Raw genomic sequence first — 72089 nt, forward strand, 5'->3', positions numbered from 1 at the left:
AATATGCAGAATGCGAGCTTAATTTGTTTGCCAGCGATGTCCAAAGAGTTTCTCACTACCATGATTGATAAGGATACTAGGAGTCCTGGGCCCCTTTTGGTGCAGATCTAGGTATGAATTATGTATCCGATTACAGTTTTTTTAATAGCTAACACTGGCTGCAAAGCAGCATCTTATCTATTAGGTTTTCACCAATCCGACTAATACTCTATAGTTCATTATGTTCACATGACAAAGGAATTTCAAGTTAATAAAAAATCTGACTGTTAGTCCATGCAATAAATTGTAATTAGAGGACACTGGAAAAGAAAGTTTTTAATCAGTCCCACTGCTACTGTACGTGAATAGTTATATAAGTTGATATATTTGAAGGATGTGAAGACAAAATTGTAGTATTTACAACAGAATCTTTTTTGCTTACATATTGAGAATGCTCGCCATGCATGTGGTCTTTGTTTCTGAAGCTCCCACACTAAGCTAAAGGGGCCACATGGAGAAGGTCACACACCAACAGGTTAGGGATTTCGAGGTCCATGGTGGGGAGTATTTTGGGGAAAAGTAATGGTGCAAATGATATGCTAAAGTTCAGATGCAGAGGTCTTCAACTTTGTATCCATCAGCATCCATAGTTCAGGGTGGAGTTGAGGAAGTGAGAATTTACCAGAGATGTGTTTTCAACAACATTATTCTTAGATAAAACAATTGATGCCTGCTTTGATGTGTAAGCTGCACACAGGGCAGAGGATGCAATTTGGTTTAGAAGAAGAAGAAAACACGTTTACACCATGTGTTGAGGATATAACCATTAGAGTCACCCGCCCAGGAGGGGCCGGGTTACATTATAATGGTCATCACGTGAAGCCCAGTACCAGGGTAGAGGATGGCGGATCAATAGTGGGCTTAAGATCCGGAGGCGGCTTAAGGCCCGTAGTTATAAACCGCCGTCATGGCAAGACTTGTAATGTATGGCAAGAGTTGTTAAGAGTCCGAGCCGGACACTGTTATAAGCCGGCCGGGACTCTGAGAGCCGCGGGGCGTCAACCTCTCTATATAAAGGGACGACCCGGCGACGGTTCAGGGGGGACAACAGATCGAGAGCCAGGCATAGCGATTTAGCTCGCTGGTCATCGAAACCCTAAGTAATATCATCTCAACTGGACGTCGGTTTTTACCTTCACCGTAAGGGGCCGAACCAGTATAACCCTCTTGTTCCTTGTCCCGTTTAACCCCTTTAAGCTTCCTAGCTGCGATGGCTCCACGACTAAGTCCTTGCACGAGGACATCTGCCGTGATAATTCCACGACAGTTGGCGCCCACTGTGGGGCTGACGCACGGTGGATTTGAGTTCTTGAAGGGCAGCTTCGAAGGGCTCAAGGGATACGCTGTAGGCCGGATGACCAAGAGTCGTCGCGGCAAGCTCTACATCGACGATGCAAGTTGGGGCCCCGACGCCGGCTCAATTGAGTACGGGTACCAGGTCCCCTTCGGCGGAATCCATGTTTTTATTGGCAGATTGGTGAGCCGGGCCCTGAGCTGGACCTCTGCGCCGATCTCATCAAGACGGCTCAACGAGCACGACCCGCCCGGACTTTGCCTGCCTTGAAGCGTGCTTTCGTGGGATGCGTCCATGGAGAGTTCTCTGAAGGGTCTGGATCTGGTGATGAGATGGCCGCTCGCTCTAACGGCGAGTCATCCACCGAGGAGACCGATTCGTTATACCAACTTCAAGATGGCAGGCTCAGGGGTTGTTCCGAGGGCGACAGTATTCCGGACCCCTTTGAGCCGGCGAGCCGGGTTGGAATCTTCATGGCTGGCGCACAACCTATTCAAAACCCCACCGCCGGGGCAGGAAGCCCTGTGCCCTCGCCGGCTCAGGTGCTGATGGATCTCACAGACAAGATGACGACCCTGTTAACCGCTACGGTCGCCCCAGCGGATCAAGCTCAGCATGACGCAGAGGTGGCACAGTTAAAGTTGGATCTAGCAAAAGCCAAGGAGGATCTAGCGGCGGAAGGGATCAAGATGGTTGCGGAGAGGGCGGCTCTCGACGCCCAGACTCAGCTGATTCAGGCACAGTCTTTCCGGCTCACGATGGATCAGAACGCGTCCAATGAGGTCATGAGAAGGAGGCATCAAAAGGCCCAATCTCGACTCCCTCCGGTTTACGATCCTCAAAACCTCTTCAACACGCCTGGTGCGGGCTCTAGTAACCCGCCAGAGATCACGACGCCCGGGGCTGGAACGTCAATTCAGCCCCAAGTGATGGGGCCTCCCCGGGTAAACGCTGCCCCGCCTCAATATGTGCCAATACCACCGGGTGATTATGCCAACCCGTTGGAAAACATGGTCGCCGCGGCGGCGCGACTGGCGGCTCTCCCAATCGATGGCGACTCTCCAACGGCGGTTGAAACCCGCCGGGTCAGAGAACTCCTTCAGACGGCTCTGGCGCAGCAGGAGGCATATTCTTATAGCCGGGACAGGATTCATTCAACCCCTCGTCCAGGCCGGAGCCCGAGTTATAGCAGACACATGGTCTCAGCGACCGGCTCAAGCAATGTCCGACGCCGTGACTTGCCTCCTGGCCATGACCCGGCTCATAACGGAGCCTTTCACGCGGTAGACCAAGACAGAGCACGGCAAGAGGCGGAGCAGGCGCCTCAGTTGATGGCTTACCAGCTACCCCCGTCTTATCCGACGGCTTCTATTGATGCGACTATATCTACGAGGACTGGAGGTGTCCCTAGTCTGGTGCCGGCTCTCCGCAATGAACGTCTGCCCAAGGATTTCAAAGGGCCTAGGAAGGTGCCTAATTACACGGCCGATTAACAACCTGGAGCCTGGATCGAGAGTTACGAGATGGCCATGGAGTTGCTGGAGGTCAGTGAAGCAGCAATGGCCAAGTACTTCACCATGATGTTAGATGGAACTGCCCGCACTTGGTTGAAGGGACTGCCACCAAACTCTATCGGGTCTTGGGCTGAACTAAAAGCCCGGTTCATCCAAAACTTCAAAGATACCTGTAGGCAGTCTATGTCAATTGTGGATTTGACTAACTGTAAGCAGCAGGAGGGTGAATCTATAACCCATTGGGTTTGCCGGGTCAAAGAGATAATACATTCATCTGATAAGATGGATGTCGGCTCTGCAGTCTTAATGTTAGAGCAGAATTGTCGCTTTGCGCCCCTGAAGATGAAGCTCGGGCGGCTCAAGCGCGATTGCAATGATATGGGTACGCTGATGGCGGCTCTGGTTAAGTACGCCAACTCTGATAGTACCAAGGATCCCGCGTCGGATGATGAAAGGACAGGGAAGGGAAAACGGAATGGCAATGGCAAGGGCCCCCAGCATAACCCAGCTAACCAGGGAGGTAACAAGCGTAAGGCTGATGGCAGTATGGAGTTTGTGGCCAACGCCAGTTCACAGGGTAACAACCACCGGCGCAAGGGGAGACCACCTCCCCGCGCCGGCGGGTCAGGCCCGACGCTTGAGCAGTTGTTGAACGAGCCTTGTCCAAGGCATGGCTCTAGGGAAAAGCCAACCACTCATCTGTGGAAGGACTGCGCAATCATGAAGGCCTTTAAGAATTCTAATGCTTTCAATGGCAATAATGGCCCCGGCGGCGGCTCAGGTGCCGGCGGCTTTCATGGCCCGGGCGGCGGCTCAAATTCCAATTCTCAGAATGTTCAAGGGGGCTTTAATTAGCAGTCCGGCCAGGGTCATCAGCAGCAGCAGGGGGGATACCAGACCAATCCAAAGCAGCTCAATGGTGGACAGTATCATGTGTTTACCACCAGTCTGTGCAAGCGAGATCAGAAGCTTCATAAAAGGGCTGTGAATGCTGTTGAGCCGGCGGTTCCACGCTATTTAAGATGGTCTGAGCAGCCTGTTGTGTGGAGTAGGGAAGACCACCCTCCCCGGGTTGATAATCCGGGTCACCTGGCCCTGGTGGTGGCTCCTCAGGTGGGGGGATATAAATTCACTAAAGTGCTCATGGACGGAGGCAGCAGCATCAACATCCTCTATTATGAGACCTTTTGTCGTATGGGGTTGATTGATAAGAACCTCAGCCAGTCCAATACTGTTTTCCATGGTGTGGTGCCTGGGAAGTCAGCATATCCAGTTGGTAAGATTGATCTGGAAGTGGCTTTTGGAGATGAGTACAACTACAGGGCGGAAAAATTAACCTTTGAGGTGGTTAAGATAAGAAGTCCGTATCATGCTTTATTTGGGCGGCCGGCTTACGCCAAGTTCATGGCACGGCCGTGTTACGTGTATTTGCAGCTCAAGATGCCGGGTCACAATGGGACCATTACAGTTCATGGCAGCCGAAAGATAGCCTTGGAATGTGAGGAAGGTGACGCGGCTTATGCAGAATCTGTTTGTGCAACAGAGGAGTTAAAATTTTACAAGGACAATGTTGACCCGGCAGATATGACGTCTTTGAAAAAGCCAACCACGGAGCATGAGCCGGTAATGAAATTTAAGTCAGGTGATGAGACTAAGCTTGTTGATTTCGTTCCAGGTGACTCATCTCAGCAGTTCAGCATCAGTGCCAATCTGGATCCGAAATAGGAAGGCGCGCTCATCGAGTTCATCCGTGAGAACAGGGACATCTTTGCATGGAAACCTTCTGACATGCCGGGTGTACCTAGAGAACTCGCTGAGCACACTCTCAATATTGATCCGAAATTTAAGCCGGTCAGGCAATTCCTCCGGCGGTTTAATGAGGAGAGGCGGAAAGCAATTGGAGAGGAGGTAGCCCGGCTCTTGGCGGCCGGGTTTATCGTGGAAGTCTTTCATCCAGAGTGGTTAGCTAACCCGGTGCTCGTGCTCAAGAAGAACGGCACCTGCCGAATGTGTGTGGACTACACGGACTTAAACAAGGCTTGTCCGGCTGATCCTTTGCTCTCCCCCGTATTGATCAAGTCATTGATGCTACGGCGGGTTGTGAGCGCTTAAGTTTTTTGGATGCCTATTCTGGATACCATCAGATTAAAATGGCAGTTAAGGACCAGGAGAAGACGGTGTTCATCACTCCCTTTGGAGCCTTCTGTTATGTGTCTATGCCTTTTGGACTCAAGAGTGCACAGGCGACTTACCAGTGTTGTGTGCAGAATTGTCTTCATAACCAGATTGGGCGCAATGTTCATGCCTATGTGGATGATATCGTGGTTAAGTCCAGGGAAAAGGAGACCCTGGTAGATGATCTTAGAGAAACCTTTGATAATCTCCGGGTTTACAAGATGATGCTTAACCCGGCCAAGTGTGTTTTTGGTGTTCCCGCAGGCAAGCTTTTGGGTTTCCTGGTTTCTCACAGAGGCATTGAAGCTAACCCGAAAAAATCAAAGCAATTACCTCTCTGGCTAAGCCGGCGTGCATAAACGACGTCCAGCGTCTGGCGGGCCGCATCACTGCTTTGAGCCGGTTTATAAGCCGTTTGGGTGAAAAGGCCATGCCACTGTACCAGTTGATGAAGAAAACAGATAACTTTATCTGGAATGATGCAGCTAATGCTGCTTTTGAGGATTTGAAGAGACAGCTGGCTGAGCCCCCAGTCCTCGCTGCTCCTATTGACAAGGGGCCCTTATTGCTGTATGTAGCCGCTAACACACGAGCCGTCAGTGTGGCTGTGGTGGTGGAGCGCAAGGAAGAGGGTAAGGAGTATCCAGTTCAGCGGCCGGTTTACTACGTCAGTGAGGTGCTCATTGAGTCCAAACAGCGGTATCCACATTGGCAGAAGCTTGTTTACGGGGTATTCATGGCAAGCCGGAAGCTTAAGCATTATTTCCAGGGTCACCCTATCACTGTGGTTAGTTCTGCTCCCCTAGGAGATATCATCTAAAACAGAGAAGCCACATGAAGAGTGGCTAAGTGGGCTATAGAGCTTGGGCCTCATGGTCTGAAATACGTGCCATGCACTGCTATCAAATCTCAAGCATTGATGGATTTCATCAACGATTGGACAGAGCTGCAGGTGCCTGAAGAGAAACCGGATAATACATACTGGACTATTCACTTCAACGGGTCTAGGCAATTGGAGGGCTCGGGGGCTGGAGTTGTATTAACTTCCCCTCGAGGTGACAAGTTTTGCTATGTGCTACGGTTGATGTTTCCCTGTACTAACAATGCGGCTGAGTACGAGGCTTTGCTCCATGGTCTTCGGATGGCTAAGGAGATGAGCTTGAGCCGGGTAAGGTGCTTTGGCGACTTAGATTTAGTGGCTCAACAAGTGTCAGGCAAGTGGGATTCCAAGGACCCTCTCATGGCAGCTTATCACCGCGAAGTTGATGCCATTGCTGGACACTTTCAGGGTTACCAAGTAGAGCACATCGATCGCAGGAAGAACGAGGCGGCTGATGCATTAAGCCGGATGGGCTCTCAGCGAAAGCCGGTGCCGCCTAATACTTTCTTGGACATTTTGCATAACCCTTCTGTTAAGTTGCCTACAGAGGAAGACTTGGCTGTCCCTGACCCGAAGGCACAGTTGGTGGCGGCTCTCCACATTACCCCAGACTGGACAGTACCATACTTGGCTTACATGACCCGGGGAGAATTGCCTGAGGATGAAACTTTGACCAGACAAATAATCCGGCGGTCTAAGTCAATGATAATTATCAATGGTGAGCTGCATCGTTGCAGTGTCACTGGAACTTTCCAGCGTTGTGTTTCCCCTGAGGAAGGCCAAGAAATTTTACGTGAAATTCACGAGGGGGATTGTGGTCATCATGCCGGCTCGAAGTCCCTTGTGGCCAAGGCTTTTCGTCATGGTTTTTATTGGCTGACGGCTCATGCTGATGCAGAGGATTTGGTCAGTAAATGTGACGGTTGCCAGAGGTTCTCGCGACGGGCTCATGTGCCGGCTCAGGAATTGAGGATGATTCTAATCACTTGGCCGTTTGCGGTCTGGGGGCTTGATATGGTTGGGCCTTTTAAAAGATCCAAGGATAAGAAGACCCACCTCTTGGTGGCAGTCGACAAGTTCACAAAGTGGGTCGAAGCAGAGCCAGTTAGCAAGTGTGATGCAGCCACAGCGGTTCAGTTCATGAAAAGGGTGATATTTCGCTTTGGTTTTCCGCACAGCATTATAACTGACAACGGTACCAATCTGTCTAAAGGCGCCATGGAGGAGTTTTGTCAACGAGAGCATATTCGACTTGATGTTTCATCAGTGGCTCACCCTCAATCCAATGGTCAAGCTGGGAGAGCTAATCAGGAGATTTTGAAGGGCATCAAGCCCCGGCTTTTGGTCCCTTTGCAACGGACGCCGGGTTGTTGGGTGGAGGAGTTACCCTCCGTGTTATGGAGCATCAATACTACCCCTAACAGGTCTACGGGTTACACGCCTTTCTTCATGGTTTATGGAGCGGAAGCAGTCCTCCCTAGCGACATCCGTCATGACTCGCCTCGAGTGGCGGCTTATGTTGAGGCGGATAATGAGCGGGCGCGCCAGGATGCTCTTGACTTGTTGGACGAACATCGTGATGTGGCAGCAGCTCGTTCTGCGATTTACCAACAAGACCTGCGCCGCTATCACAGCCGCCGGGTTAAGTCCAGGGTCTTCCAGGAAGGTGATCTGGTGCTCCGGCTCATCCAAGATCAAACAGATGCACACAAGTTATCCCCGCCTTGGGAAGGGCCCTTTGTGGTCAGCAAGAACTTGCACAACGGGTCATACTACCTTATCGATGTCCAGGAGCACAAAGATTCACGTAAGTCGGAGGAAGAGACCCGTCGGCCGTGGAACATAGCTCAGCTTCGGCCTTATTACACTTGAGCCGCCGGCTCTCATAATGTACATATTTCTATAGCCATGTATATATTATGATAAATAATAAAGCAGGACCTCTGTCCTTTTCTCCTCCAAAGATAAATGTGTTATTTCTATTACGACATTACATGGTCACTTGGAGGTGGATCCGGCTTACGATCGTATTCGAATCTAGCCGTTAACAATACGATCACCTGGGGGCTTCGTGTTCAAACATAGGTCGTATTCGAACCAAAGAGAACATAGCTGTCGATACCCACTTGATTGGCAAATTGCCGAGCTCATTGGGGAGTTTTTCTTGATCATATTTGAATCATAGCTCAACCCCCTTTGGGAACCGACATGGATCGTATTCGAATCAGCGTCGTTAAACAACTCTCAAGGTCATTTGGGGGCTTCCTGTTCAAACATAGGTCGTATTCGAACCAAAGAGAACATAGCTGTCGGTACCCTCTTGATCGGCAACGCCAAAGCCACTGGGGGCTATATGATCGCATTCGAATCTTAGCTTAACCCCTTTGGGACGGTTCTCTGGTCGTATTCGAATCAGAAGCCCCTCAGTTTTTGATCTTTTGGTTTGCAATAAGTTCTTTGGATCAAATCAAAGGTGTGCACGGGCGGTTCACACTCCGCCGGCTTAACTTTGATTAATAATGATTGATAGCACACAATAGGCATTACAGGTGCTGGTGAACCGGAGTTGCGTTCTCAACCTCATTATTTGGGTTACATAAGCCGGAGGTGTACTTGCAAGGTGCAGGTAAGCTATTGTGGTTATCCCGAAGATATGATTGAGAGCCGGTCTTTTATGACCTTGATTTATATTCTGGGTTATATATAAGATATGTGACTCTCCATGTGGTAAGCCGCCTAGAGACTTGTGATTTGTTTGCAGAACAATTAAAGACAGTTCTTCAAGCTTAAGGAAAGTAAATGATCAAATATAGCTCGGAGGAATATAAAGAGCAGCTTCAACGGAGTTAAGTACTCCACACGTGCATGATGGCCCGACAAAATTAAGTGTTTGTCCTACACTATTACAAGACTCCCCGAGTCCAAAAGGTGAGGCATTGTTTTTAAAGCGTAACCATGAGTCGCCTAAGAAATCAAGGTGCTTGTTGGGTTGAAGCTCCCGACTCATCCCTCTCCGCTCCTCCGGCTGATTCCATGACCTGGAAGGTTGATGATTTCCAATCAATGCCGCTCAAAGCTTCAAATTGAGCCTCATCATCAATTAACCCGGCCGGGTCAACTTCTGGGGCGAAGGTATGCTTACGAGTCGGAGGGATCAGGCTGATTGCTTCATAGCGTGGAGTTGGCATCCTCTGATTTTCCGTGTCATAGCCCGACTGATACTTGGTAAGGTCTGTGTCATTCCCGATCAAGGTAGCCACCGGGCGCACGCTCTTCACACAGGCGGCGAAGTCTTTTTGGTCAAAGGGGGTACCATCTTCCTTCAGGCTGGGGTATCCAAGAGCGATGTCGGCCGGGTCTAGCTCCGGGAGAAACGCCTTGGCCCGGCTCAGAGCAGCTATAGCTCCGGCTCTTGCAGAAGCCCGTCTCAGCTCTTGGAAGCGCTGAGGAAGAACGGCAAGCCGCCTGAGTACGTCTGCCAGGTGAGTGGGAACCTCATTGGACAGAGCCACAACGGCTAAAGCACGTTGTGACCCGGTGTAGAGTTGCTCCACCAAGGTGTAAACAGCCTTCAGCTTGGTCAGCACGTTCTGGTTAAGATTGGAGCTTCTGGGACCTGCATAATAATGTCAGGTGAGCTGATGGCAATGTTGGGACTCATGAGACATGAAGAATGTAAACTTGTTAAAAGCTTACAGAATAATTTACCGAAGATTGCGGAGACCATCTGTGACACATGGTGTTTTAAGCTGGAGAGTTCGGCGGTTCTTTCAGTAAGGGCAGCCTCTGCTTGTTCGGCCCAGCTGAGCAAGGCAGTCTTCTCGTCGGCCCAAGTTTTTCTTTCTGTTTCAAATTTTTTCTTCAATTTTTCTTGTGCAGCAACACTGAACTCAAACTTGGCATTGGCCTTCCGGGTCTCAGTTTCCTGAGTCTTCAGGCGGTTCTTCAGCTCAGAGATTTCCGATTCAAATTTCTTGCAGGCAGCCTGTACAAATTCCGGGTTACAGTTTGAGTGGCTATCATGCAACATTAAAGTCCCAAGCACTTTGCAAGCAAAGACACTTGGCACTTGGGGGCTAATGTATGCTGAAAGATTCTATTTATAAGTGCCGGTTCATGAAGATAAGCCGAAAGTTAAGTCTACAACATATTCTATCATAAGTAATAGACTTGGGGGCTAGCATGGTAAGGATGACTATGGGGCAAGCAAGAGAGTTGTACCTCAGATTTTTGCTGTATCTGCTTCACCATGTCAATCTCCAAGTCCCGGCTGTTGTGCACTTGACCAATATAACCAGAAACAATGTCTCCAATGCTCAAGTTGGCATAGTCAGTGATATCCAGTCTGGCCCTGCGGTGCTCCAGCAGTTCTTCTTTAGCAGAGCATCTGGCCAGCACAGTGGGTCTTCCCGGCTCAACATATTCGGTCCGGGTAATTACCACATTCGGGTCATCGGCCGGTTGAGCTGAGCTGGGGTTCTCCGGGTTGTCAAAGCTCTCCATGGCTTGTTGTTCAGTTGGAGCGGTGGTTTCTGGAGCTGATGCAGATGGCGGCTCAGAAGCAGAGGCGTTGGGTTCAGTCAAGACCAGGTCTTCGACCGGGTGACTTTTCTTTGCCCTCTTGCTGAGTTTTGCTTGTGCGCTAAAAGTCAAAAGGTTAGTGCAAAAACATGAGTAGGATAAAGCACAAAATAAGCTGATTATCATTACCCGGGTGCGGTCTTGAAAGCCGGCAAGTTAGATTGCATGGAGTCACCAGAGGAAGGTGAAGTTTCCTGATAGTTTGAATCAGACGAGTTGAGTGGTTGATGAGTGACACCCGCTAAAGGATGAAAAGGATATAAGTTGGAGATAACCTCAGTCCGGCGCTTCCTTGATGCTTCAGGTAAGCCGGAGGAGAGGTCTGCATCCTTGTTGGTCCGGTTGTGTCTCTGACTCTCATGAATCTGTCGCTTCAAAAGAAATTGAGGATCTTGATAAGCTAAAGGATGTGAAAATCTTACTTTCCGGGTTACTCTTCGGACTTTCAGCCTTGGCAAGGGCTCCGGGTCGGAGGAAAGTATAGTTACCTCTTCAATCACCGGGTTACTCGCTCCGGTATCATCCTGCTGATAATCAGTGTCAATAAGGTGGTTAAAAACAGACGAAAAACAAAAGAAGAGCCTAAAGAATCAAGGGCTACCTCTGACTCGGAGCTATCATCCAACTGAAGCAGCTCTGAGGCGCTAGGCTTACTCCCCTTCTTGCGGGGAGCGGCTCTCCTGGCGGCTTTTTTAGCCTTCCTGGCTTTTTAGCAGCCTCATGGTCATACCTGACCTTCCAGAACTTGTCATTAGCCTGAAAAATGCAACAAAGGTTTCCTTGAAGTTAAAACGAAAATTGTTAAAACGGAAAATAAAGTGCTCAGATCAGTAGCTTACCGCCGGAGCTCGAGCTCTCGGGCATCAGAGGAGGAAGACGATGGAGGAGAAGAGTGAATGAAGGCTTATGGGCCGGGCCTATTTATAAGGGTGGCTGATAAATGGGCGCGAGAAACGAGGAGGCCAAGACGCGATTATCTCGCCACAGAAACGCCTCGGGACGGTCATTAAAGATAAGATTCGTTGGGATATGACAGAATAAGAAATGAATTTAATGGAAGATGATGTCACGGCGGGTTACCAAGAATCCAGAAGATGACGTCACGGCGGGTTATAACTTTCGCACAAGCAGAAGCCGGAAGATTTTCTTTCAAAGGGATTGAAGATTCACATGAACCGGTTCAAATCAATCTGGGGCCTAATGTTGAGGATATAACCATTAGAGTCACCCGCCTAGGAGGGGGCGGGTTACATTATAATGGTCATCACGTGAAGCCCAGTACCAGGCTAGAGGATGGCGGATCAATAGTGGGCTTAAGACCCGGAGGCGGCTTAAGGCCCGTAGTTATAAACCGTCGTCATGGCAAGACTTGTAATGTAAGGCAAGAGTAGTTAAGAGTCCGAGCCGGACACTGTTATAAGCCGGACGGGACTCTGAGAGCCGCGGGGCGTCAACCTCTCTATATAAAGGGACGACCCGGCGGCGGTTCAGGGGGACAGCAGATCGAGAGCCAGGCATAGCGATTTAGCTCGCTGGTCATCGAAACCCTAAGTAATATCATCTCAACTGGACGTAGGCTTTTACCTTCACCGTAAGGGGCTGAACCAGTATAACCCTCGTGTTCCTTGTCCCGTTTAACCCTTTAAGCTTCCTAGCTGCGATGGCTCCACGACTAAGTCCTTGCACGAGGACATCTGCCGTGATAATTCCACGACACCATGGCTTATAAGTTTTAGAATAGTATCAGAAAATATATGCAATATTGTTTAGGTAACAAAAATGTAGCATTATGTCTTCCGTTGGAAAATTTCCCACTCAAGAGACGTAAACAGAATTATCGCTTACATCTTATCGCTAGTATTTTCTTTAAGTAAGAATATAAAGAAGAGATGTGTTTATATGAATGAGGCATGCCGCAACAGTCAAAAGATGATGTCTCAATATTTCACACTAACGCGAGGACAAGAGCCTATAAATGTGTATCTACTTTATCAAACTAGCATATTAACTAAACTCCCAAATCCCTATACTATATATTCTTACTTATTGCATGATGTGCTCTTGCTTCTTGATAAATATGTCCATATTCACTATTATTTCACAATATGTGCTATGTACAGTGGCATCATCGAGCATTTCTTTACTTTTCACAGTCCAGTTCAATGTTCGCTACATTGGATGGCGCTATTAAATACTTCAAGGTCATGTGACAAAGCACGGGAAAAGAAATATCCAAGGTACTCCCTCCATTACAAAATAGATTACTCAACTTTGTACTGACTTTATTGAGTCATCTATTTTGGAACGGAGGGAGTATGTTTCATGTTCATAATATGATTTTGAGATTCAGATGCAATTTTATTTAAAAGACTTCCGTATCATAATATTCAATTCCAATGCATTTGGAATGGGCCAAGTCAATTGTAAGAGTTGAATTAGCTACTTCGCCTTTAAGTCCTTTGTGGTTTAGTTGTAATTTTTTATTTAATGAACTCCTAAATGCACCATTTCTTATGAGTAGGTAATTTTTTATAAAAATCACAATAATGTTGTATATATGTTTCGTGCCTCCATGTCAATCCTAAGAGGGCAGAGGCTGGGTTCCATATTTTTATCGTCAGATATAACAATGATGAACCTTCAGGCAGGCCCCACATCCGATTGATATTAGGAATGTTGAAGGTTGACCAGTTGTCTCTTCCTCTCCGTCGTCTCTCCATGGTGTGCTTGTTATAAACTTATGTAGCAGCGGACGTCAATTTCATGCAGCCGCCGACATCAAATTTGGTGGAGTGCTCTTATGGGATCTGATACGAGTCGCTCCGAGATCAGATAAGGTAATCACTCACCTACTCCTATCAGATCTATAAGTTTTTTGTATAGGGCACCCCATGTGTTACTTTGATCTAATGAGGTTGAAATACTATGAAGCTCATGGTGACATAGCGATATAATCAAGTTTTAATGTACACTAGGAATATACCTGATATGAGTAGGATAGAAAAAACATTTGAAATGGTATTTTACTTGCATATATTCAGTCATTAGGCCTTTCCATTTCTAAAAGAAAAGTGATGTATGTTGCCCTTATTTTTCTGTGTAGGTTTGGGCATGCCAGAGGATCCAATAATAAATAGCAAACGGATCGTATCGTACGCTGTGTAACATATACTATACATTCCATCAGTTGCACTGGGAAACCTAGAATGACTATGTATTAATAAACCATGTGTTAGTGAAGACACAAACTTGGATGTAGAGCTCATGTTTGTTAAGTTGTTTGGTTGTATGTGTGACATGGTTCATATACATATTGCTAGCTACTTTATTTTTTGTTCATTGATAATACTATATTTAAGAAATTACCATGTTATTTTGGTTAACATTGTCATTTAGCATACAATACTATTTTACCGCATAGTTATAGTTATATTTTCAAATACATTATTAATCAATGTGCTTTATATTTTATGCAGAACTTTCACTTATTGGGAAGTGAACAAATGTGAGCCATCCTTCCATATGAAAATGACATCGCACTTTTAAAGTAGATTATTATCCTTTTATGTGGTAGAATAATAAGCATTTCTCTAATTAACAATTTAATAAAATCAGTCCTAACGGTTGTCAATTTCATCTTAGATTGTCTATGTATATATTATAATCACCGCATGCACTTTTCAGTTACCAACTTGGATCACCTTCCAGATACATCTTCGGTTTGAGGAATACGGAACAGATGAATTGGTAGCTTCTATTTTGTGAGAGAAAGAGTAATTTGGTAGCTCAGTTGGGCATGCTCTTTCAATTATAAAACGAATTGCTGCTGGGTCAAACGGTCCAGAACTCCATAGCATAGACACTGGCTAATGTTAGATGGTGCCTTAGTGGACAAAAGAAAAGAGAATACTACTATTACATGTAAAACATTTCCTGTTTGTACGATGTGAACCAAAGTGTAAGTTTGTTCTATTCTAACCTTTTGGTTTTCCCACGCGCTTCGTTGTGACAGGTTGCTACTAAAAAATTAAAGTTCATACATGTTTGGATATGACTATGTTATAAAATTAGTCTATGCTTTATGAAAAATACTTAATTAGAACGCCCTCAAATAAACAATATGAGAAACATTAAGTGAATGAAATTAGCATTTTCTAATATTTATCTTTCAGGCTATATTAGTTGTATAAATATTGATTCTTCTTGGCGACGCCTAAGCAAAAACAGATTGTTTATCGAATCTGTTATAGAGTTGTAGAATGAATATAAGCATCCTGTGATGCATGTGTTCCAAAACAAATTGTAGTGTGAACAAAATAAACTTTCAACAGCTTAACTCCAAGGCTATATTCATTATACATTTTTTCCAAGGGTTTAACTAATGCATTGTTAAAACTAGCCCGTGCAGGTGCACGGGTTGACGACTAGTGTATCTATAATTTATGAAGTATTCATGCAGTTATATTATCATTTTTTGATGTTTTACAATCATTTATATCAACTTTATATCATTTTTTGGGACTAACCTATTGACACAGTGCCTAGTGCCAGTTGTTGTTTTTTGCTTGTTTTTTACATTGCAGGAAATCAATATCAAACGGAGTCCAAACACCGCGAAAATTTTTGTGGATTTTTTATGGACCAGAAGACATGCAATGGGCCAGATCAGCACCTAGGGGTGCCCCGAGGGGGGCACAACCCACCAGGGCACGCCTGGGGGCCCAGGCGCGCCCAGGTGGGTTGTCCCCACCATGGTGGCCTCCCGCACCCCCTCTTTGCCCTATAAATCGTCATATATTACAATAACCCCCGGGGAGACCCTAGATCATATGTTCTGCCGCCGCAAGCCTCTGTAGCCATGAGAAACCAATCTAGACCCCGTTCAGGCACCCTCCCGGAGGGGGAATCATCACCGGTGGCCACCATGATGAGGAGGGAGTAGTCCACCCTCGGGGCTGAGGGTTTGTACCAGTAGCTATGTGTTTAATCTCTCTCTCTCTCTCGTGTTCTTGAGATGTCACGATCTTGATGTATCGCGGGCTTTGTTAATATAGTCGGATCATATGGTGTTTTCCCCTCTCTATCTTGTTGTGATGAATTGAGTTTTCCCTTTGAGACTTCATTTTATTAGATTGAATACTTTTATGTATTTGAGAGCACTTGATATATGTCTTGCATATGGATACCCGTGGTGATAATGGGGTATTATATTGGTTCACTTGATATATGTTTTGGCACTCAACTCGCGGATTCCCGAGGTGACATTGGGGTAATCTATGCATAGGGGTTGATGCACATTCTTGTCTTTGTTTCTCCGGTAGAAATCTTGGGGTACTCTATGAGGTTCTTTGTGTTGGATTGACTATTATGAATCTGGAATTATTTGGTGTTATTTTAGTACGAACTCTTGGATAGATTGATTGGAAATAATAGCTTCGAGGTGGTTTCGTACCCGAGAAACAATTTCTTCTTATGTTCTCTGCTAGATAAGAACTTTGGAGTGATTCTTCATCACACTTTGAGGGATGGTTATATGATCCAATTATATTAGCATTGTTCAGAGATTGCACTAGCGAAAGCACGGACCCTAGGCTTCATTTTCAAGCATTGCAATATTGTTTGTGCTCCGTTTCATCAATTGCTACCTTGCTATTTTTTTTGTTCTTATTACAAAACTCAATATCTACTATCCATATTACACTTGTATCACCATTTGTTCGCCGAACTAGTGCACCTATACAAATTACCGTTGTATTTGGTGTGTTGGGGACACAAGAGACTTTTTATTATTTGGTTGCAGAGTTGTTTGAGAGAGACCATCTTCATCTAACGCCTCCCACGGATTGATAAACCTTAGGTCATCCACTTGAGGGAAAATAGCTACTGTCCTACAAAACTCTGCGCTTGGAGGCCCAACACATGTCTACAAGAATAGAGTTGTGTAGTAGACATCAAGCTATTTTCTGGCGCCGTTACCTGGGAAGTGAGTGCATGATGGTATTTATTTAAATCTTGCAATTGAATCTTTTAGTTTCTTGTTTTATCACTAGTTTGGTTTATAAAAGAAAACTACATAAAATGGAATTGTGGTTGCATCATATTATTGATCATCTTTATAATATCTTTCTTGAAAATGATGGATCGGAAAATTGTGCTCAATTGTTAGAAGAAGACGTCAATAAAATGTTTGGCACAAAATATTTGAATGATCAGCCTGATTGCAATGTTGTTAGTATGAATTCTTTGAATATCCAAAATGCTAATGATGATTGCACAAGTCATGACAAATATTGCAATAACTTGATCACCCTTGAACTTTATAATGAGCTTTGTCTATTTTTGGGGAGTGAAGAATTGACACATAAAAATTGTTGGTTTGAAATATTCATTCTCACGGACGACATTGAAACTAATCTAAATAATATCTATATGTTTTGCATGGTAAATTGCAATGAGAATGCTTATATTGCCAATTATAAAAAGATAGGAAAACCAATAGAATATAAAAGGAATAATAATGAAAGGGTAAAGATTTCCACTTTCCCTCGTATTGTCTCTCATGATGAAATAGGTGATGAGGAGGAGCTCCCTATTCAACCAATCTCATCAATAAGAAGCTTCAAAAATTAATTAAACCCACACATGATGTGGTGACGAAGAAGAAAAGATGAAAGAATATAGGTAAAAGGTATCTCTCCCAAATAATGTTGCTCCTATTATTGTTGTGTCTCATGAAAATGAATCAAAAATAATTGTGGAAGATGATGCACTTGATGATGATATTGCTTCTATGTCTTATGGCACAATGTCCGAGAGCACTATTGATGATGATTTTGTTATGCCTATTGCTTGTTGTGATGATTATGATTGGGAAGATAATGATACTTCTTATAATCTTGGAAATCTTTTTGGCACCAACTTGGGAAATTATGATGATAGCAATTGTTATGCCGTTGGTTCTATTCATACTATTAATGATGAGAGTGGTTATGCTTATGATATGCCAAGTCACAAGCTTGGGGATGCTATGTTTGATGAGAATGACATGTTTGAGAATTTATTTGCTGCAATTAATGTTTGTCCCAAGCTTGGGGATGACATGCTTAATGAAGATGATCTTTTTAGTCCCCCTACATTGAATGATCAAATTTGCTATGATGATCGCATATCTCCTATCTATGATGAGAGCAAAGTTGCTACTTATGATGATTATTGTGATGATACTTATGTTATAAAAAGTAGTGATAATTATTGTCATAATTTTGAATATCCTTTTACTGAACATTACTCTTTTAATGTGGAAACAATAGATAGTATTCGAGTTTCATATGATACTCCCACCATTGTGAATGAGAAGAAAATTTCTCATGTGGAGAGTAATAAAATTTCTATGCTTGTGGATAATGAAAAGAATGCTTTATGTGATGGTTATATTGATGAATCTATTCATGATGCTACTGAAAATTATTATGAGAGAGGAACTTATGATTCATGATGCTCTCTTTATGTTTCAATCTTTATCTTTTATGCGAGCATCATTGAACTCATCATGCCTAGCTAAAAGGCATTAAAGAAAAGCACTTGTTGGGAGACAACCCAACACTTTTACCTACTATTCTTGTGTGCTAATATAGTAATCACGTTTTATTGCTTTTGTTTCAATAAAGTGCCAAGTAAAGCCTTTGGGATAGTGTGGATGATAGTTGACTTGAATTGTGCAAAAACAGAAACTTTTGCTTCCAGAAACAGAATTGTTTAAATTCACTGGAACTTGATAAAATTATAAATATTTTTTCAGATGATTGATATACAAATTTTCTAAGTTGTCCTAAGTTTTCATAATTTTTGGAGTAGTAGAAGTATGGTAGTTGTCCAGATCATTACAGACTATTCTGTTTTTGACAAATTCTGTTTTCAATGCATAGTTTGCTTGTTTCCTAGTTTCTATGGCTTATATTGCTCAATATAAATTGTGGAAATGATATGCTACAGTAGGCATTGTGTGGAAACAATTATGAATCTTGTCTTTGACAGTACCAAAGTGAAATGGTTTGCTCTTTATCATACTAACCTATCTCACGAAGTTCCGTTAAGTTTTGTGTGATTGAAGTTTTCATGTTTTAGGTGAGATGTCGATATAAGGAGAATAAGGAGTAACAAGACCCTAAGCTTGGGGATGCCCAAAGAAACCCAAGGTTAATATTCAAGAAAGATCCAAGCAACTAAGCTTGGGGATGCCCCGGAAGGCATCACCTCTTTCGTCTCCAACATTATCGGTAACCTTACTTGGAGTTATGTTTCCATTTGTCACATGATTTGTGTTTTTCTTGGAGCGTGATTTTATTTTGCTAGGATTTTCTTGCTGTTATTTAGAATAATGTCTTGCATCTTTTATTTCAATAAAAATGTCAAGGATAACCTTTACCATGCTTATTTTGCAAGCCTACATGTTGCTGTCTGAAAACAGAAAGTTTGTCGCTGTTGCAAAAATTCCCGAGAAAAGTCAGAATGCGATAAAATGTTGAAATTTTTTGCACAATAAGATATGATAAATTTTCTACAGTGGTGTAAATATTTAGAATTTTTGAAGTTACAAAAGTATGAATACTCTTGAATTCTTTACAGACTGTACTGTTTTGACAGATTGTTGTTATGTTTGCATTGTTTGCATATGTTTGCTTGTTTGATGATTCTATTTGAGCATAGGACTATTAAATATGCAGAGGCATTTAGTATGCAATGTTAAATAATAATTTTAGTGATTTGCTACAGTAGAGAATGATAAGGTTTTGCATTGATTTGTACTAACTTATCTCACGAGTTCTTGTTGAGTTTTGTGTGGATGAAGTTAGTATTAGGTAAACTGTGATATGAGAGGAATTAAGGAGACATAAAAGCTCAAGCTTGGGGATGCACAAGGCATCCCAAGTTAATATTCCAAGAAGTTTCAAGCATCTAAGCTTGGGGATGCCCCGGTAGGCATCCCGTCTTTCTTTTTTAACAATTATCGGTTAGTATCAATTGAGCCTAAGTTTTTGCTTCTTCACATAATGTGTGCTATTCTTGGATTGTCATTTTATTTTGTTTTAATTTTTTTGTTGTTTTCATAAAACACTTAGATCTGAAAGTTTTTCAATAAAATAGAGTTCTCAAATAGCTACTCATTTACATAACTACTCGCTTGATCTTCACTCATATCTTTTTTGGAGTAGTTTGTCATTTACTCTTGTGCTTCACTTATATCCTATGAGTAAATTGTTGAATGAATTGAATATCATGAAGTTGAAATTATATGTTCGTATCATGCCTAGTGGTAGCTTCACATTGGGTTTAGAAAGCGAAATCTTTTGAAGCTTGACAATCACAATATTGGTCATACAAGCAATTACTGAATGATTACTATAAGGAAGAGAACTTTCACATGCAAATACACTATCCTGGAAATCTTTTGTGATTGTGAGCCCCCATCAAAATATTATATGCCAAAAATTGTTGACATTGGACAAGGTAGACAACGTAATGATTGATGTTTGTTCATATTCACGTAGAAGTTATATTGTCAAAGATCCTTCAACATGTGGTGCTTGCCCCCCATCTTTGCTAGCCAAAAATTCCGCACCAAGTAGAGATACTACTTGCGCATCAAAAACCCCTTAAACCCAAATCTTATTTTCAGGAGTCCACCATACCTACCTAAGGATTGAGTAAGATCCTTCACGTAAGTTGTCATCGGTGCACTAAGGCAATAAAAATTACTTCTAAAAAGTGTTAGATCATTTAGTGTATGAGAAAATTGAGCGTTGTACGAACTTGTGATAGCAAAGAATAAAAGCGACATACTGCATAATAAAGGTTGCTATCATAAGGGGCAATATAGCATGACATTCTTTTGCACTAAAGGCTTGAGCATACAAGCAAAAAGCACATGGCAACCTCTGCTTCCCTCTCGAAGGGCCTACCTTTTACTTTTATGTATTTACTTTCATGAAAGAGTCAAAGTTTTTCTCTCTATTCCTTTTTATTTTTTCTCTTTTGGCAAGCATCATGTGGTGAGGAAAGATCTAGGCACATATATCCCGTTGGAGATGGGTAGCATGAGTTATTATTGTTGACATCACTCTTGAGGTCAATACGTTGGGAGGCGAAATTATAAGCCCCTATCTTTCTATGTGTCCGGTTGAAATGTTTTCCTCATGTGTATGCGGTGAGTGTTAGCAATCATAGAAGACTATATGATGGTTGAGTATGTGGAGCTCTTACTTAGACTCTGTTGAATAAGTTGAATTGCAATTTCTTGGTGACTGAGAACATAGGTTGTTGAGTTTCAAGAGAATTCGTTGTTTGAACCTTAACATGTGAATTGGTTGCTACTTTAACATGAGAAGTTTTATAAGAAAAAATTGTGGTTATGATGCTAGGAAAAGTGATTGAAATTTTCATTTATCAAACGTGTGCACTTTGCTAGCATTCACACTTCATAAATTATTTCTTTTATCATTTACCTACTTGAGGAAGAGTAGGAATTAAGCTTGGGGATGCTGATACGTCTCCAACGTATCTATAATTTATGAAGTATTCATGCTATTAAATTATCATTCTTGGATGTTTTACAATCATTTTCTAGCAACTTTATATCATTTTTTGGGACTAACCAATTGACCCAGTGCCAGTTGCTGTTTTTTGCTTCTTTTTTACATTGCAGGAAATCAATATCAAACAGAGTACAAACACTGCGAAACTTTTTGTGAATTTTTTATGGACCAAAAGACATCCAATGGGCCAGAGCAGCACCTCGGGGTGCCCCGAGGGGGGGAAACCCACCAGGGCGCGTCTGGGGGCCCAGGCGCGCCCAGGTGGGTTGTGCCCACCTCGGTGGCCTCCCGCACGCCCTCTTTGCCCTATAAATCGTCAAATATTCCAATGTAACATCCCAAATTTTCAATTTGGAATGTTATACAATAGATCATCATTGCATATCATATTTTTTTGCCTCTTGGCTGGATCCTAGAAATTCTACGCAACTCAAGGACCCACGGAGAGAGTTGGGGATTTCTGTATTTTCATATTTGGGTTTTCTCAAATTTTGAAAATAGGATCATTTGATTTTATTTATTTTATCTTCAATTATTTCAATAATAAAAATAAGAGAGAAGGGAATAAAATGACTTTCCCAAAATAAAGAAATATTAAGGATTTAATAATAAAATCAAATAAGATTTTATTTCGGATTTTATCGCTATTTTATTTGTCTAGGAAAAATATGCGTTTTTCAAAATTTCATTTTAGGCCCAAATAAATGTTCCTCTTGTCCGGCTTGTTTTTAGAGGACGGGGAAAATTTATTTCGGGATTTTTGGAGTCCGTTTAGTATTTCTTTTATTTGTTTTTCTGCGTGGAATATATTTCAAAAAAAAGAGTCCATCGCCTTAGCCGGGCCGTACCCGACCCGGACTAGTCCGGCTGGCCCCTTTAAAAGGGCGCGGCCCGACCCCGCCGCCAGCCCAAGTCGCCACCCCCGCAAACCCTAACCCTAACCGCGCCCCGCCGCCGCCGCCGCTGCCGACGCCGGAGCCGCTGCCCGACACCGCCGCCCCGCCGTCCCGCCGCCGCCCCGCCGACCCCGCCGGAGCCGCCGCCCGCCACTGCCATCCCGCCCGCCGGAGGTAGCCGCCGCCGCCCCGCCCGACTGCCGGTTTTCTGTGAAAACTGATCGGGTTTTTTTCGCGATACCCTAGATCCGTTTTTTTCCCGGTTCGGTTTTTTTCGGTTTATTTATTTTGCGGACGTTCGTCCGTACGTTCGTTTTAGCGAACGGTTTTCGTCATTTAACCGCAGACAGCGAACGTTCGTTCGTTAGCCTGTTCGTCAGTTTTTTCTTTTTCTCGTATTTTTCGCGATTATTTTCGATCGTGATTTCCGATCTGTTTTTCATTTTAGTATAACTTTTCGCTCGTTTATCGGAATCAGGCGATTCAAGCGCCTAGAGTTTAATCTCGAAACCCTCTTTCCGTTTAATCAACCTAAAGAAGTTTTTGCTACTGTAAAAGTTGACTTAGGTCCAGATTAGTAAACGAAGATTGTTTCTTTTGCCGTTTGAGTTTCGTTGCTTCGTTCGATTTGATTCTTTTTGCAAACCGGAGTTCTTAAGTTGAACTTTCTAGTTAGATCTCTTATTTTGAGTTTTACCCGTGCACCCTTGCGTGATTGCTTATGTATGTATTGTTTGTTTGCGATAGAGTACCCGGAGTGCGAAGCGTGCTACTACGAGTCTCTAGGTTTCACGGATCATCAGCAAGGCAAGTAACACTTTGATCATACCTCTTTACCACCCAGTTTTATTGCATTAGATCAACCCTCAAACTATTGCATGGTTGGGAACTGTTTAATATTTGGGTTTTGGGAAGTAGATGAGGTAGTACCTATTGCCCTGTTTATTATCAAACCGTTGGGAGTTACTTGTACGTTTGCTTATATTGCTATGCTATGCTCATAGACGTGGATTGGGTTTGAGTGAATTTCCATGACAGATGTGAGGATGTTAATTAGTGGTTCAACTTAAGGTGGTTACTTTAAATCACATCTGGGTGGATTGAGGCACCTGGGGAACCCAGTGTTGCCTGTATTTTTGGATATCCCGGAGTACCCGTGAGATTATCCTATGGACCGCCACCCAGGCTCAAAGGGATCATGAGATTATTCATGCTAGATACTTCCGTGTGTAGCCACAAGCTATTATGGGCTCTAGCATAGTTGAGTATGTTGCATGACCTCTTTCAGTGGTGGGCTAGCAGATGTAGGGGAAAGTAGGTGTAACTGTCCACCCGGAGTAAAGAGTAGTGTTTCTGAAAGACTGTGTCTCGGTCATCCGTTTCTCAAACACCATGTAGTGCGAGAAATCAAACGGAGGAGATCAAGTCTTGTGGGGAAAAGTGCGCAAACCTCTGCAGAGTGTACAAACTAATCATGGTTAGCCGTGTCCCCGGTTATGGACATTTTGAGTATCTAGTTCTTGGATTATCATGTGAATCTCATCATCATGTTACTTAATTTAATTTGATTGGGTTAATCACGTTCTTAATTGGGATTGAGTTGGAGGTACCTTCTCAATGTTCAACAATCACCATGATAGTTAAATAAAATTCATTTCTTTGCTGTAGGGAAAAATTGGCTTTTTGCAAAACTATAACCATAGAGCTTTCCACCAGCCATATATGCATGTAGAGATAGCATTATTCTGTTCGTTACTCTCTATGTGTTACTTTGCCAGCATATTCCATGTGCTCACCCGTTTTCGGGCTGCAACGTTCATGTTGCAGACTTTTCAGACGACGAGTAAGGTGCCATAGATCGTGGTCTTATACTCAGTGATGCCGTTGGAGTTGATGGACTCACTTTATCTTCCAAGCCTTCCGCTGTTATCGTATTTAGATGGCCTTAAGCCATATTTATTGTAATAAGTTCTCTCTAGAGACTATTCGATGTAATAAGTGTGTGATTGCTACTCTGTTATAAATCCTTCAAGTACTGTGCGTGTCAGCATTACCGATCCAGGGATGACACTGATGCGCAGAGACTAGACTGTTTGAGGTCTGTTCGCTACAAGATGGTATCAGAGCACACGCTGACTGTAGGACACGACCACTAAGCTAAAGCCCTGGATCACTACTCTCTTCTCATTTCTGACTCCTCTCCTTTCTTCCACTCTTTTAGGATGGCGGATGCAAGGAACAAGTTCGCGCAACTGGATGAGGATACACCTTTTGGACGACACTTGAAGGAAGTTACTTGGTACCTGAACATCGGAATACCAAGCTTCACCGGGACCTACAACGCCACACTACCAGAAGAGGAGCGTTGGATGATTCAAGTTCAAGTTCCAGGAAGGACGTTCATGCCAGTCACTGAGCCCATACAGTTTTCCTTTGATGCACCGACCTGGAGTCTAGGAAAGAGCATGGCAGCCCACATAACCATGGGATGCATTGGAGAAGTGTACCACAATGATCTCAAGGATACTATCTATCAGATTTGTGGGCGCCGAGACGAGCAATGGGAGATGATGAGCACCAGGACGGATAGATCTATTGCAGCTTTCATTCAGGAGTTAAACCAGCACATTCGTCGCCAGGAGAACCAGATGTGCGCAGGCATGATAGATCTGAAGAAAGCAATGACAAGAATCATGGAAATGGAGGAAGAACTCAAGGCTACACGCGAGGATTATATGGAGGAAATCGTTGCACTAGTGGAGAAGAATGGCGACCTGACAAAGAAGCTAGGAGTTTTCATGGGAGACCCAGCACCAGGAGGAGAAGATGACGATTCTACTTGCCCGGAGAACTACATCATCATCGACGACACCAACTCGGACCCCAGTGATGATGATTTGGAGGATGAAGCCGGAGCAGATATCATGGAGTCTTCGACCGATCAAAATTTCTAGTAGACCGCCAAATTAGTAGTAGTATTTTCCCCATGTATATAGTATAGTCCAAGCACTTTGTAACGATAGTTAGATCGATTGTATGGCTTGTTTGAATTGATTGGAGTGATATGATTGTGTTTGTCTCATGTGCATATGGGTAGTGTTTTCCCTCTAGATCTCATTCTATCCTATTTTCTCATCTTTTCTAAACCCATCAGATGCCTCCGAGACGCGACACCGGATTTGTTTTCCCACCGGAGATCACTCAGTTGATTCAGCAGCAGAATGCCCTGATGCAAGTGCTAGTTCAGAACCAAGGCAACAACAACAACAACAACAACAACAACCCACCACCACCACCACCTGTTGATCACTTAGCCCGTTTCTTGAGGCTGAATCTGCCGGTGTTTTCCAGCAGCACCGAGCCGATTGTTGCAGATGATTGGCTCCGCAAGATTGGAAGGAAATTGACCACTGCGGGATGCACAGATGCGGAGAGAGTGCGTTTTGCCGCACATCAGCTTGATGGACCCGCAACATCATGGTGGGAGAATTACACAGTCACTCACCCCATTGACACTGTCACATGGGACCAGTTTCAGCAAGCTTTCCGTACTGCCCATGTTTCAGCACGAGCTATGGCCATGAAGAAGCGTGAGTTTCGCAACTTACGCCAAGGAGGACGTACCGTTGGCCAATACGTGGAGGATTTCAGTAAGTTAGCACGTTATGCCCCAGATGACGTTGCTACAGATGCAGCTAAGCAGGAGAAGTTTCTGGAAGGATTGAATGATGAGCTGAGCATGCAATTGATGGTGGCAACTTTTAACAACTACCAGGAGTTGGTAGACAGAGCTCTCATGATTGAAGGGAAGCAGCAGCAGATTGAGAGCCGTAAGAGGAAGTATGGACAAGGAAAGTACAGTACAGGAGCTCATCAGAAGCCTCGTTTTACCCCGAACTCGGGAGGACACCTTCAGCATAACCACGGAGGTCACAATCACAATGGAGGGAGCTCGCACAATCATTGTGGCCCCAAGAATGGCAATGGGAATGGAGGAAGCAACGGACAGAACCGTACCAACCCATCAACCCCAGCCAAGAGGGATCTGAGCCACATTACTTGTTTCAAGTGCCAGAAGACTGGACATTATGCAACTGAATGTCTGGAAGCTAAGAATGGAAATGGCAATGGAAGCTCGGGGAAGAAGCCGAACCCTTTCAACAGGGGACAGGTGAACCATGTTATCGTGGAGGAGGTTGAAGCACAGCCTGATGTAGTAATAGGTAAGTTTTTGGTTAAGTCATTTACTGCAATCGTCCTTTTTGATACTGGTGCATCACATTCATACATATCAAGGGGATTTGTGGATAAGTATAAGTTACCCACCAAAGTTCTTAGAACACCTATGTTAGTAACCTCGCCAGGAGCAGAGTATATGGCAAGCCAAGGATGTTTTCAGATGCCATTGCCAATAGGTAGGCATGTTTTCCCCTCAGACCTAATAGTTTTGGAGTCGTAAGGTTTGGATGTGATTTTGGGAATGGATTGGCTATCGATGTATGGAGGAAACATCGATTGCGCCAGTAAGACGATCTTGCTTACTACCCCAGAAGGAAGAAGGATTAAGTATGTATCCCGACATGTGCCGAAGAGGACTCAAGTGAATTCCTTATCAGGAGTTGTACAGGAGGAAGTGTCAGTGGTGAAGGATTTCCCTGACGTATTTCCAGAGGAGTTGCCAGGCATGCCACCGGATAGAGACATTGAGTTTTTGATTGAGCTTTTGCCAGGCATAGGGCCGATATCTAAGAGACCGTACAGGATGCCCACTAAGGATTTGGAAGAAATTAAGAAGCAGATTAAGGAGTCACTGGATAAAGGATATATTCGCCCAAGTTCGTCACCTTGGGGATCACCAGTACTTCTAGTGGAGAAGAAAGATGGATCGTTGAGGATGGTTGTTGATTATCGTGGATTGAATGAAGTAACAATCAAGAACAAGTACCCACTGCCGATGATCAATGATCTGTTTGACCGACTACAAGGAGCTAAAGTATTTTCCAAGATTGATTTGCGATCAGGATACCACCAGTTGAAGATTCGAGAGCAGGATATACCCAAGACAGCTTTTACCACAAGGTATGGGCTATATGAGTACACCGTTATGTCATTTGGCCTGACTAAGGCACCTGCCTATTTCATGAACATGATGAAAAAAGTGTTTATGGAGTTTTTGGATAAGTTCGTCGTAGTGTTCATTGATGATATTCTGGTCTATTCGAAGAATGAAGAAGAGCATAAGGAGCATTTGCGTTTAGTACTTGGAAAGCTCAGAGAACATCAGTTATATGCCAAGTTCAGCAAGTGCGAGTTTTGGTTAAAGGAAGTTGGATTCCTTGGACATGTTATATTCGGAGAAGGAATAGCAGTAGATCCCACCAAGGTTAACACTGTGACAAATTGGGAATCACCCACGTCAGTTGGAGAGATCCGGAGTTTTCTTGGACTCGCATGATACTACCGGAGATTCATTGAGAATTTCTTGAAGATTGCAAAACCTATGACCGAGTTGTTGAAGAAGGACACCAAGTTTAATTGGACGGAGGAATGTGAGGCTAGTTTCCAGGAGTTGAAGAAACGTTTAGTTACAGCGCCAGTGTTGATTCTGCCAGATCAACACAAGGATTATGAAGTATATTGCGACGCTTCTCATCGAGGACTGGGAGCAGTGCTAATGCAGGAGGGAAGAGTTGTTTCGTATGCCTCACGAAAACTTAAACCCCATGAGTTGAATTATGCTACACATGATTTGGAGTTAGCAGCCATAGTGCATGCGTTGAAGACGTGGAGACATTTTCTCATCGGAAACCAGTGTGAGGTGTACACGGATCACAAGAGTTTGAAGTACATTTTCACGCAGAAGGAGTTGAATCTCAAGCAAAGGAGATGGTTGGATCTCATTAAGGATTATGATATGAGATTGTATTAGCACCCAGGGAAGGCTAACGTAGTAGCCGATGCGTTGAGCCGCAAGAGCCATGTCAACACACTCATGACCGGAGAGTTACCCAAGGAGTTAGCCGAAGATCTTCGTGAACTATGTTTGGAAATAGTTCCAAGAGGCTTTGTAGCAGCATTGGAGATTCAGTCTACTTTGATGGATAAGATCGGAGAAGCTCAGAAGACAGACAAGGAGACTGCCGAGATAAAGGAAAGGATGAGTAGAGGAAAAGCCAAGGGATTTCGTGAGGATGATCACGATACCTTATGGTTTGAGGACCGCGTTTATGTGCCCAATGATACAGACATCAGGAAGTTGATCTTGCAAGAGGCCCATGATTCGCCGTATTCAATTCACCCAGGAAATACCAAGATATACCTGGATTTAAAGGACAGTTTCTGGTGGACCGGAATGAAGAAGGATATTGTGGAGTATGTAGCAGTTTGTGATGTATGTCAGAGAGTGAAGGCAGAGCATCAGAAGCCAGCAGGATTGCTACAACCATTGCCGATACCCGAATGGAAGTGGGATAAGCTAGGCATGGATTTTATCACGGGATTGCCCAGGACTCGTTCAGGCTATGACTCGATATGGGTTGTAGTCGATCGTTTGACGAAGGTAGCTCATTTCATCCCAGTAAAGACCACTTATACCAGTGCTAAGTTGGCAAAGATATACATGACCAGGATCGTATGTCTGCATGGAGTTCCAAGGACCATTGTATCAGATAGAGGAACCCAGTTTACCTCAAAGTTCTGGCATCAGTTGCACGAAACTTTGGGTACCAGGCTAGAGTTCAGTACAGCCTTTCATCCACAGACAGATGGACAGACCGAGAGAGTCAATCAGATTTTGGAGGACATGCTGAGAGCTTGTGCGCTAGATTATGGATCCAGTTGGGATGATAATTTACCGTATGCAGAGTTTTCTTACAACAATAGCTACCAATCCAGTTTGAAGATGGCCCCTTTCGAAGCTTTGTATGGAAGGAGATGCAGGAAACCGTTGTTGTGGGACGAAGTTGGAGACCGCCAGTTGTTTGGACTAGATTTGATTAAAGAGTCTGAAGAGAAGGTTAAGCTGATTCGCGATAGGCTCAAGGTAGCCCAGTCCAGGCAGAAGAGTTATGCGGATTCTAAACGCAAGGAGACAGTTTACGAAGTCGGAGACAGAGTTTATCTTCGTGTGTCCCCACTTCGAGGAGTTAAGCGTTTTGGAGTTAAGGGAAAGTTAGCACCACGTTTTGTGGGACCATACAAAGTTTTGGAACGTATGGGAGAAGTTGATTACATGTTGGAATTGCCCGAAGGATTGTCAGGAGTTCACGATGTGCTCCATGTTTCTCAGTTGAAGAAGTGCCACGCAGAGATGGCTGATATTCCTTTGAGAGATACAGTGCCCCTGGAAGCGATTCAGTTGGATAGTGATTTGACCTATGAGGAGAAACCAGTCAAGATTCTCGAATATGCCAGCCGAGTCACCCGCAGCAAGGTTATCAAGTTTTGCAAAGTTCAGTGGAGCGACCATACCGAGGATGAAGCCACTTGGGAGCGAGAGGAAGATCTACGGAAGGACCACCCTCACCTATTTTCTAGCCAACCCGAATCTCGAGGGCGAGATTCATCTTAAGGGGGGTAGGTTTGTAACATCCCAAATTTTCAATTTGGAATGTTATACAATAGATCATCATTGCATATCATATTTTTTTGCATCTTGGCTAGATCCTATAAATTCTACGCAACTCAAGGACCCACGGAGAGAGTTGGGGATTTTGTTATTTTCATATTTGGGTTTTCTCAAATTTTGAAAGTAGGATCATTTGACTTTATTTATTTTATCTTCAATTATTTCAATAATAAAAATAAGAGAGAGGGGAATAAAATGACTCCCAAAATAAAGAAATATTGAGGATTTAATAATAAAATCAAATAAGATTTTATTTCGGATTTTATCGCTATTTTATTTGCCTAGGAAAAATATTCGTTTTTCAAAATTTCATTTTAGGCCCAAATAAATGTCATCTTGTCCGGCTTGTCTTTAGAGGACGGGCAAAATTTATTTCTAGATTTTTGGAGTCCGTTTAGTATTTATTTTATTTGTTTTTCTGCACGGAATATATATATATATTTTTAAAAGAGTCCACCGCCTTAGCCGGGTCGTACCCGACCCGGACTCGTCCAGCCGGCCCCTTTAAAAGGCCGCGGCCCAACCCCGCCGCCAGCCCAAGTCGCCGGCCCCGCAAACCCTAACCGCGCCCCGCCACCGCCGCCGCCGCTGCCGACGCCACCGCCCCACCGCCCGCTGCCGCCGCCCCGCCGTCCCGCCGACCCCGCCGGAGCCGCCCGCCGAAGCCGGAGCCGCTGCCCGCCACCGCCGTCCCGCCCGCCGGAGGTAGCCGCCGCCGCCCCGCCCGACCACCGGTTTTCTCTGAAAACTGATCGGTTTTTTTTCGCGAAACCCTAGATCCGTTTTTTTGTTTTTCTCGGTTCGTTTTTTCGGTTTATTTATTTTGCGGACGTTCGTCCGTACGTTCGTTTTAACGAACGGTTTTCGTCGTTTAACCGCAGACAGCGAACGTTCGTTCGTTAGCCTGTTCGTCAGTTTTTTCTTTTTCTCGGATTTTTCGCGATTATTTTCGATCGCGATTTCCGATCTGTTTTTCGTTTTAGTATAACTTTTCGCTCGTTTATCGGAATCAGGCGATTCAAGTGTCTAGAGTTTAATCTCGAAAGCCTCTTTCCGTTTAATCAACCTAAACAAGTTTTTGCTACTGTAAAATTTAACTTAGGTCCAGATTAGTAAACGGAGATTGTTTCTTTCGCCGTTTGAGTTTCGTTGCTTCGTTCGATTTGATTCTTTTTGCAAACCGGAGTTCTTAAGTTGAACTTTCTGGTTAGATCTCTTATTTTCAGTTTTACCCGTGCACCCTTGCGTGATTGCTTATGTATGTATTGTTTGTTTGCGATAGAATACCCGGAGTGTGAAGCGTGCTACTACGAGTCTCTAGGTTTCATGGATCATCAGCAAGGCAAGTAACACTTTGATCATACCTCTTTACCACCCAGTTTTATTGCATTATATCAACCCTCAAACTATTGCATGGGTAGGAACTGTTTAATATGTGGGTTTTGGGAAGTAGATGAGGTAGTACCTATTGCCATGTTTATTATCAAACCGTTGGGAGTTACTTCTACGTTTGCTTATATTGCTATGCTATGCTCATAGACGTGGATTGAGTTTGAGTGAATTTCCATGACAGATGTGAGGATGTTAATTAATGGTTCAACTTAAGGTGGTTACTTTAAATCACATCTGGGTTGATACCTTGGATTGCGAGGATTTATTTGTTTTGTGTAGGTGCGAGGGACTCGCGCGTAGCCTCCTACTGGATTGATACCTTGGTTCTCAAAAAGTGAGGGAAATACTTACGCTACTTTACTGCATCACCCTTTCCTCTTTGAGGGAAAACCAACGCAGTGCTCAAGAGGTAGCAGAGTTTTCCCCTCTCTATCTTGTTGTGATGAATTGAGTTTTCCCTTTGAGATTTAGTTTTATCAGATTGAATACTTTTATGGATTTGAGAGAACTTGATATATGTCTTGCATATGGATACCCGTGGTGACAATGGGGTATTATATTGGTTCACTTGATATATGTTTTGGCACTCAACTCACAGATTCCCGAGGTGACATTGGGGTAATCTATGCATAGGGGTTGATGGACGTTCTTGTCTTTGTTTCTCCGGTAGAAATCTTGGGGCACTCTTTGAGGTTCTTTGTGTTGGATTGAGTATTATGAATCCGAAATTATTTGGTGGTATTTTAGTACGAACTCTTGGATAGATTGATCGGAAAGAATAGCTTCGAGGTGGTTTCCTACCCTACAAACAATTTCTTCTTATGTTCTCCACAAGATAGGAACTCTGGAGTGATTCTTCATGGCACTTTGAAGGATGGTTATATGCTCCAATTATATTAACATTGTTGAGAGATTGCACTAGCGAAAGTATGGACCCTATGAGGGAGTCCTGGACTAAGGGGTCCTCGGGCGTCCGGCCTGTTGGACATGGGTCGGACTGATGGGTTGTGAAGATACAAGACCGAAGACTCTCACCCGTGTCCAGATGGGACTCTCCTTGGCGTGGATGGCAAGATTGGCATCCGGATATGAAGATTCCTTTCTCTGTAACTGACTTTGTACAACCGTAGTCCCCTTCGGTGTCTATATAAACCGAAGGGTTTAGTACATAGGGACAATCATAATCAGACAGGCCAGACTTCTAGGGTTTTAGCCATTACGATCTCGTGGTAGATCAACTCTTGTAACACTCATATTCATCAAGATCAATCAAGCAGGAAGTAGGGTATTACCTCCATAGAGAGGGCCCGAACCTGGGTAAACATCGTGTCCCCTATCTCCTGTTACCATCGACCTTAGACGCACAGTTCGGGACCCCCTACCCGAGATCCGCCGGTTTTGACACCGACATTGGTGCTTTCATTGAGAGTTTCGCTGCGTCGCCTTCGAGAGGTTTGATGGCCCCGTCAATCATCTACAACAAAGCTGTCCAGGGGGGAGTTTTTCTCCCCGGACAGATCTTCGTATTCCGTGGCTTCGCACTGCGAGCCAATTCTCTTGGCCATCTAGAGCAGATCGATAGCTACGCCCCTGGCCATCAAGTTAGGTTTGGAAGCTTGAACTACGTCGCTGATGCCTGCGGAGACTTGATCTTCGACGGGTTCGAGCCCACGGCAGCCGCTCCCTGCCACCATGATGAGCATGACCTAAATCTGTCATCGGACCATACCGAGGAGATAGCACCTGTAAGTACTCCGGCCCTAGATCTGGAGCAGATTACGCCATCCGAGGATGGGAAACTCAGCCCCGCCATGGGAGCCGCAGAATCAGCAGCGCTGGAGCTGCACACAGACCCAACCTCGAGCATGACCTTCGTCACCGGAACCTCGGATTCATCTCCGGCCACAGGTTCTGAACCACGTGTGTCCGTCTGGCCCGATCAGGCGCCGGTCGTCAGATTCAGCGCCGCGGACATCAGCACTAACCGTTAGGTGATGTGCTGAACTCATTAAAAACCCTCTCCTTAGCAGGGAACTCACAGCCGAATTATATCCGGTTCGAACTAGGGGTTGATGACGGGGAATTTCGCTCCCCACCCACCTCCCACTTCATAGCCACTGTCGAGGACTTAACTGACATGCTCGATTATGGCTCTGAAGACATCGACGGTATGGACGACGATGCCGGAGAAGAGGAGGCCCAAAACCCGCCGTTTACCGAACGCTGGACGGCCACTTCCTCGTATGATGTGTACATGGTAGATACACCCAAAGAGAATAGCGACGACGACAAGGAAGACCCAGTTGAGGATAAACCTCATGAGATACAGCCAAAGCACCGACGTCAGCGGCGCCGCTCCAAGTCACGCCGTGGAAAAGACAGCAATACCGGCACAGGAGAAAACAATACTCCGGACGATGCCTAAGACAATGAAGACCCCGTTGAGCCGACTTCCGAACAGGACGAACGGGAAGACGGGCAAGTTAGACCTGATGAACAGGCCATAAACGAAGACTCGGAGGACAGAAATTATCTTCCGCTCTCCGAGGATGAGGTGAGCCTCGGCAACGAGGATTTTATCGTGCCTGAGGAACCTCCCGAGCAGGAGCGTTTCAAGCGCCGACTTATAGCCACTGCAAGGAGCCTTAAAAAGAAGCAGCAGCAGCTTCAAGTTGATCAAGACCTGCTCAATGATAGGTGGACTCATTTCCTGGCAGCCGAAGAATACGGCCTCGAGCGCCCAGCCAAAAGTTATCCGAAGCGCAAATTGCTACCTCAGTTCGATGACGAGGCGTTGGAGCCCGTACCATCATCACGCAATGTGGCTGACTGACCACCACGTGGTCGGGACAAAGCGACAACTCAAGCCGAACATCAACCCGTACTACCTCACCGTAAAGGCAGAGATAAAACAGCTCGGGGATGTACATATGACCTGCGGCAGGACTTGGACAGTAGAGCAGGTCAGAACAGATCGATCTATGGATCACGGGGTCGTGCCCCGACACGCGACAACGGCTACCTAGCCGGATGCAACAATAATAATCACGCCCGGGCCGAGAACCGCAGACGGACTCCATCCGAGCTACGTCGTGACGTGGCCCGATATAGAGGCGCCGCACATCCCCTTTGCTTCACTGACGAGGTAATGGAACATGAATTCCCATAAGGGTTTAAACACGTAAACATTGAATCATATGACGGGACAACAAACCCCGTGGTATGGATCGAGGACTTTCTTCTCCATATTCATATGGCCCGCAGTGATGATCTACATGCCATCAAATACCTCCCACTAAAACTCAAAGGACCAGCTCGGCACTGGTTGAACAGTCTGCTCAAAACTCCATTGGCAGCTGGGAGGACTTGGAAGAAGCCTTCCTTGACAACTTCCAAGGCACATATGTCTGACCTCCGGATGCTGACGACTTAAGTCACATAATTCAACAGCCCGGATAGTCAGCCAGGAAATTCTAGACTAGGTTCTTAACAAAAAAGAACCAGATCATCGACTGTCCGGATGTCGAAGCCCTAGCGGCCTTTAAACATAGCATCCGGGATGAATGGCTAGCCCGACACCTCGGCCAAGAAAAGCCGAAGTCCATGGCAGCCCTCACGGCGCTTATGACCTCCTTTTGCGCGGGCGAAGATAGCTGGCTAGCCCGTAGCAATAACAATGCGAGCGAACTTGGCACTTCAGAAGCCAGAAATAGTAACGGCAAGCCCCAACGCAACAGACACAAGCGTCGAAGCAACGGTGATAATACCGACGACAGGGCGGTCAACGCCGTATTCATTGGCTTCAAGTCCGGCCAGTGGAAGAAGCCGTTCAAAAGGAACAATTCGGGCTCATCCAGCTTGGACCGCATACTCGATCGCCCATGCCAGATACACGGCACCCCCAATAAACCAGTCAATCACAACAACAGGAGTTGCTGGATTTTTAAACAGGCCGGCAAGATAAATGCCGAGAACAAGGAGAAGGGGTCGCAAAGCGAGGACGATGACGAGGAGCCCCTTCCACCGAACACAGGGGAAAAAAAGAAGTTTCCCCCTCAGGTCAAAATGGTGTACATGATATACGCTACCCATATCCCCAAGAGGGAGCGCAAGCGCGCGCTCAGGGACGTCTATGCGATAGAGCCAGTCGCCCCAAAATTTAATCCATGGTCGTCATTCCCGATCACTTTCGATCGCAGGGATCATCCGACCAGTATCGTTCATGGCGGTTCAGCCGCACTGGTCCTCGACCCAATAATTGAAGGATTCCACCTGACGGGAGTCCTCATGGACGGGGGCAGCAGCCTCAACCTGCTCTACTAGGATACGGTGCGCAAAATGGGCATCGATCCATCAAGGATCAAGCCCACCAAAACTACCTTTAAAGAAGTCATACCAGGTGTCGAGGCCCGTTGTACGGGCTCAATTACACTGGAAGTTGTCTTCGGGTCCCTGGACAACTTCAGAAGCGAAGAGTTGATCTTCGATATCGTCCCCTTCCGCAGTGGCTATCACGCACTGCTCGGACGAACCGCATTCGCTCGATTTAATGCGGTTCCACACTATGCTTATCTCAAGCTCAAGATGCCTGGACCACGCGCGGTCATAACAGTCAATGGAACATGGAGCATTCCCTCCGTACTGAAGAGCACACCGCGACCCTGGCAGCGGAAGTACAGAGCGCCTTTTAAGGCAGAATTTTAATTCAGCGGCCAAGCTTACGGACACTGTCAAACGAGTCCGGACTACTCCGCAGCTTGACAGTCCGGCTCGTCAGGAGTCAGACTAGCAATCCGGCCTCCATCTCAGCCCTGACCAAATGGCGGCATACGTACCGCGCGTACATAACTACGCACTCAAAATACCATGGGGAGAGATGAAGGCATAACCAGTTTTGCCCATGGGTATGGGTACCCACGGGTACCCTACCCGAAAACAATGGGCATGGGTACGACTTTGCAAGATTTGGTACCCATGGGTATGGGTATCCATACCCGCAAAATATATGGGTAGGGCATGGGTATGAAATTATGCCCATGGGTAACCCAATGGATACCCAGAGAAAATTAATAAATAAAAATAACTCCTATGACATGTGGGTCAACATCCAACTTTTATGGCCAAACACTCAATCCCTTATTCCCTAAACCGCCCATGGTTGTAGGACCGCAGCCTATAGATCACAACACCTCCTTCAACCTATGTGCTTCATCGAAATAATGAAATCTTGACTATTCCGCAATGGACTCTTGCCCAACACTCGGACCAGTAATCCCTAGTTCCCACGGTCGCCTCTCTGTGTCATGATTGTACCAACCATTTATTGTACTCCCTTGCCACCTCTAATAGGCCCACCAGAGGAGACCGCATCGATGCTAAACTGATCGTCAATCATCACTTGAATTTTTTCTATACTTGTTCAATATGTAAATGCTATATATTGTACCCATTGGATATGAGATACCCGATGGGTACGGGCATGGGTGTCAATTTATGCCCATGGATGTTGAAATGGGCGGGTATAGAAAGTTTTCATGGGTATGGGTTTGGGCAAAAAAGGGTTGTACCCACCCATACCCTACCCATTGCCATCCCTACTATGGTCCACAATATGGCTTCGACCTCCCCCAGACACACATACTTTCACTTTTCTTTTTATCCTTTTCAGGTTTCTTTTTTCCATAGGCCCCTAGCAGCGGTCTGATAATCAGTCCTTTCAAAGGACGGATACACCAAGGTGGCAAGTAGCACAGACGCTTGGAGGGATTTCTGGATGTCACCCTCAACGGTCATTCTACCTATTTTCGGGGCCCACGCGCAAGCTCCCCCCTTGATCTTGGCATGCCAAATAGCCCGGGTGCTTCTCGCACTATTTTTACAAATACGCTTTGACGTAATAATATAAATGAAAACTATTTGCAGCCCAACTTACGTGGCACTAGCTTACAACTTCATTTTATTCCGTTATTTTTATCGATCGCACACGTACACACTGGTACACTTTAATTTGCCAGGGGCTTCTCTACGCTCCATACTATGGCAACAAAGTCCGAACACTTTTACAGTACAGTTCGGCGCCCCGAATTTTAGCATTATATGCATTGGCTCCGAATCATGTCTTTGGTCAATAGTTGGGTTGCCCGGCTCCTGTGCTTACTACCTTATGTTCCGCTCTATCGGCTAGGGTAGTAAAGGGAGAACTATTGCGATTGTGTCCTGGTTTATCCAGATGAGCACCTCAGTAGAGAAAGCCGAAAACTGACTATCATGATGCGGCCTGAGCCAGTCAGCTGTTCGGAGGTTACAAATCTTCCGCGATTTTTCCCGCATTATGCGAGAAATCGGCCTTAGTCCGATCAGGTGTTTATAGCACCCTAGTCCGAATTAAATGCTAACTAGGGGCTGCGCCTACATTCTTATTATTGAACTCCTATGGCTAAGTGAGGGTGATAAAGCCACATAGTCCGATTGCCTGGTTCGTTGCGCTAAATACCTCCTTCAAGGACCAAATTTTGGATCAAGAGTGTTTAGATTCCATCCCGAACACCCCCGTACTACCTACGTGGGGGCTAAAGCCGACGACTGCCAACTCTCAAATTCAATAAAAACGGCTGCACAGGAGGACATCTCTAAAATACCGCTCGGGCGTGCGGTGCTCCTTGCCAGCGGGTGGTCCCTCGGTCGCGAGCTTGACGACGTTCATCTTCGGCCACTGCACCTTGACGCAGGCGAAGGCCATCCGTGCACCCTCGATGCAGACCGATCGCTTGATGACGTCAAGCCGGGGGCAGGCATTGACCAGCCCCTTCACGAGCCCGAAGTAGCTGCTGGGTATAGCTTTGGTAGGCCACAGCCGGATTGTTAAATCCTTCATGGCTAGTTCGGCCACCCTATGCAGTTTGACCAGCTATTTTAGCTGGTCGCTAAAAGGCACCGGATGCTCTGGCGCAAGGTATTGCGACCAGAACAGCTTCTCCGTCGAGCTCCCCTCTTCGGCTTGGAAGAACTCCGCAGCATCGGCAACACTGTGCGGCAAATCCGCAAACGCTCCTGGAGAACTCCAAATCCGGGTTAGTAAGAGATACCTCTTCTTCACATATTTGCTCTGCATAATGAAGGCCTTACCCACCGCAATCTTCTTGGCCTCCTGAAACTCCTGGAGAGCGCCCTGGGCTTCAACCCGGGCATCTTGTGCACTTTGACGAGCCTTGGCAAGTTCGGTCTTTTGATCCGCAATATTGCGCTCCAAGGACTCGCATTTCTTAACTGCGTCCTGGAGCTTCAGCTGGACCTCATCAACCCTGGCCTCGTGTTTCTCACGGGCGGCTTGCTCCTTTGCCGCTTTCTCTTGGGCCTAGGTTAGCGCCTTCTTGAGGGTCTCCACCTCAGTCGCCGCTCCTACAAATACCATGACACTATAGTCAACATAAATCATCAAATCCTTTCTATTATACAGCAGGTCATTACATACCTTGCTTATCCTCCAGCCGTTTCCTTGCTTGGCCGAGCTCCTCCTCGGCTCGCTCCAGCCTTTGCTTCAGTCCGGAAACTTCGGTAGCATGAGAAGCCGCGGATAGCAGCGACGCTTGCTTATTCACATAGACATATATGGTTAGTCTCCCGCGAAAAACTATTCGATCCTCTGTTCGGCTCTTCTTTCCGAACACCGAACAGAGTCTCAGGGGCTACTGTCTATACTGTGACTTTCTATATAATTACGTCACTTACCTCAAAGCCTATCAGAAGGCTAGTGTAGGCTTCGGTCAGTCCGCTCTTAACAGACTGAACCCTCTCAATCACTGTACCCATAAGGGTGCGGTGCTCTTCCATGATAGAAGCGCCTTGCAGCGCTTCCATTAAAGTACCCGGTGCGTCTGGATGGACAAAGGTCACCGGGGGGATGGGTGCACCTCCTTCTTTCGAAGGAGGCTCCCTGCCTGATTCCGGAGCCTTATGGGTCTCCGGAATAGTATTTGGCTGGGGGCCGAGTTGGATATGGCCCCCATCGCCAGTCTCCAGGGCGATCCGCCCCCCAGCTTTCCGGCAACCGAGGTTTCACCCTCCAGCGCCGCTTTGATGGCCTCTCGCGCCTCTCCCTGGCCTGTGAAAGTCCTTTGGGACACCGATTCGGCGTCATCCGTAGTCTTGGGAGAGGTGGCCATTGGCAGTGAATCACTATCTATGGCCTTCGGATCCAGCGAACCCCCCGATGTGCATTGCCGGGAGCTGTCGTGGGCCAGACTTTAGCACGTGATTCAACGCATCAGAATTACGAAATAAGGGAGTCGGGCATACAAGTGCGTCGGAGCCTTCGAATACTGACAATCCGGCCAGGGGCTTCTCCCTGGGGCGCCACTTCGAGCTACTGTCGGTGTCCGGCGCGGTGTCGTCCGCGAGGGAGGTCCTCCCCCTCTTGGACGCTTCGGCCTCCAGATGCGTGGAGGTTGCCCTTTTCTTCCTTCCCCTCACAGGGGGGAGTTGCTTTCTTCCTCCTCCTCCTCCTCGTCGGTGACAGGTGAGGACTGGGTCTTGGCGTCTTTGAACGTCACGTCTGAAGTGCCCTTGTGACGGAGGCCACCTCTGGCCCCCTTGGCCTTCTTCTTCGCCTTCTCCTCCGGTGCCTGGTAGGGCGCCGAAACCAGCATCTTCGTCAGAAGAGGAATTGCTGGGTCTTCGGGCAGCGGAGCCAGACTCTTGATCAGCTTCGTCTTCTTCGTCCAGCCCTGAAAAAGTGAAGACGGGGAAGCTCAGACATGCCCCTTGAGCAGGTAAGTAAAGGATACACCTTGAAAACATGACAAAACTTACCGCACTGGCGGGCTGGGTCAGGTTGTACCCACGGTCTTCGGTCTCCTTTGGCCATGTCTTTTCGGCCTTGAAGAGCACCTTCCAAATACCTATGTGTGTGACACCGAAGAAGCGTTGCAGGGTCTGGTGCTTGGCCAGATCAAATTCCCACAAATTGCAGGTCCGGCTTTGGCATGGAAGGATCCGGCGATAGAGAATCACCTGGATCACATTGACAAGCTTGATGTTCTTGTCGACCATGCTCTTTATGCGCGTCTGCAGCGCTGCCAGCTCGTCCGACGAGGCCCAATCTAGGCCCTTCTCTAGCCAAGAGGTGAGCCGCATCGGGGCCCCGGACCTGAACTTGGGAGCCTCGGCCCAGGTGGTGTCGCGGGACTCTGTGACATAGAACCACTATTTTTGCCACCCTTTGACAGTCTCCACGAAAGTGCCTTTGGGCCATACGACGTTGGGAATTGTGCTCACCATGGCGCCTCCGCATTCTGCATGCTGGATGTCAACCACCTTCGGCTTCGCATTGAAGATTTTCAGCCACAATCCGAAATGGGGTGAGATGCGGAGGAAGGCCTCACACACGACAATAAATGCCGAGATGTTGAGGAAGGAGTTAGGGGCCAGATCGTGGAAATCCACCATAGTAAAACATAAGTCCGCGGACGAATGGGTGGAGTGGAAATCCCAGACCGCGAACGAAGTGAAGTATGAACACTACCCTCTCATGGAGCTCCGGGATATGGACGACCAGTCCCTCGGTCGGAAGCCGGTGGGCGACCTCCTTGGCCAAATCTCCGGCCTCCCGGAGCTGGGTGATGTCCTTCTCCTTGACGGAGGAGACCATCCACTTGCCTTGCGCTCCGGATCCGGACATGATCGAAGTGCTTTTTTGAGGGGGAAGAGATGAGGACTTGGGTGCTGGAGCTTGAGAGTGGGTGGGCAGAGGGAGAGAAGGCGTGGGTGAAAGGGGGTGAATTCTTATTCCTTTATAAAGGCGGCGAATATCAAGCGCCTCCCCACTCGCCTTAAAACTCGCCTGTTTCCCAAGGGCCGCGCAGCTGACACGGTTGGTTTACCCACGCCCGTATTGATGAGAATCCCGTAATAAGGGGACACGATCTCTGCTTTGAGAAGACGTGCCAATAAAACCGCATCTCAAAACATGGAGCGGCAGGCTGAAAAATGGTTCGAAATAATGACCGGGTGCTGACGTGGCATCACGCTGCAAAAAGTTGTTAGTAGATTGGACTCATGAAATATTATACTCTCTGCGGTTGTGTGTGGTACTTGTTTTATAGAGCTGGACATGTTCTTTGTGTTTGAAGGCTGTTTTGGAGTATTCGGAAGAGGAACCTGCCTTGCAATGCCGAAGACAATCTGCGCGCCAGACACATCGACATTGAAGCCTGGTTCAGGGGCTACTGAGGGAGTCCTGGACTAAGGGGTCCTCGGGCGTCCGGCCTGTTGGACATGGGCCGGACTGATGGGCTGTGAAGATACAAGACCGAAGACTCTCACCCATGTCCGGATGGGACTCTCCTTGGCGTGGATGGCAAGCTTGGCGTTCGGATATGAAGATTCCTTTCTCTGTAACCGACTTTGTACAACCCTAGTCCCCTCCGGTGTCTATATAAACTGGAGGGTTTAGTACATAGGGAAAATCATAATCAGACAGGCTAGACTTCTAGGGTTTTAGCCATTACGATCTCGTGGTAGATCAACTCTTGTAACACTCATATTCATCAAGATCAATCAAGCAGGAAGTAGGGTATTACCTCCATAGAGAGGGCCCGAACCTGGGTAAACATCGTGTCCCCTGTCTCCTATTACCATCGACCTTAGATGCACAGTTCGGGACCCCCTACCCGAGATCCGCCGGTTTTGACACCGACACCCTAGGCCTCATTTTCAAGAATTGCAATACTGTTTGTGCTCCGTTTTATCAATTGCTACCTTGCTGTTTTTTATTTTCTTATTACAAAAATCAATATCTACTATCCATATTACACTTGTATCACCATCTCTTCGCCGAACTAGTGCACCTATACAAATTACCATTGTATTTGGTGTGTTGGGGACACAAGAGACTTTTTATTATTTGGTTGCAGGGTTGTTTGAGAGAGACCATCTTCATCCTACGCCTCCCACAGATTGATAAACCTTAGGTCATCCACTTGAGGGAAAATTGCTACTGTCTTACAAAACTCTCCGCTTGGAGGCCAACACATGTCTACAAGAATAAAGTTGCATAGTAGACATCAGGCATCAGCAAGCAAGGAGCTGGCTTAAAAAGCTCCGGCCTGAGGGCTTTGAGTAAACGGTACAACCCCGACGAGCACACAGCGAGTGGCATGGTATTGAGATTGTCCACGCACGAAACAATGAGCTTGATTACCTCTTTGGGGAGCGAATTCCAGCCACTCTTTCGGCAGATGCTGCTCGGTTCTGCCATTGTTAGTGCTTGGGTTTCGGAAGAGGGGGAGGCGCCTTAGGGGGATGGAAGATTGGACGATTATGTGCAGACAAAGATGGAAAAGCGAATATGTGCTGCGGGAAGTGGACAGGTGATGATGACCACAACACGCCGCTTGACTTACAAGACACATACCAGCAGCGTATGGTCATATCGATGCCAGACAACTTGCTTGAGTGATCACAGCACTAGTACTCCCTACAGTGCCTACTACTATGCCCTAGTTTTCATATAGTGGAGTAGGAATCTGCTCTACTACTAGCACCAGAGGAGTAGTATATTCTAATCTAAAATAGTTACAAACTTCAATGCCCGAGCGTGGAATGACTACGAACCGCCATCGGTGCTAACTCAAATCCCTAGCAAACGTTTGCTGGGAGACATGGCAGTTATAAACTCCCGCGACACAATTACAGTACGTGTGTAAGGGTGGCGATTTTGTGAAATACTATGGATTAAAACTAGGCCACTGTCGGATGGAAATCTGATGGTTACGTGGGATTCGCCAGGATTGAGCTCGTGGCGAAAAATCGCCAGATATCATTACTAAAAAAAGGTTAAAACACCCGGGGCTATAACTTGCACCGGCCGACCACTAACAATGATACTAACATAGTTGTAAAATGGTCAAAGACTGTGTCTACGTGGAGTTTGGAATTATATGCAAACTAGCAAGATGCCCGTGCATTGCACGGAACATCAAGATACATTTTTTTACAAAACACCTGTTGTGATTGACCCATGCAGGAGTAATCCCATGTGTAAAAACTAATGATATCTCGAGAATTTTATCAGAAAAATGGTATCTCGAGAATTTCATCGAAAAAATGATATCTCGAGAAAGATGAGAGATAAGCTGAGGAGGAGTGCGGCATGGTGGTGACTGGTGATCGGACTGGGCGGAGGCATGGGGATGGACGGCGCCGGCAGCGGTCACCATGCCAGATTGTTCCAGAGACTTCCTTTTTTAATTGCTCAGCAATGAGGTTGTGGGAGATAAGGGTGAACGAGGCAAGGCCTTATCTGTAAATGTGGAGAGAGGTGCGGGTATCTTTTTTAAAATTGTCATAGTTTGCTTTCTATCCGTCAGATATAGATTGGACGGTCTATATTACAAGATGGCAGGCACACCATCATCACCAACTCGGTTTTTGATGAGTAGAGATAGAGACTAGGGAGGAGCTCCATCTACTGCTTCATGTGCTACTCCCGCGCTCCATTCGGCGGCCGCAACGTCCCCTACAACCACTCCCTCCTGCGCTCCATTCGGCGGGCGCTGTTGGAATTTGGGGAGCGCACTCGCGCAACTGCTGGCAGTGACGACTTCACCGACGATGACTTCTTCCCCGACTTCGGCAACCTCTTCCTCAAAGACTCGGGCAACAACCTCAATGCCAATGGTGCTGCTCCCGAAGCACCGTATGTGTTTATGTCCTTCCCGTTTGAAATCATGGTAGAATTCATGTTTCTAGTCTGTGTCCTAGATTCGATCTGTTCATCTACTATACTAGTCCACATGATTAGTTTAATCTCTGTTATAGCCGTCATGATTTATTCTGTGCTTATTCGGATTAAATCTCGTAGTAACTTCCTCATATATTCAACATGCGCAACGTCCCCTACAGCCACTCCCATTTCATGGACGGCCTGGTCGATGCCTCCAAGGTGCCCTACGTCTGCAAGAGTTTTAGCTGCGAGAGGTACGTCGACCAGCACTCACTGGTGGTGCATAGTTCCAGATGCACGCACGCGCACTACTACTACTATGAGTACACGCCGCTGTTTGAGGGCTCGCCGGCGAGCCTCGTGCATCACCTCATGGCACCGTCCGTCAATCACTACGGTCCGCGGCGGTGAACATCAAGTACGAGACGTGCTACCCGTTCGCCGTGCCGGAGTCGCTGGAGGATCACCGCCGCCTTCTAGTCGTGGAGGAGGACATCAGCGTCTTCCTCTTGGCCGTGAGCACCGGCAAGGCCCGCGCAGGCCACCCCTCCGTCTCTGTAGTGTGCGTTAGGGGCAACGCTACTGACGCTAACACGAGGCCAGTGTACGGGTGCGTGCTCACTGTTACTGCCCTTAGAGGTAAGTCGGCGCCCACACCGCCTCCATCATGCTGACTGGGACTGTGGCGAGCTGCTCCATTCCCAGCGATGTGGACATGGGAGACGCACGGTATGATTTTCACCCTAAGATGGTGCATGGGGAATCCAAGGAGGTTCACCTGGACATATGCATTACCAAGTTAAATGTTGATCATTAGTCTTCGCTCAATGTAATCCGATGTCTAAGCATGCGGAGACTTCTTATTTATATAGTATAGAACCTTCCATGCATGATCTTGCTCTATTGGAGTATCGCGCTTGAATAAAAGTGTATCAGTTTATGGTTTAGTCTAGAATCTTCCATGTATGCTTTTGCTCCATTAGAGTTTTCGCTTGCCATTTATGAGATTAATTGAGAATTTTTACTACAGTACTGGTGAAAGACTTATGATGAACCATTTCTTACATCTCATGTGCCCCCTTCCAAGTCATCCTGATTTAATCCCTCCGTCTAGGTGTATAAGAGCATGGTTAATACTTAATAGTATAGCCAACTGTTGACTATAAGAAAGTGCCATGTCATCTATAGCCAACTATTGACTATAAGAAAGTGCCATGTCATCTATAGCCAACATGTATAACAATTAGCTATAAGTATGTGCCACTTTATTAATACATGGCCAATTTTCCACTCTCACATAGTGCCTAGGAGCACGTGCTGCTGCCGGCTCTTGCATGAGAGCCCGCTTTCATTCTCTCTTTTATCCTTTCTCCTCCAACTAAGCATTAGAAATATTACTTTAGTTCTTACAGCCTGTCGACTGTACCTTATTGTACTCGCTCTAAGTCACCTTACGAAAATCAAATAATCCCAAAACACTTAGGCGTGGTGCATTAACTCCCATCTCATTTCTTGTTTCTTGACATATCAACCAATAAGAGATGTGGGGCGTCCATGTTTTCAATGACTCAAGACTACCAAACACGACATGTAGTGGTTAGTTCATTGCATGCAATGCTATTAATTAGCAAATAAACATTAAGTTCTCTCATTTTCCCATCATTCTTGGTCATGGTGCACAACTTAAGATGATTTATTCACCTAGACGGAGGGAGTACATTCATGGTGGTCTAGAAAAATAAACAAAATCGATACTCAAAAACTAATTCTTAAAGATCATTTATTGCAAAGCACAATAAGTGTTATTTCTTCATAAGTTTTAGATGCAGGTTGAACAATTGAACGCTTTTCTTTGTCAAAGATACTCTTTTACCCATTTAACTTGGATGTTTGTGAGCTCTAGAGAAGAAATAATATCCGAAGAAACCTATCGATACTCGTTACACATGAGATGACCCCCACATACTTTGTCAAAACAAACAACCCCTCGATGAATGCATTACACTATTCCGTGCAACACACGGGCACCTTACTATACATTAGTACGACCATAAATTTAACTAACATTATATATAGTACGATAAATGCTCATGCATGTCACCAAAAATTATATAATTGAAAACTATGTTCAAATATGAATCCAATGATATAGTTTTTGTTGACATGCACTAACATTTTATCAGTTAAATCTTCAGTCAAATTCAATGGTGGGCTAATAAACCACGACTGAGGTAGTACTAGTGTAGAGGGCGGCACTGCATGGGAGTCTCACCCCGCTCGTGGCGCGGTAGTAAAGCCGTCATATCACAAAACCCCACCACTCCCAGTAATAAGTGGCCTGGTAAAATAATCAAACAAGCAACCATCACATCCCTCCGTATTTTTTGCATTTCATCTCTCTGCATTTACTTTGTCCGATTCATCTCGCACACTCGATCCCTAGCTAGTACTCCTAGGGCCAGTTCTTTTGGCGGCTTAAAAAATAAGCCGTCTCTTCCCTAGCTTTTCCCATAAGACTAGTCATAGTGGAGAGTAACATAAGGTGCCTCACTCATTTATTTGGGCTTCTAAACTACTACCTCGGTCCTCGTTTATTAGTCACCATTGTCATTTGTGCTAAATTTTGACCAAAGATTTAACTTATAAAATGTTAGTGCATGTCAACAAAAGTTATATAATTTTGGGTGACATGCATAAACATTTCATTAGTTAAATTTATGGTCAAAACTTGACACAGATTACAATGGGGACCAATAAACCAGGACGGAGGTAGTAGTTATGGGATTACTAATCTAGAAGCCTAAAAGAACTGGCCCCTGGTACTCCTAGTAGTAGTACTCAAGTTAGAATTCCAATTGCATGACACAACTTGTTAGGCAAAAAAATTTGATACAGGGTGTAGGAACCGGTTTGGGAATTTGCATGCCTTCCCAACCAGTGAGATACTCCGTTCAAAGTACGATAGAGAAATAACCACAGAGAAGGAAGCTAAAAGTAAACAATCAAACGAGCATTTTTGCATTTCTTTTGCATTGAATCGTTTCACAAGCTTGACTAGTGCTGTTTTTTTACTTTTACAAAAGCTGCATCGTAATGTTAAAATGTGCATTTACACGTACATAAGTAATAGTAGTAGCACAGTCTGCAAGCATATATATAGAGAGAGACGTGTAGTGCGATATATAGTAAAGTTTGTGCTATATGCACATACTTACAAAATGCGTATGGATACACAAGGTTTCCAAACTTTTCCTTTTACATACTTAATTAAGGACACTAATAATTCCTGAACATTCGGGGTTTATCATTTGCGTCCCAAAAATAATGAGATCGCCTTACAAAACTAAATTATTCCTAATAAAAGCCATGACACTCGCATGAGCGCTTGCGGCGCGCCACGAGTGCCCTAGTGCGCGGCCGTTTCCCAACGCGCAGACACAACGCCTCTTCCTCAGCCTCGCAACTCGTGAGGTGTTGATTGGCGGCTTGTCGGCGGGCTAGGTGATCCGGCACCAACAGGTACTCCTCCTCACTGGAAGCGTGCACCCGGTCCACGTACCGCTAAGCGCAGATGAGGCGCTTGGGCTCGACTGCACTCAGGGCTTTGGCACAGGCATCCTCCGCCACCCCCACGGCCCTCGCACGAGCCTTCTATCCAAGGATCCAATTTCCTGACTCTCTCGGACGTGACATAGGCCAGCCACGCAGCATGCCTCGCGGTGCGCTTCTCTTCCTTGGCCTTCTTCTCTGCCTCTATTTTGGCGCGCTCTGCGGGAGGCAAAGCCTCCCACAAGGCGACATCCATTTCTTTCCAAAGCTCCTCAATGCTAGGGTGCTCGGCGGGCGGCGCGACGTTCTCCTCGTAGAGGGGAGCCGACGCGTCCTCTGACGCGTGTGCTGGTGAGACTGGGAATGCCGACGCATCCTCCTCGACTAGTGGCGGCGAGGAACGGAACGACGATGCTTGACCGTCCGTGCTGTGCAGTGAGGGGTGCCTAGGGCTTGGGAGGGGCGATGCCATGGTGGTCGACGTGAGAGGGAGGGGAGGATATAGCGATGAACATGAGCATTCTTCTGAATGCCGTGGGAGGCGCAATATTTATAGCGAGCAATGGCACGTCTACATCAGATATGGACTGAGCTTCAATGACTTAACTGCAGTTGCAGTTGTGTCACTGACATATGGGCCAGATGCCTGTTGGGCCCACATGTCAGTGACCCAATGCACCTGCAGTTAAGTAACTGAAGCAGCGTCCCATAAGATATGTTGCGTGATTAATGTAATAGCTACGTGGGCATATTTGCTGGAGTAAATTACGGGGGAGGGAAGGCGTGGAAATATTGTTGGTCACAACGGATTGGACGAGCGCGGGGGGAGGAGAGTCATGCATGCAGATTTTTTCCACACGGGGTGGGGTGGTGGGACTACCGGGGGGAGAAGGAGAGTCAAGCAGGCAGATTGTTTTCACACATGGAGATGAAAAGATTTGGAGACGAACGGGCTTTCGGCAGGTATGGGGAACGGTGCATAATAAGTCATCTTGCATGCTGGGCTAGGTATAGTCTCAAGTCATTAAAAACATACACGCCCCACACATGTTCAGATTTCAAGGTGCACTAAATTATTGCATGCGATGATTAGGGCTGGCCATAGTGGTGGTATAATGTAGTATCTTAGCTGGTATCATGCACACGGGAATAGCAAACATGTTGATGTGGCAAAGAATTAAAGAAGAGAGGGGGGTTAGATTAACATAGATAGATATCGTATCATGTTAAAATACTATGCTACTTTTTGTCATGCATGGCACTATAAAGGTAGTCCCGTATCATACACTAGTATCATGCACATGATACTAGTATATGATACTTTCCACTATGAGTAGCCTAAAGAGAATATTAACTAATCTCTACTCTCTATTCTTATAAAAAGCAGAGTTGGTGATGATGGTGTGCCTGCGATCCTGCAATATAGGCCGTCCGATCTATATCTAACGGATAGGAAGGAAACTATGATAATTTACCCACACTCCTCTCCACATTTGCAGATAAGGCCTTCCCTCGTTCATCCTTTTCTCCCATAAGATAAACTACTCATACAAATGCATCTTGATGTTTCGTGCAATGCACGGGCATCTTGCTAGTGCATGTAAAAATCTTTGTCAATTACTAGTGTTCATGCATGCATGCAATGCGATAATGCATTGGTAAACACAATTTTTTTGTGAAGAACGAGAGCATTAATTGAGTACTTTTGCAGACTACAAAAACTATTCCACTGCCTCTATTGGTAAGAGTAGGTGAAAATTTTGAATCGAGCCCTTTAAACTAGAAGGGAGGTAGTAGTAGTACTCTAATAGCTAACCTTGTTGTGATGACTATTTTGGACATGGCACGCACCTGGATGAAGGAACTAGTCTGCATCGTGCATATAAGTTTTGTCTGAAGTCAATGTACCTCTACTTTGACCAAACTTATAGAAAAATGTATCAACATTCACAATGTCAAATCAATATTTTTATACTCATTATGAAATGTAGTTTCATAAAATATATATTTGGTATTGTAGATATTGATATTTTATTATAAATTTGGTCAAAAACATTGCAAACTTTGACTTGACACAAATCTTACGCGGTGTAAAAAGGACCAGAGGGAGTATCATGCATGCGGAGTAGGCAAAAAAATTGCTCATTTATAGTCGTCCGAAGTCTCAAAGGGCGTGACCGCGCGAGGGAGGCGAAGGTCATGGGAGGCGTGACGGTTGACGGAATTAAGTGAAGTTACATCCATGCGCCGGCAAGGCGTGCGAACACGCAGAAGCTATACCGTCAGGCCTACGATATGGGTCTAGTAGACATGACATCTAGTGGGTCTCTAGTGGGTCCCGCATAGTACTCGAGAACTCTTTGGGGGCATCCAGCCGTTTACCCATCGGGCAAGCCAACTACCCCATGCCGTTCGCATGCCCTACTCATCCCCGTCTTCTTCCTTACAACAGTTTGCTCCAGTCGTCCCATCCTTTCACATTACACCAGTTCAACTTCTCCTAACCCGCCTCCAAAATCCATGGCCTCCCAAATCTCCATGATCGTCGCTGAGTACCAGGTTAGAACCACCACCGGCGATGAGATCATCATCATCTACACCCGTAGATCCGCGACGGTGGAAGCATGCCTTGCTCGCTTCCTACGCATCTTCCAAAGTTCAAAGGATGAGCGGGTCGCTGGGCTAGATGTTGAGTACACCACAATCCTGGAAAGCGAGAAGCTTCTAAAGGAGGCAGAGAAGAAGAAGCCCACCGTGATCCAGGTTTGCATACATAACGTGTGCTTGGTCTACCACATATGCCATGCCGACATTAGGTGCCAGGAATTTGAGTTCTTCCTCAAGGACAAAAGAGTGAAATTTGTTACTGTAGACTTTACAAACGACATGATAGTCCTGAGTCGGATAGGCCTTGTTGTAGGCCAACCCTTCGATCTCCAGAAGGCAAGCCTGGTGTCCTCCTCTCATCCTTCAATGTTGACCCTAGCGGCAGCCATGATTGATCCTTCGTACGCTCAACTGAAGAAACCTCACCAGGAGTTTCATCATGCATGGGAGTGGAAGATAATAGATGAAGATCATATCCTTTACGCAGCAACGGATGCCTACCTTTTTTAAATATCTACAAGGGTTGGATGAAGAAGCAGAGCCCAGTGTCAGGTTCAAGCAAAGAATTGTCGGCGGAGAGGAAGAGGAAGAGGGACGAGGACGAATTCGAGGACGTGGACTCGGACTCCGAGTAAGGTGGCAGTGTCGTTGCTCATGCTGGTTCTACTGCAGTGTCAAGCGGACTACTTCCTTAGTTTATTTTAGGGGTGTGTTGTGCTGAGCCCCCAGCAGAACTATGTTTAAGTTCTTTCTCGTTATTTGAACTCTTTAGTACATACAGTGGTAGTAGTATGTCTTACTACTGTTCTTCTTGTTGTTGGTACTACTGCTCATATCTTCGCATTCCTACTGTACTTAATACGTACTAGTAGTATTGTCGGTGTCAAAACCGGCGGATCTCGGGTAGGGGGTCCCGAACTGTGCGTCTAAGGTCGATGGTAACAGGAGTCGGGGACACGATGTTTACCTAGGTTCGGGCCCTCTTGATGAGGTAATACCCTACTTCCTGCTTGATTGATCTTGACGAATATGAGGATTACAAGAGTTGATCTACCACGAGATCGTAATGGATAAACCCTAGATGTCTAGCCTGTATGATTGTGATTGCCCCTACGGACTAAACCCTCCGGTTTATATAGACACCGGTGGGGCCTATGGTTGTACAGAGTCGGTTTACAAAGGAAGGAATCTATAAACCCGAACGCTAAGCTTTCCATCCATGCAAAGGAGAGTCCCATCCGGACACGGGAAGAAGTCTTCTATCTTGTATCTTCATAGCCCATTAGTCCGGCCCATGTTACATAGTCCGGACGCCCGAGGACCCCTTAATCCAGGACTCCCTCAGTAGCCCCTGAACCAGGCTTCAATGACGATGTGTCCGGCGTGCAGATTGTCTTCGACGTTGCAAGGCGGGTTCCTCCTCCAAATACTCCAAAACAGCCTTCGAACACAGAAAACGTGTCCGGCTCTGCAAAACAAATACCACACACACCCGCAGAGAGTATACTATTTCACGAGTCCAATCTACTGACAACTTCTGTAGCGTGACATCACGTCGCTGCCCGGTCATTATTTTGAACCGTTTTAGCCTCCCGCTCCACGTTTCAAGATGCGGTTTTATTGGCACGTCTTGTCGAAGCAAAGATCGTGTGCCCTTATTGCGGGATTCTCATCAATATGGGCGGCGTTAATTGAACCGCTCTGTCTGCGCGGCCCTTGGGGAATAGGCGAGTTTTAAGGCGTGTGGGGAGGCTCTTGATATTTGTTGCCTTTATAAGGAGATAAGGATTCACTCTTTCACCCACGCCTTCCTTCTCTCTGCCCACCCATTCTCGAGCTCCAACGCCCAAGCTCTCATCCTCCCCGCCTCAGAAAAGCACTTCGACCATGTCCGAATCTGGAGCGCAGGGCAAGTGGATGGTCTCCTCTGTCAAGGAGAAGGACATCACCAAGCTCCGAGAGGCTCGGTACTTAGCCCAGGAAATCGCCCACCGGCTTCCAGCAAAGGGGAAGATCATCCCCACCCCGGAGCCCCATGAGAGGGTGGTATTCATCCCCCACTTCGTCCGCGGATTGGGATTTCCTCTCCACCCATTCGTCTGTGGACTCATGTTCTACTACGGGCTGGATTTCCATGATCTGGCCCCCAACTCCTTCCTCAACATCTTGACATTTATTTCGTGTGCGAGGCCTTCTTGCGCATCCTACCCCACTTCGGATTGTGGTCAAAGATCTTCAATGTGAAGCCGAAGGTGGTGGGTGGTCAACACGCAGAGTGCGGAGGCGGTATGGTGAGCAAGATGCCCAACGTCTCATGGCCCAAAGGTACCTTCGTGGAGACCGTCAAAGGGTGGCAATAGCAGTGGTTCTACGTCACAGAGCCTCGCGACGCCACTTGGGCCGCTGCTCCCGAATTACAGTCCGGAGCCCTGATGCGGCTCACCTCTGGCTAGAGAAGGGCCTGGACTGGTCTTCGTCGGACGAGCTAACAGCGCTTCAGACGCACATCAAGAGCATGGTAGACAAGAACATCAAGCTTGTCAATGTGATCCAGGTGATGCTTTTTCACCGGATCCATCCGTGACAAAGCCCGTCTTGCCATTTGTGGGAGTTCGATCCGGCCGAGCACCAGACCTTGCAAGAGTTCTTCGGCACTACACACGAAGACATCTGGAAGGTGCTTTTAAAGGCCAATGAGACATGGCCGAAGACGACCTAGGATCGTGGGTACAACTTGACCCATCCTGCCAGTCCGGTAAGTTTTTCGTATTTCAAGGTGTATCCTTTACTTGTATACGCAAGGAAGATGTCTAAGCTTCCCTATTTGTTTTTTCAGGGCTGGACAAAGAAGGCGGAGCGGATTCAGTGTCCGGCTCCGCTGCCCGAAAACCTAGCAATCCCACTTCTGACAAAGATGCTGGTTCTGGCGCCCTACCAAGCGCTGGAGAAGAAGGCCAAGAAGAAGGCCAAGGAGACCTGAAGTGGCCTCTGCTGTAAGGGCACTTTGGACGTGACATCCGAAGACGCCGAGACCCACTCCTCCCCCACCGAGGACAACGAGGAGGAGGAGGAAAGCAACTCTCGCCCGGAGGGGGAAGGAAGAAAAGGGCGGCCTCCACGCATCTAGAGGCAGAGGTGCCCAAGAAGGGGAAGGTCTCCCTCGCGGACAACTCCGCATGGGACATCGATAGCAGCACTGAGTGGCGCCCCAGGGATAAGCCCCTGGCCGAATCGTAAGTACTCAAAGACGCACACATATATCCAGCTCCTTCACTTCATGGTTTTAACATGTTGAATCATGCGCTGTGGTCCGACTCGTTCCGACCTCCAGCGATCCTCATATTCGGGGAATTCGCTGGATCCAAAGGTGATGGACAGGGGGTCCCTTCCGGCGGCCTCCTCTCCCCAGGCCATGGACGACGTCGAGGTGCTGTCCCGAAGGACCTCCCTAGGCCAGGGAGAAACAGAGGAGGCCGTCAGGGTGGCGCCAGAGGGTGATACCTCAGCCGCCGGACACATGAGGGAGCGAATCCCCTTGGGGACTGGCGATGGGGGCCATATCCAATTCTCCCCCCCCGCCGAATACCGTTCCGGAGACCTATACGGCTCCGGAATCAGGCAAGCAGCCTCCTTCGAAAGAAGGAGGTGCACCGATTCCACCGATGATCTTTGTCCATCCAGAGGCACCGGATACTCTACTGGAAGCGCTGCAAAGCGCTTCCATTGTTGAGGAACACCGTATCCTTATGGGTACGGTGGTTGAGAGGGTTCAGTCCGTTAAGAGCGGACTGACCGAAGCCTGCACCAGCCTTCTAATAGGCTTAGGTATGCGACGTAATTATGCAAAAAGAATGTCATAGTATAGACAGTCGCCCATGAGACTCAGTCCAGTGTTCGAAAAGAAAAATCCGGACAGAGGATCAAATAAATTTCGCATGAGACTAACCATACATGTCTATGTGAATAAGCAGGCGTCGTTACTGGCTGCGACCTCCCATTCTGCCGAAGTCTCCGGACTGAAGCAGAGTCTGGAGGGGACCGAGGAAGAGCTCGGCCATGTGAAAAAATAGCTGGAGGACAATCAAGGTATGCAATGACCTTGTGTAGATTCAGAAAGGATGAATGATTTGTGTTGACCGTAGTACCATGATATTTTGTAGGAGCAATGACCGAGGTGGAGACCCTCAAGAAAGCGCTAGCTGAAGCCCAGGAGAGAGCGGCAAATGAACAAGCCGCTCGCGAAAAACACGAGGCCAGGGTCGGTGAGGTCCAGCGGGAGCTCCAGGACACCATGAAGAAATGCGAGTCCTTGGAGCGCAATTGTAACATCCCAAAATTCTAAATTTTGGAATGTTATATTAAATAGCTAGATTTGATTGATTGTTTGATTGTTGTGTGATTGATTGACTGAAATTGAGTGATATTCGAAACTTTTTGAAAGTTAAATGAGAGGGAATAAACGGACTTTCCCAAACTTTCACATTTTTGCATTTTGATCTTCTTGAATTCAAATTATTTTCGTCACAAAACCCTGGAGAGAAGATAACATGACTTCTTCCATTTTAAGTAAATGAAAAGGGTTTTGAAAAGATTTGAATTTTATTTGGAAATATTTCAAACTCAGAAACTTTAAGCAACTCAATGATTTTCACGAGAGAAGATAACATGACTTCTTCAAAATATATGAAATATGAGTTGGAAGTTTAAAATAATTAAATTCAAAGTCCTTTTTGAAATTATTTTTCAATTTGGAGTTATTTGGGTTTTATTCAAATTATTTTTCTCCAAAAATAAAATATACAGAAATTAGGGTAAAATGATTCCCTACATCAGAAAAATAGAGAGAAATAAATTTGAATTGATTTTGGTATTTTTAAAATGATTTTATTGAGTTTTTATTGCACCAGTAGCACTGTTTGATTTATTTAAATTTTTTTGGATTTTATTCGATGCTAGAAAAATGTTCAGGCTGTAGGAAATCTTTTTCTGAAAATTTTGATATATTATATGCCTATATAATATTCTTATTTTATTTTGTTTTATTATTTTAGTTTGTCTGGAAAAATGTTTTAAAAAAAACTTTTCTCCTCCGCGGCCGAACTGGGCCGGCCCAACAGGCCACGGCCCAGCCCAGCCAGCGCACCGCCGCCTTCCTCCTCACGTGCCCCAGCGGGACTCGCCGGAGTCCGCCGCCCCCACAGCGCCCGTCGCCCCTCCTCCACGCCTCCACCTCCCTTCCCCTCGCCCTTTTAAGGCCGACCCCGACGCCCCTTGCCCCCTCTCTCTCCTCCACGCTGTCGCGCCGCCGCCGTACGCATCTCGCCGCCGCGCCGCCGCTCGCTGCTGCCGTAACACCCCGCCGCCCGCACCGCCGTAGCCGCCGCTCACCGCGGCCCACGTCACCGCTGCCCGCCGCGCCGGAGCACGCCGCCCTCGCCGGAGCCGCCGCTCCGCCGAACCAAAACCGCCGCCGCCGGTTTATTTCCTTGAACCGGTGCAAAACCGTTAACCCGGCCGGTTTTATTTATTAGGTTGGTTTTTACTTATTAGATCGGTTTATTTTCTAGGTTAATTTAATTAGTGAACGTTTGCTGTTTTAGGTTCTGGGGCGAACTGTTTTCGTTCTTTAGCTTCCCGTAGTGAACATTCGTTCTTTAGGTTTTTCTTTTTGTTTTCATTTTCTGTCCAGGGACCTATTTGTAGTATTTCTTTTACAGATTAGTCCCTCTATTTCAAACGGTCACTACTTTTTACTCGTTTGCCCAAATCCAACGAAACCAACGCCCACTTCTTCGTTATGATCCCCTCTATCCAGTAAAACAACTTAAACATGTTTTTGAAAATTTAAAATTCGTTTTCAAACAGATTTGAATTTGAATCTTCTTTTGATCATAACTTGAGTTTTATAACTCCGTTTTAGTTGATTCTTTTTGCTTTTCGAAGCGCTTGACCTAAATTTTTTGATAAGGCCAAATTCATATAATTTTGGTACTGTTAGCAATTGTTTTATGTTGCAAGAGGTATTTGCTTGGTTTTGAAGCTTCCCAAATTGTTTTGTTCGATCTTTCTGATCTTTTGAGTGATTGCTTATGTGTGGTTACTATTGTTTGCTTACGATAGATTGACCGGAGTGTGACGAGTAGAACTATCAAGAGTGTTGAGTGCGAATCATCTTCATCAACATTGCAGGCAAGTTCACACTTTGATCATATCCCTTTCATACCCAGTTTTTATGCATTAGTTTCACCCTCAAACATTGCATAGGTAGGATTGATAACATGTGGGTATTGGGAAGTAGTTGATGACGTAGGAACCTATTGCCCTGCATTATAACCTTGGGAGTTACTATTATGTTATGCTTATACTGCTATGCTATGCTCGTAGACGTGGATTGGGTTTGAGAGTATTCATGACAGGTGTGAGGTTGTTAATTAATGGTTCAACTTAAGGTGGCAACTTGAATACACATCTGGGTGGATTGAGGCACCTGGGGAATTCCAGTGATTGCCTGTATTTTTTGGAAATCCCGGGGCATCATGTGATTCTCCTATGGACTGCCACCCAGACTCAAAGGGATCATGAGATTATTCATACTAGAAACTTCCGTGTGCAGCCACAAGCTATTATGGGCTCTAGCATAGTTGATTAAGTCGTGTGAACTCTTACAGTGGTAGACTAGCAGATGTAGGGGATGTAGGTGGTACGGTCCACCCATCGTAAGGTGCTAACGCTTCTGAAAGACTATGTCTCGATCATCTGTTTCTCAAACATCATGTAGTGTGAGAAATCAAACGGAGGAGATCGAGTCGTGTGGGGAAAAGTGTGCAAACCTCTGCAGAGTGTACAAACTAATCATGGTTAGCCGTGTCCCCGGTTATGGACATCTTGAGTATCTGGTTCTTGGATTATCATGTTGATCTCATCACTACTTAATTAATTTGATGGGTTGTTAATGATTACTTTTAATTGGGATTGAGAGGGGGTTTACCTTCTCAATATTTTTTTCAACAAACTTTGTAGTTAAATAAAATATATTCCTTTGCTGTAGGGAAAAATTGGCTTTTCGCAAAAACATTATAACCATAGAGCATTTCCACCAGCCATATATGCATGTAGTGATAGCCATTATTCATCATTGCTCTACAGTGTGAATTTGCCAGTACATTCAATGTACTGACCCTTTGTGGCTGCAACGTCTCATGTTGCAGGATTCTTACGACGAGTAAGTGATACGTTAGGGTTACGATTTCTACACTCAACTTTGCCGTTGGTGTTGATGGGAATCCACAACCTTGTTACTTCCGCTATTTGGATTTAGGTAATAGTATTTACGTTACTTTATACATGTGATTTACCTCTGTTATAAATCCTCGAGTACTGTGTGTGTCGGCATACCGATCCAGGGATGACACTTATGCACAGAGACTTGACCGTCTGAGGTCGGGTCGCTACAAGATGGTATCAGAGCACATGTTGACTGTAGGACGTGACCCCTAGAAACTGGCAAGCCCATAGGAAGGATTTTATCTAAAACTTTCTTTTTCAAAAAGATCTTTTACCTCTCTTCTCTTCTGAGCTTATTCAAACATTCCCTTTAAGTGATACCATACCCCTTTTTGCTTTGGACCACTCGAAAATTCGACGGATGAGACCACTTCAAGAAGTACTAGATATCGGACAACTAAGACCACTTTGGAATGAAGAAGATTTTACCGTGTAAATGGAAACTACAACGGTTGAAGACTCTAAAGACTAGGAAATTTGAAGGCTTTGAAGAATTTCTAGATTTAGTATGACCAAGGAAGGCTACCCTTATGGAACTTGGCAGACTAAGGAAGTTGTCAATACCCGAGATCAAGGTGTATCGGAGAAAGACCGGAGCATGGAGAGTTAAGAACTCAAAGTTTTGTCCAGAAAACCCTAAGGCGGGAGATATCAACTATGGAATGATAGCTCATGGTAATGACGTGGGCATAAACACAGGATATCCAAGATGTTATCGCCCACTTATGCTATTGTCACCGTGCTGATTTAAGCATGTATATGCATGGAATGATTGGATGGTAGAAGGCTGATTGAGCATCTATCAGCAAAGGATGCAATTTTAACCTTAGCTGGTGTATCACTAGGATCTGGAGAATTACATCAAGAAGTTTAAGATGGACCTGCAGGAAGCTATATTTTGACAAGGAAGCATTTCGTGAAGAACTTAGGACCCAGAAGTTGAAGTAGCCAAACTGGAGGAGCAGAACCTCGAGAAACATGAGATTTGTCAGGAACTGAAGGACCGTAGGACCATGGCTCATGTCGAGGTTGATGAAACCCAGAAGTTTGGAACGCAACTCCAGAAATATTAAAGGACGTCACGATAGACTTTGCGACAACAAAGATGATCTGGCAAAAGAACTTGAGAAGGTCAAGCACGATCAGAAGAAGCCATCGAGGACATGAACAAGACTTGAAGAGTTTGGCGATTTTGAAGATTTATTGACCTTTAGAAGACCAAACCCCTGTTATACCAATGTTAGATGCGACATTTGTGAGCTGTCATTTGTTTGATGTTTTTTTCGACAGCCACAAATAAAATCTGCCTTTTCAAAACTTTTGTTTGTATTGTGTGTATCCCTCTCTATCTCTCTTATCTCACCCCAAACCTTGGACCCAATAGAGGATGAATGGAGATGATCTTGTATTTTCTGGACCGATGAGTCAATTGGAGACAGACCGATAGATACAGAACATGGAGGATCACATGAAGAATAACCCTATAGTCGGAAAGGATATGACTCAGCATGCTCTTCAGTGCTTTGAAAGAGATGCTGCTACTTGGTGGAGGATGTACCAAACCATCAATGGATGGCAAAGAGTAACCACTTGGGAAGAATTTAAGTTGACTTTGCCAAAGTCTCAGCTTGTGTCCCAGAAGTTGAAGCCTTATGGTAATGATATGAAGAAACCTTGTGCATGCAAGCCTTGTGGAGAAATAGGACACAACCGTAAAGAACCCCAGGATGAATACACTCATAAGCAGAGGATTACCAAAGGAGTTAGCCGAGGATCTCAGGGAGCTTCGTTTGGAGATAGTCCCCATAGGTTTTGTTGCAGCAATGGAGGTTCAATCAACCTTAGTGGGAAAGATTCTAGAAGCTCAAAAGGATGACAAAGAGATGGCTGAGATAAAGGAGAAAATGAGCAAAGGAAAAGCCAAAGGTTTTCATGAGGATAAGCATGAGACCTTATGGTTTGAGGACTGTGTATATGTGCCCAATAATGCAGAGATCAGGAAGTTAATACTTCAGGAGGCTCATGACTCACCATACTCGATTCACCCTAGAAACACCAAGATGTATTTGGATTTGAAAGAGCGTTTCTGGTGGACTGGTATGAAGGAGATTGCTGAGTATGTAGCGGTATGTGAGGTAGTAAAGGCAGAACATCAGGAGCCATCAGGATTACTGCAGCCTATGCCGATGCCCGAATGGAAGTGGGACAAACTTGGCATGGATTTCATTACCGGATTACCTAGGACCCGATCGGGATATAAATTCTATCTGGGTAGTAGTTGATTCGCTTGACCAAAGTGGCTCATGTTATCCCAGTGAAAACCACCTATACAAGTGCGAAGTTGGCCAAGATATATTTGACCAGGATCGTATGTCTGCATGGAGTTCCGAGGACCATCGTATCAGATAGAGGAACACAGTTTACCTCAAAGTTTTGGAATCAGCTGCAACAGACTTTGGGTACTAGGCTAGAGTTCAGTACAACCTTTCATCCGCAGACAGATGGATAGACCGAGAGAGTCAATCAGATTCTGGAGGACATGTTGAGAGCGTGTGCGCTAGATTATGGATCTAGTAGGGATGATAATATACCTTACGCGGAGTTCTCATACAACAACAGTTACCAAGCCAGTTTGAAGATGGCCCCTTTTGAAGCTTTGTATGGGAGAAGGAGCCAGACACCATTGATGTGGGATGAAGTTGGAGACCGTCAGTTGCTTGGACCAAATGTGATCAAGGAGTCAGAAGAGAATGTTATGTTGATTCGAGGTAGACTGAAGGTAGCTCAGTCCAGGCATAAGAGTTATGCAGACTCAAAAACGCAAGGAGGTAGTCTATGAAATTGGAGACAGAGCATGTCTTCGTGTGTCCCCTCTGCGAGGAATTAAACGATTTGGAGTTAAGGGAAAGTTAGCCCCGAGATTTGTAGGACAATACCGAGTTTTGGAGCGTATGGGAGAAGTGGCCAACAAGTTGGAGTCACCCGAAGGACTGTCAGGAGTTCATGATGTGTTTCATGTTTCCCAGTTGAAGAAGTGCCATGCAAAGATGGCCAATATTCCCCTGTAAGGACGCTTGACCCTGGAAAGGATAATGATGTTCCACGAAGTGGAGTGTGGACTTCATAAGTACGAGTTTTATCTCGATATGTTGGATACCCCAAGAATATGAAGGGATGAAATACTATTGGATATAAAGGAGATATGATGTTGGTATTATGGAACGATTATAACTCCATGATGACTCTGAGTAATCACGTCTTAGTTTGGAACCAATAGAAGGAAGGAAGACAGTACAATTGGATGGATTTAAGAACACCAGGAAGTTGGAAGTTGGAATAATGATCAGTTGCCCGATGATAAGTTCAAGGACTACAAGTGATGAGATGGGCCATAACCCACAGGCCCCAGGACCTGCCAAGAAGCAAGCACATTCTTGCTGAAGGAAAAACCCTGGAAGAAGTTACGATTTACCAACTGACGATTTTATAGGAGTTACACAAAACCCGAGGGTTGGGAAGGAACGATAGATGTTTGTTTGGCTTGCAGAATCCATGGATTTATCCGAACTTGGTTCATCGACAAGAGAAATTCTGCAATGCTTGTGAGGACGACCGAGTGTTAGCATGCGAGATTCGCTAAACTGTATACAAGGTAATGATTTGGGTGCGGGATGGATTGATCACCATACTGACTTACTCTTATTATTCGCCTTGCTATGCGGGATGGTAAATCTGGGTGACTTACCTATAGTAGAGAGACGACGGTATTAAACCTTGTTTGAACCTTAGAATGGTATAGCAATTTTCCCTTGTATAAGGCAGCTTTTGCCAACCATAGGTTATACGGTGAGGTTCAGCCCAAACCCATTTCCTGCAGGAGAAACCATAATTGGATGACCGCCATGAGATATCGATAGTTGATTAGTATTGGCGCCAGACCCGTCTGATAAGAAGACCCAGTCTCGGAACAACCTTACCAAGATGAAAGGACAGAAGAATTGCGGTAAAGGTTATGCCACTACCGGAAAAGCCCAGAGAAGGAATTTTCCCGATAATTTGAGAAGACCGGCCCCGTCAAGAATAAGGATGGAGGACATGAGTATTGATGGGACCGTAACAATGTTTCTACGGGTGGTAGCACCACAGACCCCGGAGACGATCGATGGAAATTGAGAAGACCCCAAACATAACCTATTTCTTTCTAGCCTCTCCGAATCTCGAGGACGAGATTCATTTTAAGGGTGGTAGGTTTGTAACATCCCAAAATTCTAAATTTTGGAATGTTATATTAAATAGCTAGATTTGATTGATTGTTTGATTGTTGTGTGATTGATTGACTAAAAGTGAGTGATATTCGAAACTTTTTGAAAGTTAAATGAGAGGGAATAAAAGGACTTTCCCAAACTTTCACCTTTTTGCATTTTGATCTTCTTGAATTCAAATTCTTTTCGTCACAAAACCCTGGAGAGAAGATAACATGACTTCTTCCATTTTAAATAAATGAAAAGGGTTTTGAAAAGATTTGAATTTTATTTGGAAATATTTCAAACTCAGAAACTTTAAGCAACTCAATGATTTTCACGAGAGAAGATAATATGACTTCTTCAAAATATATGAAATATGAGTTGGAAGTTCAAAAGAATTAAATTCAAAGTCCTTTTTGAAATTATTTTTCAATTTGGAGTTATTTGGGTTTTATTCAAATTATTTTTCTCCAAAAATAAAATATACAGATAGGGTAAAATGATTCCCTACATCAGAAAAATGGAGAGAAATAAATTTGAATTGATTTTGGTATTTTTAAAATGATTTTATTGAGTTTTTATTGCACCAGTAGCACTGTTTGATTTATTTAAAATTTTGTGGATTTTATTTGATGCTAGAAAAATGTTCACGCCGTAGGAAATATTTTTCTGAAAATTTTGATATATTATATGCCTATATAATATTCTTATTTTATTTTGTTTTATTATTTTTGTTTGTCTGGAAAAATGTTTTTTTAAACTTTTCTCCTCTGCGGCCGAACTGGGCCGGCCCAACAGGCCACGGCCCAGCCCAGCCAGCGCGCCGCCGCCTTCCTCCTCGCGTGCCCCAGCGGGACTCCTTGGAGTCCGCCGCCCCCACGGCGCCCGTCGCCCCTCCTCCACGCCACCACCTCCCTTCCCCTCGCCCTTTTAAGGCCGACCCCGACGCCCCTTGCCCCTTCTCTCTCCTCCCCGCTATCGCGCCGCCGTCGTCCGCATCTCGCCGCAGCGCCGCCGCTCGCCTGCGGCACCACCCCGCCGCCCGCACCGCCGTAGCCGTCGTTCGCCGCTGCCCGCGTCACCGCTGCCCGCCGCGCCGGAGCACGCCGCCCTCGCCGGAGCCGCCGCTCCGCCGAACCAAAACCGCCGCCGCCGGTTTATTTCCTTGAACCGGTGCAAAACCGTTAACCCGGCTGGTTTTATTTATTAGGTTGGTTTTTACTTATTAGATCGGTTTATTTTCTAGGTTAATTTAATTAGTGAACGTTTGCTGTTTTAGGTTCTGGAGCGAACAGTTTTCGTTCTTTAGCTTCCCGTAGTGAACGTTAGTTCTTTAGGGTTTTCTTTTTATTTTTATTTTCTGTCCAGGGACCTATTTGTAGTATTTCTTTTACAGATTAGTCCCTCTGTTTCAAACGGTCACTACTTTTTACTCGTTTTTCCAAATCCAACGAAACCAACGCCCACTTCTTCGTTATGATCCCCTCTATCCAGTAAAACAACTTAAACATGTTTTTGAAAATTTAAAATTTGTTTTCAAACAGATTTGAATTTGAATCTTCTTTTGATGATAACTTGAGTTTTATAACTCCGTTTTAGTTGATTCTTTTTGCTTTTCGAAGCTCTTGACCTAAACTTTCTGATAAGGCCAAATTCATATAATTTTGGTACTGTTAGAAATTGTTTTATGTTGCAAGAGGTATTTACTTCGTTTTGAAGCTTCCCGAATAGTTTTGTTCGATCTTTCTGATCTTTTGAGTGATTGCTTATGTGTGGTTACTATTGTTTGCTTACGATAGATTGACCGGAGTGTGACGAGTAGAACTATCAAGAGTGTTGAGTGCGAATCATCTTCATCAACATTGCAGGCAAGTTCACACTTTGATCATATCCCTTTTATACCCAGTTTTTATGCATTAGTTTCACCCTCAAACATTGCATGAGTAGGATTGAGAACATGTGGGTATTGGGAAGTAGTTGATGAGGTAGGAACCTATTGCCCTGCATTCAAACCTTGGGAGTTACTATTACGTTATGCTTATACTGCTATGATATGCTCGTAGACATGGATTGGGTTTGAGAGTATTCATGACAGGTGTGAGATTGTTAATTAATGGTTCAACTTAAGGTGGCAACTTGAATACACATCTGGGTGGATTGAGGCACCTGGGGAATTCCAGTGATTGCCTGTATTTTTTGGAAATCCCGGGGTACCGTGTGATTCTCCTATGGACTGCCACCCAGACTCAAAGGGATCATGAGATTATTCATACTAGAAACTTCCGTGTGCAGCCACAAGCTATTATGGGCTCTAGGATAGTTGATTAAGTCGTGTGAACTCTTACAGTGGTAGACTAGCAGATGTAGGGGATGTAGGTGGTACGGTCTACCAATCGTAAGGTGCTAACGCTTCTGAAAGACTATGTCTCGGTCATCCGTTTCTCAAACATCATGTAGTGCGAGAAATTAAACGGAGGAGATCGAGTCTTGTGGGGAAAAGTGCGCAAACCTCTGCAGAGTGTACAAACTAATCATGGTTAGCCGTGTCCCCGGTTATGGACATCTTGAGTATCTGGTTCTTGGATTATCATGTTGATCTCATCACTACTTAATTAATTTGATGGGTTGTTAATGATTACTTTTAATTGGGATTGAGAGGGGGTTTACCTTCTCAATATTTTTTTCAAGAAACTTTGTAGTTAAATAAAATATATTCCTTTGCTGTAGGAAAAAATTGGCTTTTCGCAAAAACATTATAACCATAGAGCTTTTCCACCAGCCATATATGCATGTAGTGATAGCCATTATTCATCATTGCTCTACAGTGTGAATTTTCCAGTACATTCAATGTACTGACCCTTTGTGGCTGCAACGTCTCATGTTGCAGGATTCTTACGATGAGTAAGTGATACGTTAGGGTTACGATTTCTACACTCAACTTTGCCGTTGGGGTTGATGGGAATCCACAACCTTGTTACTTCTGCTATTTGGATTGAGGTAATAGTATTTACGTTACTTCATACATGTGATTTACCTCTGTTATAAATCCTCGAGTACTGTGTGTGTCAGCATCCCGATCCAGGGATGACACTTATGCACAGAGACTTGACCGTCTGAGGTCGGGTCGCTACAGCAATATTGCGTATCAAGAGTCCAAACTTGCCAAGGCCCGCCAAAGCGCACAAGATGCCCGGGTTGAAGCCCAGGGCGACCTCCAGGAAATCCAGGAGGCCAAAAAAATCGCGATAGGTCAGGCCTTATTATGCAGAGCAAGTATGTGAAGAAAAGGTACCTCTTACTGACCGGGATTTGGAGTTCTCCAGGAGCGTTTGCAGATCGGCCGCGTAGTGTTGTTGACGCTGCGGATTTCTTCCGACCCGAAGAAGGGAGCTCAACGGAGAAGCTGTTCTGGTCGCAATACCTTGCGCCAGAGCATCTGGTGCCCTTTAGCGATCAGCTGCAACAGCTGACCAAACTGCATAGGGTGGCTGAACTGGGCATGAAGGATTTGATAATCCGTTTATGGCCTGCGGAAGCCATACCCAGCAGCTACTTCGGGCTCGTGAAGCGGCTGGTCAATGCCTGCCCTCGGCTTGATGCCATCAAGCGGTCGGTCTGCATGGAAGGTGCGCGGATGGCCTTCGCCCGTGTCAAGGTGAAGTGGGCGAAGATGGACGCCGTCAAGCTCGCGACCGAGGGACCGCCCGCGTGCAAGGAGCACCGCACGCCTGAGCGGTATTTTGATGATGTCCTAAAGCGATCCCGCATTGTAGAGGGCCAGTGTTCAAAAGACATTATCTTTAAATGAAGTCATTCATGTTATCCCTTCCTGTATTATGAAACAAAGCCGTTATCTATACCTACTATTAAAGGGAATAGATATTCTTGGTTTGGTTTAGTCCTTTTTCGTTTGGTTTACACATGCTAAACGATCTGGGCCAAGTACTTGTATGTTGATGGGCCTTTTATGGGCTTTCATAGAGACCGCGAAAAATAATTGGGTCAAAACAAATCAACATTGTGGGAATTGAACATAGGACCTCCTGTCTAGCTCTTCGATGTAAATCAACCAATGACCTATGCGCCTTCCACATTTACTACTGCCAACTCGCTCTAAATATACGAGTGGCAGCCATCATGTTTAGGGCGAGCTAATTAAGCGAATGAGCTAATAAAGGAAGGATTATGGACTTAAATAGAATATTTAAACGGATGTGGCTAATTAAACAAAGGATTATGGGTAAACCGGTGGAATAACTAAAAGAAAGATTGCGGTCTTAATAAATTCTGCAGGAAGGATTTGAGGTTAAAAAAAGGTAGGATAATTAAAAGGAAGGATCTGTAGGCTTCAATGTGTTAGGGCTACTAAATTAGAAAACGGGTGAGAACGTCATGGTAATTAATGAAAGGATTATACTTAAATGCCATTAAATATACTTAAAATGGAATCGGTGGAAGATTATGCCTGACAAAGAAAATATGAACACGGCTAAATTGCAACGTATTTTTTTATGTTCATTTTGTAGAAGGATGATGCGTTGCAGCATGTTCTTCATAGTGAATCCAATGCTGTGGGACATTATGATTGCACAAAACATTAATTTTTCCCGTTGCAACGCACGGGCATATGTGCTAGTGTAATATAATATTTGTTGTTTTAAAATTTTACCTCCGGTGCGGCCGTTTGTTAATTCTGAGAGTTGGCCAGTCGTTGGCTTCAGCCCCCATGTAGGTAGTACGGGGGTGTTCGGGATGGAATCTAAACACTCTTGATCCAAGAGTTTGGTCCTTGAAGGAGGTGTTTAGCGCAACGAACCAGGCAATCAGACTATGTGGCTTTATCACCCACACTTAGCCATAGGAGTTTGACAATAGAAATGTAGGCGCAGCCCCTAGTTAGTATTTAATCCGGACTAGGGTGATGTAGACACCTGATCGGGTAAAGGCCGATTCATCGCATAATGCGGAGAAAATCACAAAAGATTTTTAACCTCCGAATAGCTGACCAGCTCTCGTCGCATCATGACAGTCAGTTTTGGGCTTTCTCTACTAAGGTGTTTGCTCGGATAAACCAGAAACACAATTGCAGTAGTTCTCCCTTTACTACCTTAGCTGATAGGACGAAACGTAAGGTAGCAAGCACAGGAGCCGGGCAACCCAACTGTTGACCAAAGACATGATTCGGAGCCGATGCATATAATGCTAATTTTGGGGTGCTGAACTATACTATAAAAAGTGTTCGGACTTTGTTGTTGTAGTATGGAGCACAATGAAGCCCCTGGCGAATTAAAGCGTACCAAAGTGTCCGGGTGCAATCGATAAGAATAGCGAAATAAAATGAAGTAGTAAGAAAGTGCCACATAAGTTGGGCCGCAAACTGTTTCCATTATAATTTGATTAATACGTCAAAGCGTATTTGTACAAATAGTGCGATAAGCAGCAGGGCTATTTAACATGCCAAGACCAAGGGGGAGCTGTGTGCGGGTCTTGAAAACAGGAAGAAGGATCGGTAAGAAGAACATCTAGAGATTCCCCCACACGTCTGTGCTGCTTGCCACCTTGGTACATCCATCCTTTGAAAGGACTGATGATCAGGCCGTCGGGAGGGGCCTGTAGAGAAGAAGCCTGAAAAGGGGAAAGAAAAAAGAAAAGGGAAGGCATGTGTGCCCAGGTTAGGTTAAGCCGTATTATGGGCCACCATCTAGTTATGCCTCCGTCTCTGCCCATGGTATTTTGAGTGCGTAGTTATGTACGCGCGGTACGTACGCTGCCATTTGGTCGGGACTGAGACGGAGGCCGAATTTCTAGTCTAACTCCTGACGAGCTGGACTGTCATGCTGTAGAGTAGTCCGGACTCGTTTGACAGTGTCCGGGAGCTTGGCCGCCGAATTAAAGTTCTGCTTGATAAGGCCGCTCTGTACTTCCGCTGCCAGGGCCGCGGTGTGCTCCTTGGTACGGAGGGAGCGCTCCGTGTTTCCATTGACTGTTATGACACCGCGTGGTCCAGGCATCTTGAGTTTGAGATAAGCATAGTGTGGCACCGCATTGAATCAAGCAAATGCAGTTCGTCCGAGCAGTGTGTGACAGCCACTTCGGAAGGGGACGATGAAGAAGATCAAGTCTTCGCTTCAAAAGTTGTCTGGCGATCCGAAGACAACTTCCAATGTGATTGAACCCGTACAGCGGGCCTCTACACCTGGTATTACTCCTTTAAAGGTAGTTTTTGTGGGCTTGATCCTTGATGGATCGATGCCCATTTTGCGGACTGTATCCTGATAGAGCAGATTGAGGCTGCTGGCACAGTCCATGAGGACTCGTGTGAGGTGGAACCCATCAATGATTGGGTCAAGGACCAGTGCGGCTGAACCGCCATGGCGGATACTGGCCGGATGGTCTCTGCGATCAAAGGTGATCGGGCAGGACGACCATGGGTTGAATTTTGGGGCGACTGGCTCTATCGCATAGACATCCCTGAGCGCACATTTGCGCTCCCTCTTGGGGATATGGGTAACGTATATCATGTTCACCGTTTTAACCTGGGGGGAAACTTCTTCTGTCCCCCTGTGTTCGGTGGACGGGCTCCTCGTCGTCGTCCTCACTCTGCGACCCCTTCTCCTTGTTCTCGACATTTAACTTGCCGGCCTGTTTAACACTACAAAAAAACACACATCCGTGACATTTGGGCCCAACGAAATTTTTTTCTGTCATACTTATGACACTTCTATGACGATAATTGTGAGAAAACCCGGTATCATCATAGATGTGGTGGGGTCCTACTTCTATGACAAAAAATCATGACAGAAAATGGGCTTTTCGTCCTGGGCGGGCCGGAGACACAGCTGCATGACATTCTTTGGGCCGTCCATGACGGAAAAAACCGTGGTAGAAGCGAGGGTGAGGAAAATATCGGGGTGTTCCCGGTTTACGGTGGGTGGTCGGGGCCGAGCGATGCGCGTTTCTCTTGTACACGCACGCGCGTGGGTGCGAGGCATTGGGCTCTAACTGAACCCGAGCGGTTGCACTGCAGGCTACGCGTTACTGAACCCGAGCGATCGACCGATGGCTGTTAACTAAACCCGATCGAGCGATTCCTTTGCTACTGCTGCTAACTGAAGCCGATTGATGCTGCCTCTGGATGAACAGTGAGCGTTGCTGGGGGGTTTGGATGAACAGTTCCCGGTGGGGGTGGATGAACAGGACCCCGTGGTGTTGCCTCTGGATGAACAGTGAGCGTTGCTGGGGGGCGGTTTGGATGAACAGTTCCCGATGGGGGTGGATGAACAGGACCCCGTGGTGTTGCTTCTGGATGAAGAGGACCCCGATCGATCGAGCAGGTTGGGGCTGGATGAACAGGACCCCGTGGAGGGCTGGATGAATAGGACCACCCCGTGGAGGGCTGGATGAACAATAGACTGTGGAGGGCTGGATGAACAGTAGCCCGTGGAGGGGTGGTTGAACAGTAGCCCGTGGAGAGGGCTGGTTGAACAGTAGCCGGTGGAGTAGCGCGTGGTGGAGGCTGGATGAACAGGAGCCCGTGGATGAACAGTCGCAGGTGGAGGGTGGAGGAGGTCGACGGTGGATGAATAGTAGCCCGTGGAGGCTGGAGGGGGTCGGCGGTGGAGATGAACAGTATCCTGTGGAGTCCCGTTTTGCGGTACGCCACAAGCCTCCCGATGAACAAGACCCCCGTTTGAACCGTAGCGCTCCAACACAAGTGCGTTTCCTCCGTTTTGCGGTACGCCACACCCCTCGCGATCAACAGGACCCCCGTTTCGACCGTAGGAGGTCCGTTTCTTCCGTTTTGCGGTATGCCAGACCCCTCTCGATGAACAGGATCCTGTTTCGAACGTGGTCGGTCGAACACAAGGCCGTTCCGGGCCTCATTTCCATCGGCTGTTCCGTCCAAGCCCTCCCGATGAACACGACGATGCATTCCGTTCCAACCTAGCCGGTTGGCTCCCCATGAACACGACGACGACGCAGTTTCTCCATTCCGACCTAGCCATGTACATGAGCCCTGGCCGCGAGTAGGCGTTCGAGACCCTGCCCGTATATATGTACGTGGTCGTATTTTCTTTCTTGCACACTAGCCGCTGTACGTACGTGTACATGCTACGTGCGCGCCTCTACTACGACACGTGCGCGCCTCTACATCGACCAGTATGTACGTACATGTTCGCGACCAGAATGACAATGCTACGTACGCTTCGACCAGGTGGGTCCCGACTGTCAGGCACTTCCTTGCCTGGAAAGATGTAGCTGGTGGGTCCCAGCACTCAGGGGGGCAAATCGTTTTTTTGCCCGGACGCACTTCTTGCGTGCGAAGATGTAGCTGGTGGGTCCTAGCAGTCAGGGGGAAACGTTTTTTCGTGAAATACGGTGGCCCGTCCGGTGGGTCCCCGCTGTCAGGTGGAGGAATAATTATTTTGCGCGTAATAAGGAGACACTTCCTTGCTACGGCCGTGGACCCAGCTGTCAGCCTCTCCACGTTCAGTCCACGTTCGATGGAAGCCATTCCTTGACCACGTTGACCACGCCGCACCGAGAGCACCAGGGCGGTGGACGGCGGCGAGGCCTAGGAAGGGGACGACGTGGAGCCGGGGAAGACGCGGCAGTGGATGCCCACACGTAGAGGAGTATGAGGGTTCACTGGTTCGCTGCGGTGTGAGGCTGCCGTCGCCGCAGAATAACAGGGGGTGTGGGTGAGTAAAGGGATGGCCTGGCCAGTGGTGGGAGTAGTAGGGGCGATGAGGCCTCCGCCGCATTGTAGCCGGCCAAGGGAGGCAGGAGCATGAGGCACGACCGGCGCTGGTTTGGGCGGCTGGAGCAAGAAGACCAGAGGTTGAAGAAGCACTACGGCCATTGGATGGACATCGTACGGTCACTGGAGCTAGAATCGTGCATATTGACTAAGTTGACAAAGCCCTCCGTCCCCGTCAACTTAGTAGGCCCACAAGTCAGCCTGCCACTATACTGGGTCCCAGCTAGCAGGGGAGAATTCATTTTTTTTGTGTGTAATAAGGAGGCACTTCCTTGCGTGCGAAGATATAGCTGGTGGGTCCAAGCTGTCAGCAGCGGTAACGTTTTTTTCGCGAAATACAGAGGCCCTTTCGGTCGGTCCCAGATGTCAGGTGGAGGAATCATTATTTTGCGCGTAATAAGGAGGCATTTCCTTGCGTGCGGCTGCGGACCCAGCTGTCAGCCTCTCCACGTACAGTCCACTTCAGATGCATGTCGGTCGTTGACCATGTTGACCAGGCCGCGCCAAGAGCACCAGGGCGGTGGACGACGGCGAGGCCTAGGAAGGGAACGACACAGAGGCAGGGAAGACTCGATAGTTGTTTCCCACGCGGAGGGGAGTACGACTGTACGAGGGTTTACTGGTTCGTCTGCCGTCGCCGGAGAATAACAGCAGGTGTGGGTGAGTAGAGGAATGGCTAGGCCAGCAATGGGAGTACGGTGCGGCAGTGAGGCCTGCGCGGCAGCACAGCCGGCCGCGGGGAGGCGAGAGCAGGCAGTCCCGCCGGTGCTTGTTTGAGCGGCTGGAGCAGGAAGAGCAGAGATTGAAGAAGCACGATGGCCGTTGGATGGACATCCAACAGTCACTGCTTGTGCGTCAACCTTTTTTTAGGAAAGCCTCAAATCTGTGGAAAACATCATACATCCCATCTGCCATTATTTCTAATAATTTACAGCCCATTTGCTAATTCTCAAGGTTGTTTTTGGAGCCCATATTCTTTTTGTTAGCATTACAGCCCATATTGTGGCCACGGTTACAAAATTATACGAAATTTTGCATATTTCGGTGCGGTCCGAACTGTTTTTAATCCCGAAATTTCGAGTCACATTCAAACTGATTTTAAAAATAAATGTATATCAATATAAAATCCAACAAATTGTCCACGCATAAAAATCAATGCAATTTAAAATCTCGAAATGAAAAAAAGAAATTTGAAACTAATTGCTGGTTTGATGTGTTTTAAAAATGTACAACCCATTTCTCATTACTGATAGGCCATTTTCTCGGCCAGCCGAATGAAGCTCTCCTCGTCTTGAAAGATTTGCAGCACAACAGGCCTGACAAAGCGACTTACTTGGCAAATCACAAAAAAACTGGGCTGTGGCCGTGGACCCAGCTGCGGCCGTGGACCCAGCTGCGGCCGTGGACCCAGCGGCCAGCCTCTCCACATACAGTACTCTTCCGATGGAAGTCGGCCGTTGACTACATTGACCACGCCGCACCGAGAGCACCAAGGCGGTGGACGACGGCGAGGCCTAGGAAGGGGATGACTCAGAGCCGGGGAAGACGCGGCAGTGGATGCCCACGCGGAGAGGAGTACGAGGGTTCACTGGTTCGGCTGCAGTGTGAGGCTGCCGTCGCCGCAGAATAACAGGGGGTGTGGGTGAGTGGAGGGATGGCCAGGCCAGCGGTGGGAGTAGTATGGGGGCGGTGAGGCCTCTGTGGCAGCACAGCCGGCCACGCGAGGCAGGAGCAGGCGGCACGACCGACGCTGCTTTGGGCGGCTAGAGCAAGAAGACCAGAGGCTGAAGAAGCACTAAGGCCGTTGGATGGACATCGTACAGTCACTTATTGCTAGAATCGTTCATATTGACTAAGTTGACAAAGCCCTCCATCCCCGTCAACTTAGTAGGCCCACAACTCAGCCTCCCACTGTGGTGGGTCCCAGCTAGCA

This window comes from Aegilops tauschii, chromosome 5, assembly GCF_002575655.3.
Source record: "Aegilops tauschii subsp. strangulata cultivar AL8/78 chromosome 5, Aet v6.0, whole genome shotgun sequence".
NCBI classification, from domain to species: Eukaryota; Viridiplantae; Streptophyta; class Magnoliopsida; order Poales; family Poaceae; genus Aegilops; species Aegilops tauschii.